The sequence below is a fragment of the Micromys minutus genome (assembly GCF_963924665.1).
Source record: "Micromys minutus genome assembly, chromosome: 1".
NCBI classification, from domain to species: Eukaryota; Metazoa; Chordata; class Mammalia; order Rodentia; family Muridae; genus Micromys; species Micromys minutus.
The window spans coordinates 144187216-144259304 of NC_137969.1; the positions used below are offsets into that span (position 1 = coordinate 144187216).

The 72089-nt window shown below is 41.3% G+C and overlaps 2 protein-coding genes across 2 annotated transcripts; both read left to right on the forward strand.

Moving 5' to 3' along the window:
- Window positions 1-9008: 9008 nt before the first annotated feature.
- On the forward strand, window positions 9009-22922 carry EREG (epiregulin; the record flags this gene model as incomplete). Its single annotated transcript, XM_080909059.1, has 5 exons — window positions 9009-9054; window positions 19661-19747; window positions 21239-21362; window positions 21869-22018; window positions 22841-22922. The coding sequence occupies 5 exons, from the start codon at window positions 9009-9011 to the stop codon at window positions 22920-22922; spliced, it is 489 nt and encodes a 162-aa protein (XP_080765185.1).
- Window positions 22923-64268: 41346 nt separating this feature from the next.
- Window positions 64269-71386, forward strand: AREG (amphiregulin; the record flags this gene model as incomplete). The annotated part of the gene is made up of 5 exons (XM_080919969.1): window positions 64269-64329; window positions 65553-65780; window positions 68034-68235; window positions 68818-68973; window positions 71293-71386. 5 exons carry the CDS (start codon window positions 64269-64271, stop codon window positions 71384-71386), a joined length of 741 nt encoding a protein of 246 aa, XP_080776095.1.
- Window positions 71387-72089: the final 703 nt, after the last annotated feature.

The following is a 72089-nucleotide window of genomic DNA, read 5'->3' on the forward strand; positions in this document are numbered from 1 at the left end:
ACAGATTGATAGTACATAAGAGGGAAAGAAAACTATGGAAGCCAAAAAAGAAGATAGTACAGACATAGTTTTGATGCGATTAAAAAAAATATTGTGATACTTTAAAACATGATTCATTTGGTTTAATATGTTTTTAAGATAATTTGTTTTCTAAAGAAAGAAAGAGAGAAAAAAGAGAGAAAGAAAGAAGGGGCTTGGAGTTTGTTGGGTGGAGAGATTTGGAGAATATGAAAGGAGTTGCAGAAAGGAAATTGTTGTGATCAGAATACATTGTACACACACACACACACACACACACACACACACACACACACACACACATTGCAATTGAATAATGAAAGCTAAAAACATCAATGACAATCCACAGAAGAGTGTCTCTGAAGTTGTTCCCTGAGTAGTAGTCACATTGTAAGAGGAGACAGAGCCCCCACAGCTCAGGTAGTTCGGACTCCTGCATCAGGGAACTACTAGTCTGCCACAGGTGGAGGGTCTCTGAGTATTGGGTGGAAGAGATCTACATATGCTGAACTTCATGGGAGAAAGGTAGAATTCAAGGAGTTTACCAACTGACTGGTTAACACAGGGGGAGAGGAAAGAAAGGATCCAGTAGAGAAGAACAGAAAGAGACAAGAGACAGAAGCATCTGCAAAACATAATGAAGAAGGATGTAGATGAGCCGATACAAGGAAAACTGTAGAAGCTGTGATTGAAACCCTGTAAGATGTTCTAGTTCAGTCATCAGTGGTGTTTTTCAGTTTATCGTCTGCACAGCTACCCCACAGTGACTCCAAAATGAGAACTCACAATTCTGCTTTCATTATATAGCATAGGATATGTACAAATTTCTCCAGGTTAGTGTACATTTACCAATCTGTTCATTCAAGAGATAGGTAGCTAGTGTAGATTGCCTGAATATACCACCACCAAGGTAAGCATGGAGATCACACTGCTGAAAGAGAAATGGCCACTTCATTCTAGAGCTTCCTTTCTGGTTCAGGAAGAAAAGCAGGTGGAGAAGATCGAAGTTTTCTGATGATAAAGGGCTGGTATGATAAGGAATGCCAGTGAAGGTTTCAAGAGAAAGGGTTATTTAAGTTATAGTCTTAATTGAAAGTTCACCAGGACAGTTAGTGAGCAGAAGAACCACAAACTGGAGCTCAAGTGCATGAAAATATGCTTAACTTAAATACCATAGAAGAAGAAATGCACCAAACACCTGTGCTTCAACTCAAAAATGTCCCCTGTCTGCTGGCTAGTTTTATGTCAATGTGACACAAGCCAGAGTCATTTGGGAAGAGGGAATTTCAAATGATAATATTTCACCCCCCCACCCCAGATTGGCTTGTGGACAAGCCCATGGAGTATTTTTTTTATTGGTGATTGATGTGGGAGGGCCCACCTAGTTGTGGGTGGTGACACCCTTGGGCTGGTGTTTCTGGGTGTTATAAGAATGCAAGCTGAGCCAGACAGTATGTGCTGTTTCTCTCCTTTATGACCTCCAGATCAACTCCTGCCTTCATGTTCCAGCCCTGAATTACAAGACAGAATGAACCCTTTCCATCTCAAGGTGCCTTCGGCCATGGAGTTTAATCACAGCAATAGAAACCTTAACAGTAAATGTGTGTGCTTTTCCTCATTAGACAAAGGGAGACTCTCTTCATGAATATGGCCCAGGTTATATGTTCTAAAACACTGTTCTTAGTCTAAAAAAGATTGTGGATCGTTTTTTTGTTTGTCTGTTTGTTTGTTTTCTGGTATCTAAATTCCTACAGTGTTTTTTAAGAGATTGTACCCCACAAGCTGTAAACAAAGGGAAAATACGAGAAAGCAAATATCCTGGGAGAGACAATCTATATTTTAGAAGCCCGGAGTCATCTGCACATAAAGTGGACTGTTTTTGCATGTCCTGGGTCTGAGGCCTGGGCTACCACCCTAGGAATTCGACTCGGTACCCTGACACAGCCTAATCTTGTTCAGTGTTTAAAGTCCCACCCATGTGGCTCAATCCTGCTAACATGGCACCCAGACAGAGATGAGATGGCATAGGAGAGCATGGAGTTTCCCTTCCTCCTTTCACAATGAGAGGGCTTTGACCCAGAGAGACAGCAAAGGGCCTTTTAATTTAATCATGCACAGATTGATATCAAAGAAAAGACTCCAATGTGGATCTAAATAGAAAGTTCAATGACCTTTGTTAGACCTAAATGAATTAGATTCTCTCAAAGGTGAGCCTCAGGCACATATATATATGTGTGTGTGTGTGTGTGTGTAATGTATGTGTATATGCCTATGTCTATGTAATACCTATGTCTATGTATAAGATGGATCTAAATTTGACCAAATACTTTAACTATAACCATAGGTGAGAGAATACGTGTATTTGTCACCCAGTACAGTGTTAGCCATTTGTACAAATATTCTTCGCCAAGGACAAGACACACTTTACCCTGATATCTTATGAAGCATCATCTTCTTGGTAGATGTTTCTGAGTCAAAAGATGGTTTCTGAGACTAAAAGACAAGAAAGTTGATAGCCAACTCTCTGTCATGGATTTTTTACAACCCATGAAGGACATTAACATTAAATACTTGTAAATAAAGATAGATCCACATGCAATCATAAAGGCCATGCAAGTAATCTAACAGAAAAAAACCACAAATTTTCTCATGCTAAATAGCTTCATTTGAAGATTGGCTTCATGGCTTCGAGAGACATGGAATGTTTGTTGAAAGGAAAGTGTGAAAAGATAGTTGGGAAGGCTTTATGAAAACTGTCACTTTTAACTGTAACATGTTGCTTTGGGAGCAGGGATGTCATGGTTTGCAAAGAGGCCAGGAGCCCTGTGAGCAAGCACAGCTGCATCCACAATTCTTCATCTCTCTCCGTGCAAACACTACAGCTGCATCCCAAATGCTTGTCTGTCTTTTAGGGCAGGGCTGGCTAAAAGCTAAAGAACCTATACCACTTGGAACTCAGCCATGTTTGCTTGTGGGATCCCCAGCACCCTTCCTCCGTCTTAATGGATTTGGATATCAGTCTTTCCCCACCCTAAGACTGCATATCCATTTGCTTTTTTCTCCAGGAATTGGTTATTACAGGGAAATAGCTGGTCTCTTCTCTCAGCCACTGAGTGTAGTACTAGGAGACAAACAAGGTTCAAGTTTCAAATTTCACTTATATTTTTTGTTGGACCTTGCTTTAGTAGCTTTAAAAAACTTGTTTCTTCATTTGTAATATGCATTACTCAGATATTTTAAAGGCTTTTTTAGTCAATGTTCTTAGTCTGCATTTACAATAATAGAAATAATTGTGAAATTTTCATGTGTTTGTCACTGTGCTGTGCACATATTTGTACCTTCCTTTACTCTCTGTAGCCTGCATTTCTCTTTCCACCTGGGCCCCTTTCACACTAAATAATCCTCTTTCTGTTCCCAAGTATTTTGTGCGTGCACGTGTGAGCACATGTGCGCGCGAGCGCGCGCGCGCGCGCACACACACACACACACACAAACACAAGAAAAAGACAGAGAGATCTAAATCTAGGTTCTGCATACTTTTAATAGGAATGATTTAAAAACAAAACACTTTCATAAGCATATGGTCATTGCAAAGTAATTTAGCAAATGTTTTGGAGATCGGGAACCAATAGTATTATCTCTTTCAAAGGCAGGAACATAGAAAGTTCATCATGAAGACTTTCTGCAAAGAGATAAGGTATACCATTGAAACTAATCTGAGACCAGATTGTTCCAGAAACAGAGAGTACAATGAAAACATAGGGCAGCCTCTCAAAGAGAAGCTAACCCTGAACATCTAGTGCACTGAATGGTATAGGTTAGAGGGTGATGCTGGAGGCTGGGGGCTGGCTGCTGACTTGAATATCATTCTTGTCGTTTATGAGCCAAAACCTTGGACTAAGCTCACTGTCCCACCTCTCCTGTCCCTCCCCCTTCCTCTCCTTCCTCCTCCCTATCTCTAATTCTTCAAAATGTAGTGTTATTTCGAAGTCTTAGCTTGCCCGTAACTCCATATTTAGACCAGACTGGCCTAAAACTCAAGGCTGTTCTCCTGCCTCTGCCTCCTGGGGTTACAGTTCCATGACCAATTAACTGTAGGGTTTTTTTTTTGATTTGTCTATAAAATGGAAATAAAAAATATTTCTCAGAGTTCTTAAAAGAACAAATTGGAGCGTGTGAGTTATAAAATGTGACCTATGGATGCTGGAATCTTATTACTTTACATGTCTAATTTAAAGAATGAATATGTACGTTCAGTTTTAAGGATAAATGAAGCCATGGTAAGTATTTTTTCACCATTTCACTCATGTATGCCCATTGACATTATCCACCACACACTCAAACAGAATCTACAATGTTAAATGTGTTACGAAAATTCCCTCTAAAGGGAAATCTTGTAAGTTACCAGATGAAACAACGAGAAAATATAGTTTAGCATTTGGTTAATGTAAAAAGCTTTTGACTTTACATTTTTAATTTAATATATATTAAAAAGAATTCTGCATTCTGAGTTCTCAAATCAACTCAATAACTGTTTTTCATGAAAGATACATTTCTCTTCTACCTTAACATGCAATAATGGTTGGTGTGAAGAAGAATGATACTGTTGTATCACTGCTTGCTCTCTCCTCTTCTTTTTCCTGACACATGGTCTTTTCTTTATTTTGTCTGTAACAGGGTCATAGGTGTGGAAGATTCAGGGTGTAGCTGGTACATCATCATGGAGACATTTAATCAAGAGGTACTGAATAAAAAGTTTACAAGAGATTTGCATAAAAACACTACTGACTGCTGATCATTGGTAGAAATATAAAACCCAACCAGATGTAGTCCAAGAGCTTGGGAGGTAGAGGAAGGCAGATTTCTGTGAGCTCATGCCCAGTGTGATCTACATAGAGAGTCATAGAACAAATGGTTACATAGAGAGATCATGTTTTAAAAAATAACAGAGAGAGCAAGAGAGAGGAAGGGGGGAAGAATTGATTGTCCCACAAAGATCATGAATCTAATAATTTGAATATTAAATAATTGATCTTGAACACCTTTGTATATTTGTGAGTATCCTGCTTTAGTTATCTATTCTTCATGTGCTCAGGGGTGGGAAACCCAGGGCCTTTAGTACACTGAATACTCTAAAAATGCATGACTTTCCTACCAACCCCCATCCATATATATGTGTAAATACACACATATGGACCAATTTCTAGAGGAAGAATTACAGTATTTTCTAAGTTTCAGAAACTCTGTTTAGTATGAAATGACTTCTTCAAGAGTGGGATGTGTTTGTTACATATTTAATGATAGCATTTGTTGATTGTCGCTTTTATTTCCTGCTTTACCGAAGTCCTGATCAGAAAGTCCAGTGTCTCATGCCCAAGCATACGCCCTGCTTCTTCTTTAGCAGCTTTTAATGATCAGGTGTTCCTTGTCCTTTGCTGTTTTGTGGGTTCTTCTGTCTTCCACCCTCTCCACCCTTTTTGTTTACACCTTTTCAACCCTCTAACAGTAGGTAGGGGGAGAAAAAGAATAGAGGGGAAAAGAAAAGAGATTCTTGGAAAAGTCAAGAGTCCAACAGGGGGCGACATGGTTAGACTACTTCCTGCTGAATTGAGGCATTAAGTTCCTTGAGGAAAGTTTGATCTTTGCCATCAGGATATCTAATTTCAGCTTTTTGTTGTTTTCTCTTTGAGCACAATTACTTAACAAACCTCAACCAACAGCAATGAACAACCAACCAACAAACCTAGCATTTATGTACCCCATGAAAAGTCCCCACATGCACACACAAACACACACACACACACGGAATGGCTACACACAGACACACACAGACACCTACATGCACACACAAACACACACACATTATATCATACTACAGAGATACATGTGTTTTTATGTTCACTGCTGCCGTACTCACACAAGGTAGGAAACAGAAGCAGCCTATATATTCACGAACTGATGAGTAGACACTGAAATGTGGCATATGTGCCCCACGAAATTTTATCTTCAGGTAAATGGATGGAGCTGGAAAAAATTTACATTGAGTAAGGTCCCACAGGCCTAGTGGGTCACAAAATAAAACACATAAACAAAAGTGTGAAAAAGAGGTTTGTAGGAAAGAAGATGAGTTATAGTGGGTAGGAAGGTGTTAAGAGAGGGTGGAAGAGGATGTTCATGTATGAAGGTGTGGACAAACTTGATCCTGAAAGTACATGCTACAGTGCCAGGAATTCGTTCAGTGTCTTTTAAGAACTGAATATATTTACTAGGCACAGTAAAAATTCAATATCATGCTTAAGTAATATTAAATATGTATATGTATATGTAATTTGTATATAAAGACTACTAATCTCTTAAAAATAATTTCACATATGTGTCAAATTGGGAAATGCTGATCTGGATGATATTTTAGCTTCATCTTTCTAGTTGGAAAATTACAGATCTATTTCATTCTTCAACTATTCGGCCCACATTCGCATATGTTTTCTGACTCTAAGAGGAAATTAATTGTGATTGATTGTACTTTATACTATGTATAGTATGTATTAATGAAAATTGTCCCTAATTATTTTTTAAAATACTGAATACTATTTTGCGGAGGCAGTAGCAAATCTTTCCTGATGTGTCATGGTGGAGTCATTCTCGAAAAGTAATGGCTACAAAAGTGAGTAAACATAGAACCAGTAAAGAAAAGATTTCCTCACACCGGGTTAGAAGCCAGCCAGCCGAAGGGCATGTGCTGTGGAAAGTTTTGAGAGATGTATGAGGACTTTTCCCTTCATACAGGCCTCAGCCACAGAGTGAGGATCCATCTTGTCTACAGATGAAGCCAGAGAAGCCCTTTGCTGGGTGCTGCTAGTCTGACCATTGCTCTCTCACTCCATGCTCTTCTTTCTTTAACAGAAGGCACAGCGCTCCAGAGTGAGCGAGTTCCCCTCTCCTTCATTTCTTGCAAGTACCTGCTCTAGTCACTTCCAAGCTGATAAGCCCAGCTGGTGTTTCACTCTTTTGAGTTTGCTTTTATTCCTGGGGACACTTGGACTCTTTTCATTTTCAGCTCTAATCTAATTTGTAACCAAGTCTCCTTTCTCTGGTTTACCAAATGTGTGATTCCTATCAATGGCCTGAAAAATGACAACCCATTACCAATGTCATATTTTTCATTGCTATAATAGATATATATTAGTTGAAAAAAAAAACATCATGAAACTCCTTACCATCCCCCCCCCCCAAAAGATTCCAGTCAACAGAGAAAGCTTGCCTATCTTTAGTCTATTGTTCATGGATTTCTCTGGAGTCATAAATATTGACTAACTACAAAGTCCCCCCACAGTGAGTGAGCACTTGTAGATAGGAGTGCGCGAGTTCAGGGAGCACTGACCTTCTAGACACTATGCTTAACACACCGCTTATCTTCCCCGATACTTAGCTAGTCTTACTTCTCCTTCACTCCTGAGCCAGGCTGAAAAGGCTGAGCAGGCTCTTCAAGGATTTCCACTCCAATGTTTAATTCTTCACCACTAAAAGAATGCAGTATTTCTTTCCAACAACAAAATGTGTGGACATTCAAAGGCCTTGACTTAAGAAAGAGAGAATAACAGGAAAAAGAATTTAAAAAAAAAGATCCATCTTTCTAACGTGAGCTAGAGAAATCAAGAAACGTATTAGCCAAAATCGTTCAAATTCCACTTTCTGTCCCAATCTGTTCGTGTACTAAGGTGACCAATCTTAATCCCTCCAGGGGAATAAAACAAAAGTGTGTGTGTTGCGGGGCGGGGGGAACCTAAGTCTGTACAGATATGAAAACCAGACTTACAAATAAAAATCAAAGTGTACAAAAGTGGTTTTACCAGAAGCGCAGGATCTGACCTAGGTTCTGTGAATCTAGGGAAAAGGTAACTCAAACAGAAGAAATCCTGTGGCGTCAAGAAGAACCAGGATAAATAGACTAATTTGCTTGGTCCCTCTTAAAGGGTAGCTATTCTGCCAATTATGACTCCATCAGCAATGGGAGGAAACTAAGAAGCAGAAATGCTGAGCTGCCCGGCCTGGCGATGGTGATAAGCTGATTTGCTTGACAAACTCCTGAGAGCTCAGGTAAGAACCTTCAGTTTGGATTTGAGACAGGCCTTCTCCCAGAGGCACTGGGAAGTCAGAAGCTGTTGTACAGAGGAGTACTGGATTAAGGCGGTGTGTGAAGTTGTTAACTCAAGAAATTTGCTAATAGATAGCAAATAGGACAGAACGGAAAAACAATGTAGGGCTTTCTTCATAATTACTAGACTTTGAGTGATAAATGTCTGAATCACGGTGCAAGCAGAGGGGCTGAGAAGGAAGGCGTGAGCGTGAGAGTGGAAGGCATTTCCGGGCATTTGAATAGGAGCAGAGCTCTGGGCCACTGACAAGCTTCAAGTGTGTCCCCAAACAGGGAGTTATTCCAGCCCTGAGTTGGCAACTCAGCTCTCCAAAAGTATGCACTGGAAACCTCAGCCCTGACTACAACAGTCACTCACCCACAGCAACTAAAGACACACACTACCCGGCAGATGACCCCATAGAGCAAACCAACCCATCTGGTCCCCACCTCCTCAGGGCTTGAGTCCGAAGACAGGGAGGGTGGAAAATTTTGGGGAGTAGTCCCAGCCTCACTAGAAAGACATTCATTCCTCAAACCCTCCTCTCAGGTGTTCCTGAGAGGGAGGATGACATCTGGCCAGTCCTTTGCCGGCCACCACTCCTCCCCCTGGGGGATGGCATTAGGAAACCCTGGACAACCCGCTAGTAAGTCCTCGCGTGCCTAAGCACCTCCCCAGACTTATAAAGGTCGCTGTGCTGCTAGGATGGTAGTTCAGCTCTCTTGCCAGGCTGCTCAGAGTCACAGCGACTTGCTCAGCTCTGGTCCCTGGATCAGCCCGGTTCCTACTCAGCCAACAGGCACCTTGGTTCTGCCCACTGCCGCCGCCCTCTGCGAGCTGCACCGCGAAAAAAGGATGGAGACTCTTCCTGCCTCGTGGGTCCTGGCGCTGCTTTGTCTAGGTAAGCCCTCGCGGCCGCCAAGAGGAGAAGGGGGCAGTGGAGGAAGTCACAGTGTGCAGGGAGCTGACCATCGGGTTCTACTGCGCTCTAAGAGGGAGTCTGTCTTTCCCACTAGCAGGGTTGAAAAGGTGAGGTTGAAACTTGGTTGGTTAAAATTGCATTTTATCGATAAATTCATTAGTGGATTATGTTCTGCAGGAATTAATATCAATTTTACTGAAGAGTTTTTTAAAAAGTTTAAAAGGCTCCCCCCCTCCCCGCTTTTCTTTTGAAAATGAGGCAGTTCTAGAACCCCAAAGGCATGGACAGTACCTCTGATAATGATTTACTTTCTTGGGGTGGGGCAGGTAGAGATTGTTTCAGCATACTAGAGACCTTTGTGCAAAGGACTGGGGGAGGGGGCGCTCTGGGATGCGCCTGCTCCAGCAGGGTTGCTGGGGCCAAGGATACCTGGGCAGGTCCAGAAACTGCCAAGGGACCTTTGACTTCTCACCTGCCTCTTTCCCCAGCAGCCCCTGCCTCACGGGCTGTAAAAATAGGTAATTAAGAGAGGTTTTTGTCTGTTTTATTGGTAGTTTTCTTGCTTGAGATGAGTTAGCAGGGGCAAGTATAAGGGAGGGGGGACCCCATTGTTTGTAAGTTTCTCTTTATTTGCTTTATTTTGTTTAATCAATTGTCCATAATTTTTTAAGTGCCAGATGATTTAAGTTATATATATATATATATATATATATATATAAACTTTCTCAATAGACAAACATTTTAATAAGGAAATAAAAGCTACCAATCTCACATTCTTTTTGAACTTGCAAGGAGACAAATTTCCCTGAGACACTATCTGCGCAGGATGTGACAGTTAAATTATTGACACGCCTTACAGGGGTTGGGAGCCCTAATGAAGTACATACTATGCATACTTAGAGATTACACGTTTAAGGGCAAGAACTCAGGTGGAAACTGGATCTGTGGTTTCTGTAAAAAAGCAGCTAAGAATGCCTTGGGAGAAGAGTCACTTTAAACAATGTGGCTTCGCTGTGTTTGGCTTGAGGTTTCTGTGAAAAGGATAAACTCTAAACTCTAAAGGGTGACAGTCTTCCTAGAGATAGGCATGAACCTAAAGGTCACCGTGATGAAGTGACTTTGTTTTTCCACTTGCAAGGTGCATCCACAATGCAAGCATCTGTTCTGTGCATCTCATTCTATGCTAATGTGGGCTAGCAAGAGTCCATGGATAATGAGGATGCCAGCACCTGATGCGTGTGTGCTGTGTGTGCTTTGTTGTCAGGAAAGTGCTTAACTCCTTTATTACAGTGCTTAATTAGAGCTCGGCTGTTTCATCAGCCGCAGAGCCAGTTCCAAATGAGCTAGGTCAGTTTCTGTTCTCCCAGTCTGTTGAGATACTTCTGGTCACGAGAAAAGTTCCTGTTTGGAGTTCTACATTGTATCTTTCTGGTCTGGTATGTAGATAGGTCTCATTGTTTCATTCTAAAGACAGCAAGGCCACTTCATGTTGGAATTTGCGTTCCTCCTCAAAGAAAAGATCACCTAGAAACCAGACTTTGTTCCTCTAAGGAAAGTGATACTTTAGATGTAAGGATACATTTATTGCTTTTGTGGAATGCCTATGCATTTGTGATTATGAGAGTCAAGTTCCACCCATAGCTACATTCAACCATTTCACTTCTATTACATTTGTGAACATTTAAGACCAATGCTCTTGTTTATGCACAAGGAAACTGACCCAAGTTCCCATACAAAACAGGTGAGAACTGGACAGAGGCTGGGTGTAACTTAACTGGCACTTGTAGTTAAATGAACATTGGGTAAAAGTGTGGACATAGCTCAGTTAGGAATAGTTTTCTGAGTAGTCAGTAGTTTTACAGCTGACTTGTCCCTTCTTATCTTGTGAGATCAGAGAGAGGGCGAGACAATTTCATTTTGACATTCACAGTTGGCAGTTATGTGTAGTGAGGTCTGAACTCAAACATTCTCATTCATGTCACATGGGGTTTTTGGAGGGATATTCATGAGAGACATCTCCGTAGCAGTTTGGTGTGGCTTAACTACATTTCGAGAGACTTAAGGATGGGAAATAGTCTTTCTCAAAACCACGAGAAGCAGAATCTCGGCGAGACAATGGGATTGCCTTTTGTTGACCCTAGGAATTTATGCTGTACCCGACTCTTGGCATGACCTGAGATGACACACCTGGGCAGGAAGCATGCTGATGGAACTCTCCTATCTGGATTTTTGACCCAGGGACCCCAGGTGCCTTTTGCATTGTCTTGTCACATGAGCAGCTTAGGTACATGTCTGGTTCAGCACTGGAACACAAATCCAGGAGGTGACACAAGAAGCAGCTATGACCAAATGCCTGCCTTGGGCTGGTCATGTTTTGTGTTAGGTGTTTTAGAGCCTACCACCCCCATTTTACCCTTAAATAAATCACTAAATAAAGCCAGATATGATGGTGTACTTTTGGTCCACGCAGACACTAAGACTCAGCAATATCAAACACTTAACACTGAGAGACTGGGGGCAAAACACAAAGTTAAGGCTGCTCTTCAGCAGGTGTCAGTAGTCACTGGGTCCAAAGGCTAATGGGGGGGGGTCAAAATGTTTTGATGAGAAACTACAGAGTTAACTGGGGCTGTCCTAGGACTTGGAACCTGTTGTAAGTGGGTTCCCTTCTGGTACTAAACCAAGCAGAGAAAACACTTAATCTATCCTTTCAACCTGGGCTAAGATTGTTGACCTTTTGTAAAAGCATATTATTCATATTATGTATGTTTGTATGATGTGTAGGAGCACTCAAGCTTGTGTGTCAATGGCTTCGTAACACATTTGTAATTTATGATTTCTGACCCAAAACGTTCATTTTTACTCATATAGAAGTTAGATATGAGCTTTATTATGAAGTAGTCATCGAAGCTGGCCAGGTCTTTTATTTCTTTTATTTTCCAAAATATTTACCAACTGAGGTGATCAGGAAGAAAGGACCTTATGTTTTAATTCCTGTGTCTTTATGTAATTGTTCATTTTTCTGTCCAGTTTTATGAATCTCCCATTTCCTGAAAAGAGAGGCAGAAGCGAGGAATCCTTTCTAAAGAGACTGTAAATCGAGGTGTGGCTTCCTCAGTTGCACTGTAAATATAGGCTTAGGCAAATTGTCTATTAATATGGCTATGATTGCTACTGAGGACATTCCTGTGGAAGACAATGGGAAGGCTTCCAAAGCAGTGACAGGAAGAACCTCAGAGAGGGCCACCTGACAGCCTTGGTATGCCAATGCAATCCTGGGACATTTTTTTTTTTTTTAATGAGGTAATGCAACAGACTCAGTGTCCTCTGGTGACAGCGTTTGTGTAAGTCTAGGTGTCTAGCTAGAGAGCAGATAAAAAGGTTCAGTTGCATTCTAGGTTAAAGTAATGATTTAATTGACTAGCATGTCATTTCTAATACTCAAGCTCATTTAACCTCTTAGGTCAAAAGCATGGATTATAAATGTGAGATACGGAAGTTACTGAGTAAAGGGGAGATGGAGAAAGGGGAAGGGGAAAAGGAGAGAGGGAGGAAGACATGGAAGAGAGAGAGAGAGAGAGAGAGAGAGAGAGAGAGAGAGAGAGAGAGAGAGAGAAGAGGAGGGGTGGATACTGAGTAGTGAGAAAGTGGATAGCCAGTGGAAGAATGAGGTTATCTAATCCAAACCCTGTACTCTCTCCATCTGACCTCACTCCCTGTTCTCTGTTCCTAGAGATAAGGAATTTCCTAGTCGGGGGATAAAATGGACTGAGCTCGAACTGGAGCCATATCTCAGGATATTTGACTCCACAGAAATGGATGGGCTAATTCTCTGTGGTGGGTTGACCTGAGGTTGCAGGGTGTTTAGCAGCAGATCAGGATTCCACCCACTAGATGTCAGTAGCAACTCCTACTGTGAGGACCAGAAACCCCTCCAGACCTTGTCAAATACCCTTGGCTGATAAAATTGGCCCTCGATGAAAACCACTGAACGAACATAGGCTTTTATTGTCTCCCCATAATCCACAGGTTGAATTACCAAGATCATACTTCTAGGAGTCTGGGTACCACTTCTAGTTTTTTAAAAGTCACCTTTGGGGGTTCCATGATTGAATGCTTGCCTAACATGAACAAAGTCCTGTTTAATGTCAGCATCACAAAACCTATGAGCTTAGCAGCACCTGTTGCTGGTTTCAGCAGTACTTGGGTCCTGTGAGTCCTTTCTTCAGACATTACACAGTTGTCCCCTGGCTCCTGTTATACCTCTTCCCATTCACAATACTAAATGCATTCCTCTCCTCCCATTTATTTCCCCCCTTCCTTGACCATTTCTGTCTGTCTAATAACAGTTCCTCAGTTTCCTTTTTCTCATTTCATACTATTTCCTTGGAATGTGTAAAAAGCTTCCTTATATAAAATAATATCTCATTTGATCTTCAGATGGGCTTCACCAGCTCCTTCCAGACTCCATGCACACAGAAAGGTGATGTATGACCCTCAGATTCAAATCCAGTAACTCACTAAGTCTTCTCTACACATTCACTCACAAATGCCTCAAAGGGGCTGATCTGCCAGCTTCCTGCACATGCACAGGTATTGTAACCTTGGTATGTTCTGATTGAATACTTACTTTTCTTCATGTACTCTGCTTTCTTCATCCTTACCCTCGGTATAAAACTCCACTGAGTCTATGAAGGACAGGAACTGTGCCTCTTCCTTTTTCCATTATGTTCAAAGCCTCACAAATAAAATGTGCTCAATAGATATGTATTGAATAAGTATTTCATTAATGTAACCAACTAGAAAGAAACAAGAGATGAGTTGATTTCTGCCTCTTATAGCTAAACCCTTCTTGTGTATGTGCCTCTCAATGGTGTCTAATTCTTCAGTCAAGTTTATATATTCAAGAACATCTTTATGAAGGAGGAATCTCCAGTACCTCTCAATATGTGCTTTATAGTATATAACTGCTTGGGGTGAAAACTAATTACCTGCAAGATTTTTGACCCATTCATAACAATACAATAGCATGCCTGTATTCCAAGGAACAGTTAGACTGACAGAGGATGTTTGAAAATTTGAGAATGTCCTCAGCTATATATAGAGAACATATCTTTTAAAACACTACCAAAGGGGTTTAATGACTTCATTTGTAGTCATTTTCTTGCATGTGTGCCTGTGTGTGTTCACGGATTAAAACCTTATCCTTGTGAAAAGATTCATGCTTGGCCTCCAGCATGTACAGTGAAAGTAAATTGGTTAGCGTGCTGCTAGAAATGTCATGAAATAGTCAAAGCTTCATTCATCATCACGACTACAGTCATCACCATAAATACAGTCATCACCATGACTACAGTCATCACCATGAATACAGTCATCACCATGACTACAGTCATCACCATGACTACAGTCATCACCATGGTTACAGTAAGAAGACACCGAACCACAACACTAGACTCTAACTGTTGATCCTTTATGGAGCTTCTCTTTCAAAATTAGACATTTATTTACATCTTTGGTTTGAGTTAATAAAAGTAGAGGCCAGAAGAAAGGACACACGTTTACACAAGGATATAAGAAGTCTCCCGAGGTAGACCATCTCAAGGAAAAAGATTCCAATAGAATTAAAGTAATACTCTACAGATGCATTCTTAGCTTATAGGAGAACCATGACTCATCTTTAGAATTCTAAGTCATACAGTTCCTGAACACCAAGACTAATATTTCACCCCATATACAAAAGTTCTGCTGATTTTCCTTCATATGGAAACACTTCTGTGATAAAAGAGGTATCCACTGAGTACCAAGTAAAACATAATTTCTCCTTAACGTTTTTCACAATGAGTTCAAACACTCATTCTTAACTTGGATTATTTTAGCACTGTATCATAATATCTCAAATGTATAAACACTTATATAGTTTAGAAGTTCCTACTGATATTACGAAGTAAGAGTTAATGCATACAGTTAAAAGGAATGCTATATTAAATCCTTCCTTGCCACTCGCCAAGGAAAATTTCTTAGACCTCTTAAAACTCAAAATTAAAAGAAATATCTGGATATCTGTATTACACCAGTCACTTGTGCTGATATATTAAATATAGTTTTAAGTTATCTGTACATGATGTTTAAGTGTATATCTGAAGCATAAGGATATACACACATATTCTCTGAAATACAGATTTTACTGGACAGGACAGAAAGTAGGTCTTTTCATGATGTGGTTTGACAGACTCACTGATGCAATCCCACACTTTAATATAATCACGTATGATTTCATCTGCAGGATATTCTGCTGGTGGATTCCATATAAGCAGAATTTTTCCTTCACTGTTTCTAAGTGCACAAAATCCAACAGATCTACTTTATGAAGAAATTCTATAGTTCCACCTTGGAAGAAGATGGCAAACTAAAAAGCTTCAGGGCAGGCCAGCTGGTGGGACCTTGGGAAGGATTGAAAGCAGATTTGCCTACCTGTTTTAGGCCAGACAAATATTGCTCTTCTGGTCTAAATTTCTGAAAGATTTTAGGGGGAGGTGGTAAGAGGAGGTGAACACCTCTCATTCACTAGCATTATTTATTTTAGACCATTTTTATTTGCTTTATTGTTTTCTAAAGAAGACCCCCCCTTTTTTTCCTGCCTGAGGCTTGGGGACCTTTTGCTGACTTCCCCTTCTCTTCAGTCATAGAGTTTCAGCTTTCTTTCCTGGGTCTTCTCTGTGAGCCTTGAGTGTCCTCACTAGGAAGTAGGTCAGAAGAAACTGTAGACAATGAGGACATCTGTCTGTCAGGTATTCTGCCTGCCTGTTGGGCAAACAGGTCCAAGCACTCAAAGGCCTGTAGCTGTGGCTGTCAGGGCTATCCCCATTCCGGTGACAGCACTCAGACTCTCCCACGCACACGCATGGTTCCCATCATTGCTTAAGGCTGTAGGTTGGGCCCTGACTCATGATGAAGAGGCGAATTGCATCCTGTGAGTCAGTGGTTCCATTTCCTGTTGCTGGGTTTGAGATTTCACTGAAATGCAATCTCCAAAAGGTGAAGGGGGAGATTAATAGAGAACATCAAATTCCTAAACCCACTTGGAGCTATGACCCAGATGTCTTGAAGTGGTTTTGGTCTTTGCTTTTCATGAAGAAGTTTTAAGCACATATTTGTGTTTATAGATCACCTACCTATGCCACCATACATAGACTTCATCAGGATCTTAGTAACCAGTACCAATTGCCATTTCATCTGATTTTGACATAAATGTGATCCAAAATGTTTCACCTAGTGAATGACTTTAATAGCAGAAATCCATTGTAAGGAACAAAAACCTTAAATAAGATATTTGCAATTGAACCATAGATTGTTATATACAAACTCACTAAAATTATTTAAAACTTAAGACTAAGGTACCATGTGGACAGGACACTATGACTTATTCCTTCCTTGTATAACTTTAAAAGTGGCGACTACTGGGCTGTGATTGTAGCTAATGACAGAATGCTTGCCTAGCATGGGCAATGCTCTCAGTCCAATCCTCAACATCGGGGTGGTAAGTTTTGCAAAAGCGACAGATATGGACATCACAGTCCTCTGCGGGCGGGTTTTTTCCAGTCTCCAAATCACATTTACTCCTGTATTCAGCTTTTCAAAGTCTTGTGTCAGGCACAGCTAGAGATCAGTGAGGACTCCTGTTCTCAGTCTGACAGCTGTGTATGAAAATAGATGATTTATACCCATTGGTTGCCATTCACTGGCGTGATCTCACACCTTAACGGATTACTTACAACTTCATCTGTAAACTATTTTGCTGGTGAATTACCTCAGCAAGTCTCACAGAAACTGTCCAACCAATGAACTGTCTCCCCACGAGCACGACAGGCCAGGGAAGGCCAGTGTTCCAGGAGGTGCACACCCTAGGCTAAACATTCTACAACCTACAAAGACAAATATCTCACCCGTGGCCCAAGCAATTCAGAGCTTGTAATAGAAGAACTAATAACTTATAAAAGCCTTAATAAACAACATCGGAACAGTAAACAGCACTGATTGGGTTCAGCTGCAGCCTACAGCAGGGACAGGTAGCAGCTGAAAGCAATCTTGAGCAGGAAATGTTCATCTTGACATAGCACCTCTTCTTGCCTGCGTGACTTCTAAATAAAGGATATTGTGCTTTGAGACAGAGAAACTCAGGTCCCCATCCCCACTCTCTTCCCTCCCTCACACACAGGTACTTTCCTGGATCGAGAAATGAAATGCCTTCTCCAGGAATTACAGGGAAGAGCTGAGTGTCGGGTGAGGGTGTTAAGGACAAAGTCATGTACAGTCAGAGCCCAGTTTGTGTTGAGAAGACTGTCTAGGTCAAAGGGTTTAATTCTTCATTACAGTGCACTGTAAAACTCTATCATGAAATGGAACAAAACTAATGTGGATGAGAATCCATCCCCTCCTCCAATTCACACACCTCATTCTGCAACTATGTGAAAACAGGTTTCAAAAGATGTTGGTCTTTCCTTTCCTTTCCTTTCCTTTCCTTTCCTTTCCTTTCCTTTCCTTTCCTTTCCTTTCCTTTCCTTTCCTTTCCTTCCCTTTCCTTTCCTTTCCTTTCCTTTCCTTTCCTTTCCTTTCCTTTCCTTTCTTTTCCTTTCCTTTCCTTTCCTTTCCTTTCCTTTCCTTTCCTCACCTTTCCTTTCCTCACCTTTCCTTTCATTCCTTCCTTCCTTCCCTCCCTTCCTCCCTCCCTCCCTTCCTCTCACCCCCCTCTCTTTCCTTTTCAGTCATTTAAGAAAGATTATCAAAGCAATTAATGCCCAGTGGAGAAGCCTGACTAGGGAGCAGCTGCTTCTAGAGCAGTGGTTCTCAACTTGTGGGTCATGACCCTTTTAGAGGACACATGACCCTTTCCCAGGGTCACCTTATATCAGCTCTCTGCATATCAGATATTATGATTCATAACCATAGCAAAATTACAGTTATGAAATAACAGCAAACATAATTTTACAGTAGGTGGTCACCGCAACATGAGGAACTGTATTAAAGGGTCTGCAGCATTTGGAAGGACAAATGGAAGAATATAAAACTGGATTTTTAGGCCTTGTCTTCTGTGATCATTAGATAACTGATCTTGTATTTGCACACACTGGACTCATTAGGGGTGGGTCAAGTTTGAAACATGGTAGGTAGTAGGAATCATGAGGTTGGACTTGACATTGATCTGTGTCTTGATGTTTAGAACACACTCTTGTGACGCTTGACTGATAAGGTCAAAGTTCCTCTGAACAAGGAGAAAAATCACCTTTTCTCAATATGGATTAAATGGTGTATTCAAATGCCAAATTATAGAGATTTATACTCTTACTATAAACCAGCAGAGGGCACTATCTGGATAGTTCACTCAAAGTACAGGCTAGAGAGTGACTAGAATATTTATGGGAATCTCTGCCAAGTATGGCATCTCAGGAAGTGGGGTCCATGTCTGTTCCCCTAAAAGTCTGTAAGAACAACTGGGAGTTGGGGAAAAGAGTCACTGTGTCCAAGTAACATATCTCAGGTTTTCTCGTGCTGTTCTCAGGTAATGTAAATAACATTCTGCTTTAGCTTCTGTAGTGTGTTCACCAAACCTGAGTATTACAATCCATTTCCAAATTCTGTCCCAGGGCCCATTTAATATGCACCATCCACTGGGACGTTCTTTGAAGTCCTTATGCTCAGTTCTCGTATGTCTGATGGAGGGAACGGTTTGTTCCTCAGCATCTTTGAAAGCATAAGGTGAGACAGCCTAGATAAAATGAGCAGAACACGTCTGAGGCCAGCCAGCTATGCCTGTCACTACTCTGGCAAAGCTATTGAGTATATAGTAGTAACTCCCACAGAGAACTGACTGCTGTTCCAATACGCAAAGAAGAAAGAAGAGAGGCCAATCATCTTGTGTAAATGCATCTAGAATTAGAAGGCTCTTCTTACCGTGTTTCCCAAACGACTCAGAAATGGCCTAAGTCATTCTGATGCTTAATTTCCACCGTTCATCTTTCACTGAATGAGACGGTTGTTTCAAGTTCACTGTGGTGACAAAGACTGGGTGGGTGCCAGGGCTTGCACAGCCTGGCATGCTTCTCCGGCTTCTTCCAGTACTAGATAAGACACACTCGGTCCTCCTGTATCCATGGGTTCAAAATATTTGAGAATACTGTCTGTACTGAACATAAACAACACAGTATACAGATATCATATAGCATCTACATTGTATTAGGTTTTAGATGTAACCTGGAGATGGTTTAGGGCACACTAGAAGGCAAACTTGGGTTATGTACATATCCTATGCTGTTTTATAAAAGGGACCTGAACATCAATAAATTTAATATGTGTAGGCAATGCTGGTGCTAATCCGAATGAACAAAAAAGGGCAACAGTATTCTCATTTTATCTAGGCCATATTTTGCTAATTATATGACTGTTTCCATAATAGTTTGTTATCATGCTGATGAAGTGACTGCTTACAACAAAACATTCCAATATCTACCAGAGACATGAAGAACTGTAGTGAAAGCTGCTTTTCCCTGAAGCGCTAATTCCATATTTGATTTCCTTCCATAATCAGGTTCCCACCTTCTCCAAGCAGTTATCAGCACAACCGTGGTCCCATTGTGTATCCCAGAGGAATCCGAGGATAACTGTACAGCATTGGGTAAGTGTATGGTTGTGGAAGTAACACATCTTCAAAGGAAATGTAATATAAATACCTGGGGAAGCAAGAGGAAGGGACACCAGCCGTATCTGTTTTTAGCCTAACAATTAACTAGAGATCTGGATTGCATGAAGAAATAACAAGGGGGGGAGATCACACATGTAGTTATAAGATTTGGATGTTGGAAACATAGAAACCAAAGAAAATTATATTGAGTATAAAGCCACTGTGGGGAAAGATTTGAAGGGGGCTGCTCCATGAAGGACAGGAAAATGCAAACTCCGTACACAGAATGTTTTCTCTTAATAGATGGTGCATGTAAGAGGACTGAATATTCTCATTCTGTTTCAGCCATAGGGTTCAGGGAACATGGAGTGCTTAGTGTGATCAGCACAATTTAGGGTAGAAATACAAAGGTGAATGGTAGACAGCCATGGATTTCCCACGGGCAACATGGCCCAGAAGTAACTCTGCTTTGCGCTGCGCTAAATCCAAAATAGTTCAAGGTTTGCTATTTCTCTGTTGTACACTGCCACAAGGGTTTCTGGAACTTTGTCAGTCTCCCTCCATCACTGCTTGTTTGTTTGGTTTTTATGGGTAATTGTTTGGGCTGGAAAGGGCACTCCAACCAGCATGCTCTCTTTGAATAACTTTCTAAATATTTTAGGTAAATCGCTGCTCTCCTTAATCATATATATATATATATATATATATATATATATATATATATACACATATATGCATATATACATACACACATACATACATATATACATATATGCGTATATACATATATACATATATACACATACATATATACACATACACACATACACACATACACACATATATATATATATACATATATACAGATGGTATACATATATACATGTATACATGTGTGCATATATACGTATATATATTTTTTCCCTTTAAAACTCTTACATTCACCGTTGTATGTTCTTATCAGACTCCCTATTTCCAAATCCGTCTAGTTCATGGTCAGGTATCCGTTTAAGAGATGCTCAAGAGGTTGGTTTCTTGGTTAATAATCTCAAATGATTTGGAGATATGCACCCCACCAAGGTGTAGTTTAGAATTAAACTCTCCTGAATTAATTAATGCTTTCAACTCGTACTTTAATTATTTTAAGAGTAAGGAATTTCAGAATTACTTTGAGACTTCAAAAAATAAGCTTTACTTTGGGGAAGGGAATGATCACAATATGGTGTGTGTGTGTGTGTGTGTGTGTGTGTGTGTGTGTGTGTGTGTGTGTATTATAAGAAATACATCCTCAAGATTCATTTTTTTACCTATTTATACTCGGTGTTTATTGGTTGGGGGAAGTGGTAAGTTGAGTAACGCCTGATCCCTGAAAATCCTTCACGGTTGCCCCCTGATCTGTCTGCTGGAACTGATTGATGAAAGGATAGTTACCCAGCCAGAGTCCTGGAACACAGGCCATTAAACTCTCCTCCATCCCTTGCACAGTTCAGATGGAAGACGACCCCCATCTGGCTCAGGTGCTGATTACGGAGTGCAGCTCTGACATGGACGGCTACTGCCTGCATGGACAATGCATCTACTTGGTGAACATGAGCGAGAAATACTGCAGGTGAATGGCGGAAATGAGCATCCAATGGCAGTTCTGAACCCTGAACTTCCCTCACCTCTTCTACTCCTAATCTGCTTCTGCAGAATGCTGAACAATCCTTTGTAGATACTATGAAAAACTTTCTTATTTCTTCAAAATTAGGAAACAAATCGAATGTTTCAGTCTAGACAGATTCTTTGGGGTGCATAAAAACCAGGGGAAATTTGCATACATCCTCTCCTACAATGACACACACACACACACACACACACACACACACACACACAATCAATCAATTCTAGATGACCAGTTCCATGGCAGCTACACAGATGGTCCTTTTGCTGCTGTAGTTTGGACTGGATGGGGTGTAGAGCTGTTTAACTAGTGTTGAGTTAACTTCGCACTCAATTTTGAATTCATTTTTATAACTTTTAACAAACCACCCTGGTTTCTTTATTGCAGTGGGGACTTGGTTCTTGTAACACTGACCTCCTTTTAAAATAATCGGTTTTCTTGTTCTCTTTTAGATGTGAAGTGGGCTACACTGGGCTGCGGTGTGAACACTTCTTTCTGACCGTTCACCAACCCTTGAGCAAAGAGTATGTCGCAATGACAGTGATCGTCATTTTCCTGTTTCTTGTTGTAACCGCTGGATCCATATACTATTTCTGCAGATGGTGAGCCAGTTAGTTTTATTGCCTGGTTTTATAAAACAAAAATTACCAGAAAACCCCAGACCTCTAAATGGGTTAAAATCTAAAGACAGTACGAGAGGAAAAAGGGGAATCTGCTGATGCTTTCCTGCAGAGCTCCTGGGTCTCATTAAGTCACTAACCTCTTCCTGCCTGTGCGCTTCTAAAACTCAAATAAGGAATATAACTACTCTATAGAATACAGACAGAAATTCTCATCCTATAGTGATTAGGCTTCTCCCCCTACAGTGATATTATTACCAGGTGATAGCTAGGAAGAGACATCACTAAAGATTGTCCCTGGACCTGTGAAGTAGAGAACACTAGAAGAGTAGCACCCAAAAAAATGCTTCCGGTTTTTGTTGTTGTTTTTTTTTTTTTTTTGTTTTTTGTTTTTAGTTTGAAGTTAGTGCAGACTGTTTAGTGAATTTTTTTCTCCAGAAAGTCACTGTTCAGATTTTGTGCTAAGTAGCCATCTGATGATAACGCTTTCCTGATTGTATACTTTATACTGGTGAGAGAGACTCATAGAAAAAGATTCTGGAACATCACTCCCGTCATTTCTCAGCTTTGTGCTCGTGTTAGGCCCTTGGAGAAACACTTCCACAGTGTTAACCATGTCCACGTCTTACCTAAACTGTCAGACTGCAGGACCCCGTTCTCTTGCTCTCTTGCTTTTCCCATCACCTGACCCAAACCTACTCAGTCTGGGCATTTTACATATGCTCTTAGGGTCTGTGTATTTATTTCAGGGTTTGTTTTTATAACTATTAATTACAGTGATGTTTTATTTCTGATTATTTACAGGTACAAAAATCGAAAAAGTAAAAAATCAAGGGAGGAATACGAGAGAGTGACCTCAGGGGACTCAGTGCTTCCACAAGTCTGAACAACGCCATCAAATTATGGACAAGGATTACATTGTGCCTGGCTGATGCCAATATTTTGTCATGTTAATAATATTTATGTTGGGTCATGTGTTAGGTCAATAACTATATTTTTAATACACTTAGAAAGTGTTTTATTTTTGACAGAAGTATATTTGCTAATATATTATATGTAAAATATTTAACATCGAAAGAAAGTTGATATTTTTGTAAAAATTTCCCGAGTACGGTGCTTTATTGAAAAGCTTCAAGGTTCATTAAAGATGGTGCAGTGCTTAGAGCTAGCATTTGTGTGAACTTAGTGATATGGTCAAGTCAATTGCATAAGTAATTTATTTTCTACGTCTCTCGTCCTGATAATTGACTTGATTATATTGTGGCTTGGCACAATGGTTGGTGAGCTTAGTGGTATGGTCAAATTAATTGCATAAGTATTTTATTTTCTGCTTCTCATGTCTGTGATAATTGCTTTGACTATATCATTATGTATTAAAGAGTAATAACAATGGGATTCCGGGGAGGTAAACACAACACATCTGAGGCCGCTAGTCCATGAGAGGATGTCCCTTCAGAGCCTCTGCTACTGGGTCCAGATGTGGCAATCCCCTGCGATATCACACCCAAACCATTGCTGCTCTGTCTATGTAGAGTATATCATTATGTGAGGCTGTTGTTTTAAATATCAATCAGAAAACCCACATCTGAAGACAAATTTGAACCTCAGTTTAGAGTAGTTATTTTATAGGGAATTTCCTGAAGAATTAAAACATTAAGGTGGAATCCAAATCAAGTTAATCGTACTTTTAAAATGCAGGAGGGTGCTATTCACATCACATCTGAGTTGGAAATGTACTTTTGTATTTCACACTCAAAGGATTTTTGTTTTTACTTTTTGTTGCTTTGTTATTGTTGTTGTTTTGTTTGTTTAACACAGAGTCTCAAGCTCATGGTAACTCTCCTGCCTTAACCTCCTCGGTTCTTGGTTACAGGCATACACTACTATGCCCAGTTTCAAAAGTATATTTTTTACAATACACAGTCCAACAACATCTTTTCAGATTTTAAAACATATATCTAAATGCATAAAGTGAGGAAAACACAGGAAAAATTAATCTCAGTTTATTTTTCCAAAAATTTGAAAGTTTTAAAGTTTAGATTTCATAATCCCTACACATGGAAACTGAAGTGAAGCCTGACCTGTTCTCTGTCCTCTGCCTGCCCTTATGGAAGGACAGAAGACTGGTCCCCATGCTCAGCCTGCAGGTCTTAGTGAGTCACTGAGACTACTCTGCGCAGTTGAGAGCCACTGCTAGGGAATCTTTTCCTAGGAGGCTGCCTTGCCCATGCTCTAGGTGGAATCTCCCTGGAAAACATACCAGGTCAGGGAGGGCCTATTCCTCCTCCAGCTTTTTCCTGCCATATGTTCAGATAGCAAAAAGATCAGGGGTTGCCTCTGACCTTTAAAGTGCCAGGGAACAAATCACTGATGCTCCACAGAGCCAGTCATGGAAAACCCTGAAGGCTCACTGCTCTCATCGGAAGCCCTGGCCTTGCTCGGAGAGAAACAGAGCAGGGAAGGAGCGCACGGTGCTTTCCTGTGCATATGCTTGTGCACACACTAGCACCCTCCTTTGCAGAACTACAGCTCCTCATTTCTATAGTAACTAGCACACTCAGGTTTAAGAGGACCAAGGGGGATGAAGGCCAGTGAGATCTAGAAAGTGTATTTCTTTGCCATTTGACTTGGCAGAAGGACAACGTCTCATTGACACTAACTGGATGAAGAAATAACCTGGCCTATTTCTAGTGACCTTAGCTTCTTCAGTTTAAAGCTTATCATGAACTGGGATAAACCTTAGCCGGGCTATCTACAGAATCCTCAAAATTGCTTTTAGATGCAGGTATGTTGGTAGGATATGTGGTATGATGCCCATGGTCTATATGAGCATTCCTAGGCTCACATAACTAGATGCAAGAAGTTTGGGATAGCATTGCATATTTTTAACCATGTTTTAAAAGAACTCAGGAAAGATTTATATCTCTGAATGTGTGTGTGTGTGTGTGTGTGTGTGTGTGTGTGTGTGTGTGTGTGTGTGTGTTTTGACCTCAAAGCTGGGAATAAAAGTCAGAGCTTTACACATGTCCAACAAACATTACTGTTGGGATGCACCTATAGTCCCCGGAAAACATCCTAGTAATGTAAAAGGATGATGGATCTTGCAGTGTTGGTTGAACATGTTTTAAAAACTCGTTGCTCTAATGAAGATTATATAAGTAAGCATAAAAAGATTACAATCAATTCATACACAGATTTCTCATTATAGTGTGTATACCCACACAGGGACATCAGCAAGGTTCTATACACATCATATTGAGAACCAAAGTGATCCCAAATACACAACTGCATCACTTACAGTCTCCCACCAAGTAAACCTCATGGCCCAGTGGACACACTCCTCAAACTAGGAAACCATGGTCTACTTGACACTAAAGTTTTACTATAAAAACGAGACTCCAACTACCCAAAGCCTCCATCTCCGTGACTGCACCCTAACCCTACTGCTCCCGTATATTCTCACCCCTTCTGTGTCAAGAATCAAACTGTCAGGGGAAAGCCAATTATTCTTCTTGAGTCCTTGAGAAGACAGCAAACTAAATCTGGCTGCCAAAGGTAGCAATTATGGAACTGATATTTGTATACAGCAAAGGTAGGAAATTGCCTAGTGTCTAATTTTTGTTTCATTCAGTCAGTAACCTGTAAAGTTGCCTTTAAATCTTTTTATTGGGCCAAATCAGTCATGTTTGCTTCGATTTTTATTTTGTAGAGTTCTTTTTAAGTTTGATTGGCTGCCCCAATTTTTTTTTCTAATGTTATGGGGAAAGGGGGAAGCATAAACAGCCCTTCTGGGCTACATTTTGAAGTTTTGATTGAAGACTACGTTGGTCTGAGAGATCTCTGCTATTGGGACACGATGCCCTTGAATGTCTTACAGTGTATTTTCTTTTTGCCTGTTTGCACTCTGTAATTGCACTTTGTTAAGTCTGAAGAACCACTTGTATAGAGTTTCTATTAAAGATCCTAGTGGAACATAAGGTTGTATTGTGTTCACCTTAAAACTTACTTGACGATGAATTCTCTCAGAGTACTGGATTGTACCAATTGGTTAGCAGATAACATCAGCTTTGATAGTGAAGTGACTATCAAAAATAATGACACGGTGAAGGACACTGTAATCCTAGTGTCATTGTCAGTTTTTATTTATTGTTGTTAGGAATTGGCAAAGATCACTATAGAAAAATAAAAGTACGAACGTGTAAAAAGGCTGAGGTCTCTCTTCCTTTTTCCCTTCCCTATTTGTATCTAATACATTAGGGGGCTTGAAGGTAGCGTCACGGCTTTAAGGTGGAGCAGTAGAAAAACACAGCACTCTCAATCTGGGGAAATATGTACATAATTTCAGGGGCTAATATAGTGAAGTGTTGAAATAAAAGGAGTCGGATTCAAAGGGGCTACCTTAGATGAAATGACTGACAGTGGGGAGAGGGAACTTGTGGAGTCCATCTCCAGCAGAAAGGCACGACATCGAGCAAAGGAGTTGCCATCCCACAGCCAAAACTCTGACCCAGAATTATTCCTATCTGAAAGAACTGCAGGGTTGGAAATGAAGAAGATTTTGAACAAAAGAAGGTCTATGGAAAGACCCAAAGGGGGGTCCACCTCAAGGGGAGGTCCTAAGTCTTGACACCATTACTGAGGCTGTGTAGCGCTCACAAAAAGGACCTATCATGACTGCCCTGAAAGACCCAACAGGCAGCTGAAAAAGTCAGATGCAGACATTTGCTCCTGACCAACCAACAGAAGCTGCTGACCCTGTGGCTGAATTAGGGAAAAGCTGGAGGAAGCTGAGGAGTAGGGAGACCCTGTAAGAGAACCAGCATCTCAACTAATCTGGACCCCTGAGATCTCTCAGACACTGGATCACCAACCAGGCAGCACACACCAGCTGATATGAGGCCCCAACACACATACAGCAGAGGACTCAGGTCTGAGTTCAGTCAGAGAAGATGCACCGAATCCTCAAGAGACTGGAGGCCCCGGGGAGTTTGGAGATCTGGTGGGGTCGGCTGGGTGGGTGGGGTGGGTACATGCTAGTGAAAACAAGGGGTGGAGAGGAGAGGGGGTGTGGGATGGGGAACAGAAGGAAGGTGGACTGGAAGAGAATACAATCTGGAGTGTAAAAATAAAAAAAAAGAAATTAAAAAAAAAATTAAAAGAGTCATAGTGATTTTTGAAATTTTATCGTGTTTTTAAAGAATATGCTGGATGACAAGTAGCTTTTTAAGACCTATATCAGCCAAAGAGTACTCATGATTTCTTAGTGTATCCCCCAAGGCTCAGTTTCCTGGCTTTCCAGAGGAGAAAATAGGATCTGGGCCACATGTGCTTCCTTGTATGCTGCTCCAACAACCTGTAAGACATTTTGTGTTGTGCTTTTGTAGCATGTCCTAAATGTATATTTTTCCACCAAGACACACACACCCAGATCCTCTCTAGAGGCTGTTATGATTTCGGACCTCCCCGAGCCTTTGGTAGCTTGGACCCAGAGAAATGAGGTCTCCTGACCCTCAAGCCACTAGAATTCTGACTGGGTCAGAGGCAAAAGAACTTGACAGAGAGTTAGCCTCAATCTAATTCAGAGTTTTAGGGGGTTTGTTTTGGTTTCGGTAGAGAAAACAAGAATTATTATAAGTGGGAAACTATGAGAGCCCATAGAACCAGCAAACTGAGTCAAAGTCTGAGAACTGACAGATAAAGTGGAAACCTAACAACACATTGACCTCTTGGCTCCCAGGATACCACCTTTACCTGATTTCTAGCTGTGTGGACCTCAGTACTACCTCATCCTTCATGGTGCCTGTGTAAGCCCCTGACTACTTCTAGATCTTAGGAATTTTTTTCTCCGTGTGACCCATATCTTTGATGACCATTATGCAGTGGATTTTCTCAGCTTTGATACGTCTACTGAGTTCCACTTAACCATGTTCTATCTAATATGTCGCCGTCTACAGTCTCAGTGTGGTTAATGGTAATGTGCTCATTTAAGTCATTCCCTTAAAAATCTATCTGCCTTAACTAAGAAAGCATCTGTAGGAAAGATGCAGAAGATTCAATAGAATCAATAAATAAATGAATAAATAAAAAGACAAAGAAAATGGCAGTTCTTGTGACTTATAAGGAAGACTAGAAACTCCAGCCATTTTATATTTGACATATCGTGGGTTTGGACAGTCAGAGCACCATAGCTTCACTTGGAATATAGTTTTACTCCTTTGCCAAAGAAGGACATTTTATTTGAGAAAAGGAAGAGCATTTTATCTATTATAAAACAAATGACCTGATTAATGAATAATTCCCAAAGGAAAAGCATGGTGCTGTTTTCAGAGAAGAATGGATAAATGTTAAGCAAACACTGCGTATCTAGTACATAATTACAAATGCGCATTACGGTTGTAGAATTCTGGATTCTACAAGGCTGGGGTGTAGGGAGATAGTTCTGTTAAGAAAGAACTTCCCAAACAAGCTTGAAGACCTGGGTTTGGATCCCCAGAATCATCGTAAAAAGTCAAGCATGATGGTGTACCCCCAAAATTCTGGTGCTGGGGAAGTAAGGATAGGGAAATCCCTCAAACTCTCTGCCTAGTTTCTATTGATTAATTGGTGGTCTAAAGATTACTTGTGAGATCTTGCTTTAAAAATAAGGTAGGACGAAATAGAGGCAGATGCCTGACATTGACCTCTGGCCTCTACATACAGAAACACACCAGTGTTCATGTGCACACACACACACTAACACACACATGTAAATATTTTTGGATTAGATAAATACGTATAATCTATCTGAGTTATGAAATGGGGAAATATTTCAGTTGTGGTCAGAGAAATATAACGTGAGAACCTGACCCATAATTCTGTGGAAAGGGGGGCATAGGCAGGAAATATTGATGATCAATGCAAGTTCAAAACAGTAAGGAACCCTTACTTATTCTGTTAGCTTCTCTAGAAAAAGTAGGGCTCAGGTAAAACAGTAATTTCTTTCTTTCCTCTTTTTTTGCTGTCCTCCTTCCTTCCGGTGGTCTCTTTTTTTCCTTCCTTCCTTCTTTCTTTCCTTCTTTCTTCCTTCCTTCCTTCCTTCCTTCCTTCCTTCCTTCCTTCCTTCCTTTCTTTCTTTCTTTCTTTCTTTCTTTCTTTCTTTCTTTCTTAGTACAAAAACTTGATTTAACCAAATGGGGACTATATAAGCTTTCTGAGATACAGACCTCTAAAATGATACATTAACTTGTTTAAGTCACTAAATCAATCTGTGGCAAGTCATGACAACAAATAGGGATCTAACACAGCTGCTCTTCTAGGAAGACGGGGAGTAATGCTTTGAGAAGACTCTCCAAGTGAAAGACAGGGAGACCTACCAGTGAAGTCTGTAATGTACTAGAGGGAAACTGAGCAAAACATAGGCAGGTACTGTCTGGGGAAACTAACAATAAATGGGATTTTATCTACAGCACAGAAAGAAAATCAAGTGATTAGACTGATTTGATATAAAATGAGAATAAAAAATGAAGAAAAGATAAGGAGATTAATTTAATTTGAATATGTTTAATCTAAAGTAACAAAGGGCAAATGGGTAGAAATCGCATGCTTGCTGTATTGGCAGAGCCTCAGAAATTATATGCTGCATTATTATTTTACAGCCACGTTTGCATCTCCTGACTCTTTGTTCCCATGCACACATTGAGATGACAGATAAAGAGTAGTTACTACCTGCTAGTGAAATAGGCTGGGATGTCAGTGTTCACTTAGCACTGGGTTCTATGTCCAGTCCCTCAGAAGATTGTAATTTGCAAAGTCAAGAACTCATCCAGTGATTCTGAGATCCTTAGACCTCCATCTTACTCTAGCAATGGCCCGGTGGGAACCTCATCATGGTGATTACTGTCGAAGTCAGAGAAACATTTCTAGGGAATGAGGAAAGTGGGGAAATACACACACACACACACACACACACACACACACACACATAAAACAAGCAAATAAACACTGGAGTTCAAAGAGAAGTTGGTAAAGGAAAGGAACCCTTGATGGAGGAACACACCTGTGATCCGAGCATTAGGGAGGCAGAGGTAGGCAGATCTCTGAGGCTTTGAGACAAGCCTGGGCTATAAAGCTAGTTCCAGAATAGTCAGAGTCACACAGAGAAACCATGTCTCTACAAACCAAAATCCAAACACACACACACACACACACACACACACACACACACACACACACACAAAGGACAAAACGGGAAAAGGAGACCTTGAAGATAAAAGAAACAACATTCATCGCTTCATTCAAGCATTCAGACACCAGGACTGTTCTACACAGCTCACATCTTAAGGATAAGCAATACAAGGTAAAACTTAAAGTGTATATTTTTGTGAGATGTATTCTCTTGTGAGAGAATGGGGAAATGCACACACATAACAATAACAGCAAACACTTACTAGTCACTACTAGGTGTTTAAGTATATAGCTTATTATATCCTTTAAACCATCCTGTGAAGTAATCGTTTCCGTAGATGAAGTGGAAACCAAGCATAACATACCCAGATATTCCAGGTATGACGAATGAGATAGCAATGCATAGCTGTGACACGAGACTGCTTTATCCCAGCTGCTCAGACAATCGTCTCTATGGAGACAACCTATGAGTACAGACATAGAGACGAGAAGGATGCGGCCAAACCAAGGGGCAGATCTGAGTGTTCCCACTGCTCTTCCTGAGACAGTAAGAGCTCTAATGTCCAAGTTCAGTGCAATGAGTTGGAGGCCAGAGAATGCTCTAGAAAAACACTAGCACAAGGATGAAAGGTGTGGTCAAGTAGAAGAATTAAGGGAGGCAAACTTTCTCTTTTATTAAAAACTGAAATCACCACAGGATCATAGATAGGTAGGGTAGCAATATAATGTATATTTCAATAGAATGTATATTTCAAAAAGACCATAGTCTATTTGCTTTGTGGAAACAGATCTAACTGAGACCCAAACCTGAGACATGAGCTGGGTGCATTTTAATTGCACCCCAAATTGTCCTAAGCCTAGGACAAAGGTCGTAGTGAGAGTGAGCCGTGGTAGGTGTGGTGAAGAACAGTGAGTTTGGGTGTGAATAGAGAACACTCCAAATCAACAGGACTTCCTGATGCTCATATACAAGGAGGCAACTAGAAAACATGATATAAAACTCAGGACAAGACAATAGTCTGGCATTTTCCACCATAGCCAGTCAAGTTCAAAATCAATTAGGAACAGGAAGAAAAAATGTGTCCCTGGTTTGATTTTTGCATTTTCTGTAACTGGGAGAGTATTTCTGGTTGTTAAGGAGGCAGAGGCCAGAATAGGGAATGGTAATGGCTACTGCTAACTATTTATGTATGTGTATGTGTGCACACATATGCACCACACACACACACAGACACACCTTATCCAGAATTACAGATTAAAACAAATGGCAAGGTGTTAGCCGTTCCATTACAGATTATCCAGCCCTGTCAGCAACCTGATCCTCTGTTTCTCTCTGGCTTTTTCTGTGATTATTTACACTGGTAGTCGTGAAAAGTTGACATCAGAGATGAGAATTATTGATAGACAGGAATTAGGGGCAAAGACACAGATTCCCCTTCCCCAGGTCTCTGACACTCCTGTTCCAGATATGAGAGCTGGCTCTCTCCCTGAGTTTCAGGGACTGAAGCATGTGAGTCATGTGCGTGCAGGTGATGCCATCTAGGTTACAGTGGGAGAACCTGGTTGTGAGAATCTAAACAAGCCCCTTATCAGTGGGCAGGGCCTTTGTATACCTGGGTTGGGCAGCGGAACAGAAGGCTGAGTTGGAGAACATGCACAGGAGCTGCATTGAAACTTCACTCCCTCCAGAGGCCTTGGTAGTTCCTGGGCCTATCGGGAGTGCCACACCCATTGAACCATGAGAAGGACATTTTGGATTAATGGACACAAATCTTAGCTGGATCTTATCATTGAGACAAGATATAATGACAAAATGCCGAGCCACAGTACATTCTGCTGTTTAAATCTGTGTCATTTACAACTCCAACAGATCTCCACCTCCAATGTAGTGTTCAGTAGTTCTGGACCTAATCCTCAGTACTTTATAGGTAAATGTGTGTTTCTCTTCTGGCCATTTGCCATTCTATAATACATATAATACATACTATAAGAATTTACTCTTTATGACCAACGTGGTAAAATCATTGCCTTACTAGTACCTTCCTGAGTTATAGTAAAATCCCAATCTAAGACTATGGCAGAAATAGTTTATGCATTCAGCTCCACAGGATCTGAAATTTGGGCCCTAAAATAATGGGAGAAACTGACCTTGGAAATTAAATCATGAAGGGAAAAACTGAATTATTTTTGAAGTCTTTGACTTAGAGAAAAGGCCAATGTAATACCCAACAGGACAGTTTTCTATAGATGCTGATCAAACACTTTGGGTTATTTTCGACACACTGTTCTGCCTTTGGCTTCAGGCTTGAGAGACTTTCAAAGGAGACAAATCTCAGGGGCCACACAGGAAGCTGCAGCAGGCTTTCCTAGGTGTGCTTTTCAAAGTGAAAAAACTGACAATCACAATGTACACAATCGTATTTCCAAATAGCAGCAGCATTGTGCACTACTGTAGAGCAGTCATGGTATATGATGTGTGTGTGTGTGTGTGTGTGTGTGTGTGTGTGTGTGTACACAAGAAACTGTTTAGTAATTCCTTAAGAATACATGTTAAATTGGTATTTTATTATAATTATAAAATTTTCAGAAATTTATTACTTTATAAATACCCACTTCAAGATTTGTTTCAGTAAAATCTTAAAATATTGCCAAATAGAAATAGGTTTCTAAGTTTCCCCATTTACTTTTGACATTTTTAAATGGCTACTATTAACATGGTGACGTATAGCATTTATGTGTGGTCTTTGGTCTGTTCACAGAAGAGAGCTGTTTCATGTGCACTGTGCTATGTTCTGTTTTCATCACTTAGCAACAACATTTCACATGACATTAGGTGTCATTTAGTAGCATTTTAATGACATTTTACACTTAAAATAAATACATGCTGTGTGTATAGATTGTTTCCAGTTTTTCATAATTATGTGGAAGTTTTGATGGATTCTCTTAGAGCAAATTCTTATTACTTGGCCCAAATCAATAACTAGTAAATTATTTACAGTAACATGTAAGATTTTGTTTTTGATATAATTCTCAGACAGGCAGTAACAGGGGCTATAGATGAGGATGGTGTCTCCCAGCTTCTTCACACAAGGGTGCTGGCAGGGGACTATGTCACACTGAATACATGGCTTTCAACAGGAGGTAGCAGTGAGAGGGGCTCACAAGGCAGTCAGCAAAAGTCAATCCCATGTCACATGTGCAATGAGCCCAAAGTGTTTCTGGTAGTGGCTGCCCAGGTAACATCATGTGACTTCGTTGTAGCCTCAGTTCATTTGGAGCTGCACAAAGCTTCAGGTCACCGAAAGCCATGCTGTGTGAAACACCTTGGCTGGATCAGAGTCTACGCATGTTATTAATGGGTGTGTTTTATTGTAAACACAAGTTTATAAACATGGTTAAATTACAGGAAAACAGGGTATTTAATAGTCTCCTATTGTCCTTTTCCAGCATGTAAATTTCAGGTTAGCATATCTTGGTATTATACTGGGTTACATGTCAGATGCTGAAAGTCTCTGCTTGCCTTGTGGCCTTGAGTTCAACTAAAAAGGAAAAAAAAAAGGGGGGGGATTACATGAATTAAATGTGGTCTTGGGATTAATATGTAACTTCCAATTATGCACATATGAATGTGACATGAGCTTCTTATTAATTATTATAAAATTAAAATGTTGGTCAACTAACAAAAGTGTTGCAAATGCTCTGTATTGAACAATCAGCCAAGATCTTATTCTTTGTGTGGAGAAACAAGTCCAATTCACTAGAATTCAAATTTTTTGTCATCTTTGATTTTTGTATGTGGAATAATGGTTTCAAGATAACTGTCTTCATGATTTGTATCAGTAATTATTCCATTTGTAATATGTGTACATCAGGAGTCCTGTAAAAAAAAAAAAAAAAAAAAAAAAAAAAAAAAAAAAAACCTCTTGGACAGAAAAAAATTCTTAAGTGGAAAGAGTTTAAGAAATGCTGGCTTCCTCCTTCTCCATAGCCTGTAGACAGTTTATTTCTTGAATTGGGATGTCTTCCTGCTGCTTAAAAGCTTGTGATTCTCTTGCTGAGAAAAAAAAAGAAAAACAAGAAAGAGACAGAAAGAATGGGGTTTTGAGGAGGCTAGATAAATATATAATAGTAGGGTTAATATTGATGACCTCTGGATTATGAGAAAACCAATTTGATAAACATTCATGTATTTTACAGATTAATGCAATTAACATCGAACTTTCACAATTAGAAAACTTGACTAAAAACATACAAAAATGATATCAATCTTTTTAAAAAAGCTTAATTTTATCTACGTACCACAGAATGTTCTATGACCAAACAGACAACTCTCCAAGAATTAGCAGAGAAACCCAAAATTTTGGTAAATTGTTTCATCTCATCTCACTGACCATTCAGAACTGTTTTAGGATAAGAGTTGATTTTTAAAAATTAAAATTAAAAAATTTAACCAGTCTGGGTTTTCTTAAAAAAATAGAATTTACATATAAATTAGAAAGGGCTTTAGTAGAGTGGCTTACAGGAAGTGGTCAAGCTTGCCCCAAAATGGCGGTCTCCCAATGGAAAGTTCAAGAATCCAGTTCTAAATTCCCTCCATGCCACTGTCCTCTTTGATACTGTTGAACACCCAACAGCCTTTGGATCTATGAGTCATCCGAGACTTACTAGAAAAGTTTTGTCAGCTGTATTTTCAATCTCGTTTAACCTTTAAGTTCCCCCAACAAAACCCTATTCTTTTCCTAAACGAATATTAACTGTGAAGCATTCAACACGGATATTTATCATCAGTTATGGAATCTGCAGTTCTTCCATCTTGGTTGACTACTCGCTCTCGAACTCCCATGGGCTGTACAGAAGCGGCACTGTGCACGTTTGATGAATCACTCTTACTGTACAGTGATCCGTGCTCAAATATACCCCCAAAGTAAAGCAAGACAATGAACCACTGGCCTGAAGACACATGTGCAGACCCGTGATACCCAACTCTCCCTGGCAGCAGACAAAGCTGACTGGATTTTGAGTCACACCTTTCCTTTGTCTCTGTAAAGTGCAGGGCTCGTTTTCAAGATGAGGTTTCCTGAGCAGCAATGCTTCTTGTAATGGAGCATAATTGTATTGGGCATCTACCCATAGAGTTAGCAGATTCTGTTAACGCTACTCGGCTGGCAGGAGTTAAAAGGCTTTCCTTTTCTACAAATCTTGGGATGAAGATGAAAGGCCAATGTCTCTGAGGGAGAGACACCATATTATGTATGAGCTCTCCACTTGATTAACACACAGCTGTGTGTCATATGAAAGGAAGGTTGTCCTGTCTGGAGAAGGTTTATCTTGAGACAGAATGGGAAAATGCACACCCTGGAAACACTACTGAATATGATCCTCCCACAAAGCAAGCTAGAGTGTATGTGGTGGATACAGAGACGGGTTTGGCAGGCCAGCATGGAAGCAGAGCTTAGAAATAAGGCATGTTGTAGAGGTGGGGAAGGTACCAACACACAGCTCTTGCCTTGTTTCTGTATTTTCCCAAGTATCAGAAAATTCTGTAACTTGTGTGATGTATAAAACTATTCATCCATATAATCTTCTCTTTTTCAATAATTATTCTTCTGGCAGCTCAGGATAGCTCCCCAAGATCAACAATAATATGAGCAGGATAAGGCCTATTTTGTTAATTGTATTCCAAGTCAGCTCTCAAGATAAATCAGTTTCAAGTGGATAATGCTCACATAGTAAACTAAGTCTGGTGCTATTTCATCGGCATGCCCAGGATGAAGAGAACTGAGTAAAGCAGAGCTGCAAACATAAGCTACTAGTCTGGATATTAGTGCTAACCGATGAGAGGTCCAAGGTTCTGAGCTGAGCTCACTCACTTCTGGCAAGTACCATTTGATCAGAACAATGAAAAGCCACCAGAAACAGGTGGAGTTGGGCAAAGCCATGTGTGTTGGCAACAGAGCGTGGTCAAGAAGGACATTTCTGGGAAAAGGCTGCGGACAAGGGCTTGGGACTGAGCTGGGTGATTTGGAGGACAATTAAAGGAGCAAGGTTTGCTCTGATCTGGGTACATTCATGAAGAATGATTCAATAACAAAGTATTAATTGTTTTAAAGTCAATTACTTGAGCTGAGAGAAGAACGTGTTTGGTAAATGTTCGTGATGGTTCTGCAACCTCGTCTTGTGTTCACACTCTGGGGAAGCGGTTTCAGTTTTGCTGTGTTTCACCATGGTTCTGAATAGTTTCCTTTCCTCCCTGAGTTTTATCTGAATATCATTTCTCTTCTGTGGGGAATGCCAGAGCATAGCTTTTCAACTTTGTTCTAGTCATGGTTTCTTAGGTCACTTATTCCTACACTCAGCACGTATGTATTATGTATGTGTTCCAGGTTGATGTAGTACCATCTGGGATGAAACAGTAGAACAGAGAACAAGCCGACAGGTACAGCCCTGGAAGCAAAAAAAAAAAAAAAAAAAAAAAAAAAAAAAAAAAAAAAAAAAAAAAAGCTCATGGGCCAGATGCTCACAAAGCTCTAGTTTGTGTTCCATGGTAGGACAAGGGGGACAGTCAAACAGAGCCACACTTATAAGAAAGTTAATGCATGAAAGTTCTGGACAGCTGACTGTAAGCTGTGGACTGGGGCTGCGCCTTTACATTGACATTAGGCGGTAGGTTTGGACCTGAGTCGAGTTGTTCATAGGTTTTATTTGTTTCCTTTTATGAGATTCATGCTATTGTTTGCGATTTTGTTTGGAGTTTTGGTGTTGTCAGCAACTTACTTTTCTTTCCAAGCAGCTTAGTAGGTATATGATTATCAGGATACATTTCAGGAATCAAAACCACAGATACAGCTTGCTTCTCAAAACATTCCCATTTCCATAAAAATTACCCCGTGAAAATATTTTAAATATAATATTATTTCAAGTAACTTTTGTTGGCTAGTTTTTGAGATAATATTCATCTCCCTAATGTCTGTGAGTGTTGTGAGAAGTACATGGTAATGTATGCAGTAGCTATTTGACACATGTCTGTTATCTTTCCTAACAGAAAGGGGGGGGTATCCTTAAGAGAAGCCAGATAGAGTGAGCATATTAATTGTTTCTCTCGTTGTCTTCAAACTGTTGTATATTTGTTGATGTGATGGCCCCAGAATTTTTAAATGCCAAGAATGTGTTCTGCCCTCAGGCCGTCTTGAACTTAGTCAGATGTAGAATTTATTCCTGATAGGTTAACAGTGGAGCTGGTGTTCTAGGCTGTGACCCATTAGGAGGTAGGCAAGGATGTTATACAATGAACAAGGGGATGCCAATGGGTTCTTCTAATGGGGGTCATTGCTGGCACAAGCTATAAATACATAGCTTCACTTGATGGAGCTAAGTTTAAAACAATAAAAAACAAACAAACAAAAACTCCAAAATTCTAGCCTAACAAACAACCTCTCTCAGCTACTGTTCATGTGATTCATTTGAAAGGAAACATGGCATCGTTTGAAAAGATGCAGGTTTTCTATGAAGAGAGCTGAAGAAAAGGAGAGGCAGTGAGTGATATTGTATTCTCCCCAAACCCTGGATTTCTGCTGCCACCATCTGGCACTGTTAGGCTTCCTGGGGGCATTTCTTTAATCTTTTCTTTACTCCTTGCCTCTTCTAGGTCATTGTTCTAATTAGATACAAAGCACATACAAACTTTCTCAAGTTAAAACACCAGAATATGGCTATTTATATTCTTTTGAGACCGAAGCTTACAATTTTACATCTGATGGGAGGGAGCAAGACCTTTCAGACTTTTTAAACAAACAGCTGATGGAAATCTATCAGAAGGACCCATTTACCTCCAACATTCTGCAAAACTAACACACCAAGGAATTTCCATAGTGTTTTACAGAATGTGTATTAGAAGTATTTACAAACCAAGGATGTTGAAATAACAGTGCTTTGCTTAAATCACGTGAGATACACGTTAGGTAACTTACTTTCCTCCCGATGGTGATTTGTGTGGATAATTACATGTGTTGGCATTGTACACACTTGCATGTTATGTTGTCCATGCCTTGGCTTTTTCCACCTAAGTGAAATGACTAAGCGATATCACACAGCTCATGAGATCAAGAATTCTAGAACAGTCTTCTCTCATATCCCGGCTCAACACTTTAGAAATTCAGGGATCAAAATTTTCTCATCTTCATAAACATTCAGAACTAGAAAAAATTAGTTAAACACAACTACCTTTTAAAGTGAGTATTACTTAGATGCTATAAGACAGGGTAACAATCACCAGTCATGAAAATAGGTAACTCTTCTTCGAGTACTTCCCATAGAACTGGGTATAAATGTTTTGTCTGTGTACATCCATCCTGGCCACACACTGTTTGAACTGAAGAGATCAAAATTTTTTTGGGCTAAAACTCATTATTTAGAAGCATCCCTAATGATGATGAGAAGAGAGCTGAGAGCAATGGACTGCCCACAGAGTCACTGTATGCACCTTACAAGCCAGAAATGCCCGGCCCACACCAAGGAAGCATGCATGGATGCAAGGGTCTGGAGCTCGGCCTCCATGAAATGATTTTGAAAGGTCTCTGCTATTGTTTTTTGTGCAGCCAGGCAGAAAAGATGGCCTCCCAGATCCCCTGCCTCTTCTGCATGAGGGTCTGTAGGAACCCAGTGGGAGCAGTGGCTCAGACATTGAAACTCCTGAGGAACAGAAGAACTATTTATAATAATCATTCACATACATTTATTGTATATACTTTGCTTTCTTTTTGAATCACATAAATATTTATATTTATTTATTTCACGGTAGGTTTTAACATTTTTCAAGGCTTCATATCATATTGAATAGTCATAAAATGTCTATTTTGAGAAATAAAAGTACTTCTGTCATCTTCCTGCATTTACTAGTGATTTTAACTTTCCTCAAATAAAGCAAAAGTTCTCTAAGGTTAATTCTTGTGTTTTATTTGTCTTTATACTTCTCAGACGTGCTCAATAAATGCTGTAACCCACACAATGTTCATTCTATCAACCTCTCTTGAATTATTAGGTTTGATTCAATGAATTCTTCTGGGCAACTGTTCCATGCCCCATCTGGCTCTGGCACTGTGGGCACAGTGAAATGGATTAAACACTTGGATCTCAACTTCCAGGAGGATACCACACCTCAAAACAGCAGAATTGTGCCTCGGCAGAGCTCCGGGATCGCCATGAGCCAAAACATACAAGAGCCTTGCCTTGTCAAATGAGCAATCAGGAGTCAGCCTGATGGAGGTTCATGTAATTCCTCAGTCAGTTTAAATGAACAAATTCCAAGGCTGAGCTTCCTCTTGAATAAAGAACTCAAATGTCACAGTCGCAGGAATGTGTTGCAAAACAAAACTTTAGAAACAATTCCCTTATACTTGCAATATTTAAAATAAATTTTTTATGTTTAGAAGATAATCTCATATGAGGAGTTTTAAAATAAACTGATTAAAGACACATACACACACACACACACACACACACACACACAGAGAGAGAGAGAGAGAGAGAGAGAGAGAGAGAGAGAGAGAGAGAGAGAGAGAGGGAGAGAGAGAATCTCATTGGCATTTTTATGGCAGAACAAACATAGCCTCCCTTGAGGTTATATAAAATGGAAGAAGGTCAAGGAAAGCCTGAACATTTCAACTCTTGCCCTCCTCCAAACTCATGCAGCATCTGAAATTATGTCATCATCTAAAGCAAAGAACAAATGAGTCTGCACTCCATATTCAGGGAAAATAAGGTCTCACTGGGGGCTCATTACAATGAGCTGAGTCTGAAGACCAGAGACCTGAGATGCAGCCTCACTGTCTGTCTTATTCTGAGACTCTTTGGAAAGGAGTGAGATGCACAAGGAACAGCCACCAAGTCCCCTGCCTTACTCAGATCACATCCTGGTTTACCAGTGCCTCCATGTGGGGTAGACTTAGAGAGGTTAGCCAAAAGTAAATTTGCTTTCAGAGAATAAAATTCTACTTTGATTTTAGAATCTAATGTTATTGGTTTGAGGATCTAGGATTCTTTAAGGATACTAACCAGGTAATTGAGGTAATAGAGAAGATTAAGTCCAGAAATAGTTGTTCTTGGTGTAGAACCAGATAATACCCCTTAAATAAAAAAAAAATGCATGTGTGGTGGTTTGAATAAGAATGGCACCCATAGGCTATTATATTTAAATGCTTAGTCCATTAGGGAGTGGCATTATTTGAAATGATTAGAAGGATTAAGTGGTTTGGCCTTGGGTAATTCCAACCAAGAGTCTTTCTCTCTGCCTCTGGATCAGAATGTAACTCTGTTCCTTCCCCAGCACTAAGTCCACCACATGCTGCTATGCTCCCTGCTGTGATAATAGTGACTTAAACCTCTGAAACACAGTAAACAAGTCTCCAGATACGTGCTTTCCCTAATCAGGGTTGCCTTGGTCATGGTGTCTGTTCACACAATTAAGACAGCATGCCACACTGGGACCAAGCATGGCTGGTGTGGAGGAGGTAACTTGAGTCTTTTGTCCAAATATAAAAGCCATTTACAAGAATGGGAAAGTATTATTCTTCTTTTAAAGTTACTTGTAACTTGAATTGTTCATCACAATCACCACAATTACTTTAAAAGGTGCCTTGGAAACTTCATCACAGCAAATCCTCTGGCTGAAGTGCTGTGGTTAGAAACTCAGAGTTTGATCTAAAATTAGTGTAGTTTGTTAATAGTCTTTGCTGTCTTAGGAATGCTATTCCTAGATTATATGCTTCTCAAAGTCTATCCACACCAATCTTCTGTTGTCCTTTCGACTAAGTTAATGAAAACTGATGATTAGGGGTGGGGGAAAGGGGAAATTCCTGCATAATCTAACAGCTGGAGCACCTTGGGTATCACTTTCTTTTTCTGAGGGTCAGAATGGTGATCCACCTGCTTCTTTTAAAGATTAGAGACTGACTAAGAAAGCTTAACCATCATGTTCTGCAAACAGAGGTGAATATAGCAACTGTCACATTGTTAAGATAAAGATGCTAATGGATACTTGAAACAAAGGTATGAGAGGTTGTTCTGAGAGAGCAACAGGGCTACATTGGCAGCGTTGGTATTTGAAGGCAGGTGTATGGTTTTATCTGCTCTCTACTGCCCTTTGTATGCATTATCAAATTGTACTTCTGAAATTTTCCAGAAGAAGGATAATCACCATTTATTATTGTAATGTTGTAATACTGAAACTTGGCCAGTAATTAGTTTTAAGGGTAGACATATGCACTTAAGTATCATATTGTGATACTTAAATTAATATTTATACAAGCTGTACTTGGCATGTTTTAATGAGTACAATGTCATTCTTAGGAGTGGCACAAATTGCATGTATTTGAAGAGGTACTCCTAAAATTTTATTAGTAGGACAGAAAAGGATTATGCCTGGAGACTAAACACGAAGGTCAATTTTATTAGACAAAATGTCTTGCCTTCATCTGGTGATGGATTTCACTATCTCATGCCACCGGTTTCCCAGAATTAGGTTATTTCTTGTTGAAGTTTCCTCTCCTCCTCTTGATTGTGGTTTGTGTCATTTAAAAACTGATATTTTGGGGCTGTTTTGGATTGAAACACAGATGTGCCACTGTGAAACTGAATATACAAGGCCATGAGTTTTAAGACCATTTATTAGAAGCTTTGCAATGGCAATGTTTTGGTACATTACTAAAAAGTCAATTAGGGTGTTTGCTGCACAGGCAAGTTCCCAGAGTCAGCTCTAAGTGCAAGGAATCCAACTTCCCAAACACCACAGAGTGTTTTTGATAAGTACCACAATTGATTGTTGATAATGTTAAAGATTTTTTTTTAACATATTATGTCAAGCACGATAAAAGTGGGCCATACTTGGAGGCTTAGATTGGTGGAGAAGACAGATTAGTTGTCTCTTACGGAAAACTATCATTAAACTTTCTAGCAGAATCACTAAGAAACATTTCCACAGATACATGGTGGTGGTAGTGACGGTTTTGACAATGATGATAGAATTATATTAAATGTTATTTTTTGAGGCAGGGACTCTCAAAATAGCCCAGGCTGTCTCAAACCTATAGGAATGTTCCACCACTGCTGCCAGGATGACAGACTTACATGTTCCAAAATGATCACTATCAGGTTTCACTTACTTGGATGTTTTCCTAACAAGTATGTCTATGTACCATCTTCATGCCTGGTACCCAGAGAAACTATTAAGAGGGCATCTGATCCCCTGGAACTAGAGTCACAGGTGGCTGTGAACTCCTTCATAGCTGCTGGGAGTAGAACTTGCATCCCTGAAAATAGTAGCCAGTGTTCTTAGCCTCTGACCTTTCCCAGCTCCCAACTGTGATGATTTTGAATGGCTGGCATACTGTTCATTTCTATTCCATCTGAAAGCACTTCTCTGACTACCAGAAGGCTACATTTATATAATGTTCCACTAAGAGAAATGTGCTTTGCTCCTTGCTCTATTCCAGGTTCTGAAAGGCTGGTGATGGACAGATGAGGAATCTTGGTTAGTACTTGCTGAACGTGTATGAGTTGACACCCAGGGCTATTTTTTAATCCCTCAGAAAACACAGGTTTTTCCATGATATGAATGGTAACTAAAATGTGAACCTGTGAAACCTCAACTCACCCCATAGTTTTTCATGCCCCATCAAGGTTACTTTCAGAAAGAATGTGCTAAGGGTAATTTTGGACCCAAGACTGTAAGACAAGTCCAAAAAAGCATGTTCTCTGTGCTTGTGCTATTGTGCACATTGGCATGTATCACCCTGCCTGAGCCAGGTGGTGACATCATCTGACTCTTCCCAACCCTTCAGTGCAGCCCTTGGCATCCTAGGTAAAAGGCAACCAGGCCTTTGCATGGGTTGGTGCCACCTGAACTCTTGGCATGTTGACCTTTGCTTGATCATCTTTTTCTCTGGTGCAAATTATACCAGACTCAAGGCCACATCTATACCATCGTCCTGCTGAACAGTTCCCTTGCCCCTGCCTCCTCGCACCCCACTCAGTCTTCAAGTCAAAATGAAATACTGTGTTTTCTCAGAAGCCTCTCCCAACTCTGACATATAGACTGTCTCTCTTTGAAATGCTTTAGAACAGTTCTAAGACTTCACACCATAGCATTTATCAAAGTTCATTTAGCTCTTTGGTATAATTATTTTTTAAAGCAACTTAACTAAACTTTTTTAAAAAATATGATCTTTGTGGGTTTTTTATATCACCAATAATTTCACAATATAGTCAGTTAATGAAAAAATATTGTCTAAATGAAATGATTGTCTCGAAAGAACTTCTAGCCAAAGGGTGTAAAATTATTTACTATCTTCAATTATGAGTGCTTTTGAAATCCCACAGTGCTTGATGCTTTCTAAAAACAGGTCTTATTAAATCAGTGGTTCTCATTTTGTTGTTAATTGCAACTTTCAGGCATGATCTGCTTATCTAGTTTAATGGTTCCTGGGGTAAGTGCTATTATTTAGCCATGAGCAGGGTGTAGTGTTCATCATGGGAACCAGGATATGTGCCCAGTTATGGATACTCAAGCCCAGTTCTTCACACTGGACAGTTCTCCATGCAGAACCCCTTTTAGATTCCTTTCCTTCTTGAAGATCTAAGCATTTCTATCTGTACTTGGGTTTGTTTTTATTGCCTGTTTAAAGATCTCTGGAAAGAAGCTAAGTCATCCAAATACTACAAATTCAACTTAACAATACTTAAAGGACTTTATCTTTCCAGGTGCCAGATTTGGGACCTTATAGGACAAGCCAAGTCTTACTCTATTCTCCCAAGGCTCTGTCCTCTATCTCTTTAACATTGGACTTGACACCTGAAGCTCAAGGCTTAGACATGCCTCGGCATGTTCCCCGAGTAGGCTCTATCTTTCTGTCCTCCTTCCGGCTTCAGGCTGATAAGGCAGCTCCTTAACCCTGAGAAAGCTGGGTCATCTATGGAATTTATGACATTATTTGCTTTGAATCAAAGTTCATTGCTTGCTTCTGCATTCCAGATATTGGCCTTGCTTCTTCTGAGTATCCTTTCTTAGTCGATGCTAAAGTAAACCTCAGGTGACATTTACAGTCTTGATTAACAGGAAACTAATTGTTGAAGTCAGTGAAAGGCAAAAATTCTTTTTGTGTGAAAGTTCACTGTACCTTCGAAGACATGCACAAAACGTGAGTCACAATGAGAATGAGTTCACTATGTATCACTACGATTTTAACTCTGACTATGAACTGTGAAACAAGTTCTCATGTAGCTCAGGTGTGCTTTTAACTTACCACGTAGCTGATGATGACCTTAAACTTCAACATCTGTTGTCCTTCCTCTATGTGGTGGTTTTATAGGGGACAGTCTCCTCACCAATTTATGCTGTATCAACTGAACTTACAACCCAGCTCGAATCATTAACAGATCTATATGTAACAATTACATTTATTGAAATAACTGTAGCACTTTATCACTCTGTTTCTCTGCTTATTTTAGGTTACACCCAATTCTGATCTCCCTCGCTTTGATTAGGGCCCTGTGCCAAATGGGAGTCAGAAGCTTTGTGAAATGATGGAATTGTCTATTTGTCTACAAGATCTGTAAGAAAAGGGCGGCATCTGAGAAGACTGGGTTAACTGAACCCCAACTTTTTTCATTTAAAGTAATAATGGGCCGCAAAGCTTGCTCAGAAGTAGTACATATGTAGGCACTTCATTTTTTTCCAGGCCTATTAGATAAATACACACTAAGTTAGACCAATTAGGCTTTAATTGGAAGCATAATTGTAACTTCCTGTGTATCTTGTCAGGCACCTCATTGTGATTCAGTGGGTTCGGCCCTTTTCTCAGCCATAGTCAGTGCTGATGGTTTTAGACTGGGAGCCAGAATCCTGAGACTGGCAGAGACTGAGAGCCCAGCAGAGGCTGGGGTGGCTGAACCTTTCATTTACTGAAAAGATGCACTGAGGGCCTAGTGCGTTCCAGATGTTCCTGGTGAACGGCACATGTCAGAGGGTGCACAGCCCTGCCGTGGCAGTTCATGAAGAGCAGTTCTGTCCTTGCCTCAGGGGTGTGGGCTCAGATGTGAAGGAGGAAACTGTTTTGGGCATCCATGGTTCTGTTTCTACAAATAATTACAAGAATGAATGCTCTAAAAAGAATATATTAGAGATTAAAATCCAAGATCAAGTGACCCCATATGGCCCCTGTTTGGTCTCACTGTTTGTGTCATGACAGGTAGAAAGGGGTAGAACATGGAGACCATGTGACTGAAGGGCCAAGTACACAGAATTCTCATTTACTGACAAAGCCTGAGACTCCCAAAGCTCAGCATTCACAACCTCAAGGCTATCACTCCAATAATGAGCTCAGCATTCACAACCTCAAGGCTATCACTCCAATAATGGGCTCAGCATTCACAACCTCAAGGCTATCACTCCAATAATGAGCTCAGCATTCACAACCTCAAGGCTATCACTCCAATAATGGAACTTCTTCACATTAGGCATGGTCTCTGTCACTGGCTCTGACTCCCTCTGTCTGTCTCTCTCTGCCTGTCTCTCCCTTCCTCCTTTCCTCCCTTTCTTTTTTAATTGTCAAAGGATTGTTTTTGCCACCCAGCCTCTCTCTGTGGTCCTCCATAAACTTCTCAGATACTGGGATTATCAGCTGAGCCAATGTTTAACGGTGCCAACGGGGATCCAAATCCCAACACACAAAGCTACAGCAGATAAACCATCTCCAGACTGTAGGTATAGAATTAAAAATTATTTCATGTGCAGTGGAGAATGCCAGGGAGAAGTTTCACAGTTTTGTGGTAATGAAGGCAGAAGAGAGCAGCAGTATTTGAACGGCACACGTTTAGCTAGACAAAGGGAGGGAGAAATGCACTTTCCTGCAGATGGATGTCACTGGCCTCAATCAAAGACATGAACATGAAAGATGGGCAGTGTAGCTAAAATATAGTGAAAAATAGAGGAAAGGGGCTAAAAGGTGAAGTTGGGGTCCAGTGAACAGCTAATTTACTATCTACCAGTACCTTTGGGGAAAAACCATGGTCTGTGGTAGCCACTTTAGTGTAGACAGGTAGAAGCCAAATCACACCAAATTTTTCAGTTAAAATGTGACTATTTCTTCCTATAGAAAAATATCCTAGTTATTAGAGTATCATAATACCAATTATCACATAATATACTTTGTCTGGAGATTATAGAAGTATATTTTGAAACCAAAAGGTTTTTAGCTATATTTAAAGTATTGTTTAATTCCAACAAGCATTTTCAAAAACCCAGCTGTTGGCACTGAGTCAAATTCCATCATGCCTGACCCTGTGTTTTCATTAGCCCTACATCCACTGACAGATGTCTAAGTTGGTTCCATTTCCTTGTTACTGTAAATGGGTGGATCCAGAAAATTCATTAAATGAGCTAACCTAAACAGAGAGAGATAAGATATGCATGTTCTCTTTCACAAGATGATCTAAGACTATAAAGTATACTTGCATGTAGATAAAAATGTCTAACTGTGGGTCAAACCTATAAAATAGAAAAAGAATAGAGCAAGATAGGTAAAAATTACCTTATGAGGATAGGAGGTATACATAGACCATGAAAAAGGAAAGCAGCTAAGTAAGATTGAATATCAGAGGAGGTCAGGGGTAACAGGGTGGAAGGTGGGGTAATGGAAGGGCGGGGGAGAAGAGTAATCAATGAAACATATGTTGTTTGGAAATACTACAGTGGTATGTAGTACGATGCTAATTTTAAAAAGGTGTTTTTAGTGACAATACTAAGATCACGTTTTATCTTGCTTGTTTGCTCATGTCATGTGGACACACACCATTCAATTCTTATGCATAGCATGTGGACTCTGTTTCTGTTCATTTTAACGTAAAGGATGTAGCTATATACTTTACAAATGCCTTAGGGAGAGGGCCTCCTGAGCCTCTACCTCCCCTTGACCATTTATACACAGAGAATAGTCAGCGGGTGGGAGAGATACTTCCTTTAGTGATGTAGCAACTGCTAAGATGCCTCTGGGCATGAAGGTGACCCTAAGGAAACTCCCTGTATCACCTGTACCTGGAAAGAGGCAGGAAAGGGGAAGTAGGGCCTGAATGGGCAAAGGAAGCCACATAGTGAGAGGAGCAACAGGAGAAGATAGCAGGCAGTAAGCACAGTGAAGTGCATTCTATAGACTTACAGAATGCCACAAGAAAACCATTATTGTGGATGCCTAACATGCACCAAAAATTTTGAGGTCTATAATTTCAGTATCGTTTGTATAGAAAGAATAATATGAATTCAAAGAATTTTTAAACCATAAGATGTAACTTTGAATTCAGACACAACAAATGATTAGGGGACATGTCAGGTATATGTGAAAGAGGCATGAAGCACAGAGGTGATCCTTCAGAGAAACTTTTCTCTGTGTCTACTGCAAATCTGAAATGCAGACATTGGCTCTCCTAAAGCATCCACCTATGACTGCATTCCATACTAATTCAAAGAAGCCACCTTTGGCTCGAAGCCAAATTGATGCTATTAACATTGTATTTCTTTTCTTGCTGGGGCAACTTCTTCCTCCTCATCCTTTGTAAAGAGAAGACCTAACTGTTGACAAAGAACAATATTCTTAACCTAAGTAGGTCTTGTGTTTTCTTTGCTCACTGACTCTGGTATGTTGGGCTCTCCTCCAGAACCCAGCCTGTTGGTAGCTGTGGTTCGGTGCTTAGGGACCACAGTCACTCTGTCAGGACAGTGAAGACTGTTTCTGTTCCCCCCACGCTTGGTGTGTATCCATGGGTGTAGGAGTGAGATGGCTTAAGGACTCCATGGCTTGCTTTTTCCCTCTGTCCCGGTCCCTGGCAGCATGCCCTCTCATACCAACTGAATCATTCATTCTCCTGAAGCCACTGTCTCCTCTGGATCTGGTCCATGTTTTCCCCACCTTCCCATTTCCTCTGCCTGGAGCTCTCACGCTAATACAGAGAGATGCTTTCCTAAAGAAAAGAGTGATGTCACATCCTTTCCAAAACTGTTTATCCTATCCCTGGTCCGTGATGCATCCAGCAAGTCCAATTCCCTTGGGATGAGAGAGATGCCATTAACTTTGTCATTGGATAAAATTAAGTTTAGACATACTACGGCATCTTTGGTAATGAGGATAGTCCACAGAAGAGTGCTTCACCATAAAGAAAGTGAGGTAAAGGTTTATTTTCTACCCACCCATTGTTATATACAGTAAGGATTTTATAAACAATGCTTGTTGCCAAGATAAGTATACCCGTAGAAGACAAGCCTTCTGGGTTACCTCAAATGCCAGTGTTCCTCTCTTAGTATACAGTCTTGAGGTTCATCTCGTTATTTACTAATTTATCTACTTCTGTGAGAGCACAAGTTAATAAGAAACTTTATTTTTTTATACTGGTTTCAAAGAATAAGAGTATGGATAAATACAGGGAATAATACAAAAATCATCTACAGATGAGCCAAGTTAGCTCTAGGGATCACAAAAGTCCTATTTTCCAAAGTAAGTTTCTATGTTCTCATCTTGGGTGGGCGGAAGCAGAGAATGGAATGGGGAATGAGAGAAGAACAACTGGAGCCAATGGGATTGCAGTATTATCCAGTGGGCGTTGAAGATGAAGGAGCCAATGGGATCGCAGTATTATCCAGTGGGCGTTGAAAATGAAGGAGCCAATGGGATCGCAGTATTATCCAGTGGGTGTTGACATCACTTCCGTATTCACACAGAACGTCACAGCTGCCTCAGCAGAGATTGAGACAGGAAGGTCAGTGTGTGAGAACTAGGCACAAATTCTGAACAGAAGCCCTTTATTCCTGCAGTCCTTGCGGAACTTCTTTAAATGCTCCTGAAACCACATGACATGATGTACTAGAATTAAGAATACCAGCTGCTCTACCAGCTTCCTTATGGGGAAATGGACGGTAACTGCTCACTGGCGAATGCATGCTCTTCAGGTATTCTAGGAAACCCAATGTACACAGCAGTAATTCTATACTCAAAGCTTGGCACCTGCAGTTCTCCCCATTTGAATGTTGAACCCCTAAAACCTACAACACCCCATAAAGCTGTCTGCTCATTGTTTATCCAGCCTAACTGTGACCCACCCTTTCCCTATCAGCACATACAGACATCATGCACCTCAGCCTGCAAGTCATGGTTTTTCAGACTTACCAACTGTTGGACTTTTGTCTTTATTTACTTTCTCATTGTCTATACAATGAGAACAAAGAGCATATTCATCCATTCTAAGCTTATCTCCACCTACGACGTTGCCTTGACCATAGTAGGTACTCGGTTGATATTAGTTGCATCATTATATGAGCGAAGTAAACAGTGCTTTCAACTACAGTTGCATGTAGACATACATTATGCTGATAACATTATGTTATCAGAAGCACCAAGCAAAGCTATGTGTTGCATTATTTAACCAGCCAATTGAGGACTGCCCCAGATGCAAGTAGAAAATGTGAGGTGAGTCTAGGCTTTGATTGTTTGTTTGTTTGTTTTTTGGTAAAACTCTGAAGATGAGTAAGGTCTGAGGAGTGTCTGTTTAGACTGTTTACTCATTTCTCTGTTCCAGAGAAAACATTTTTACTTGCTTTTCCAGGAATCATTGTGGAACTGTGAAAGGTACCCTGGTTCCTAGTTGAGCTAAGGCTAGGGACCCTAAGGTGACCTAAGGGACAATAGGCATTTTGCCTGACTCCCGAGAAACCAGGCCCATCACTAGCCATAGTCCTCCATAGATCTGTCGCCATCAATCCCAGTAAGGGCAATGTCCAAACCCCTCCACAGGTAGAAGATGTGACCACAGGTCACATAGGCTCAAGACAGATCTCCATTATAATGAGGTACCTAATGCCCATAGGCTTAGCCAATAACCATTCTCTCCCAGATACTCCTTCCTACCAAAGGTATTTAATCTCAGGCTCACCTTGAGAAGTGGGGTACAGTTTTACTCATCCACTTTCTGACATGATAATAAATGCCATAAAACCATGCACTGTCTCTTTTCATCAGGATCTCCTGTGGGGAGCTCTGGAGAAGGCCTTTGCCTACAGCACCGCTGTCTAATCTCCCCCAAGAAGGTATCTCTGTACTCCCAGCCGCAGCCTGTACCAAGCCAAGCCCAACCATCAAGCCATCAAGCCACGGACTCCCCTGGCAGGACCAGCCAGATTCCCCTCTTTCCCCCTAGGCCCTGGACTAGATCCAACCAATGCGACCCCTACTTCATTCTCTTCTGCAGCATTTAGTGCCACCTGGCTGTTCAAGAGCCTGAGATCCTGGTCTCATCACAGGCCTGTGGAGCCCTGAGCCAGCTCCAGCTGTCCATCCTTGGGATCTCAGACTGTGCTTCCCTACCCCCTGAGTGGTTTCCTGTGGCTTCTGTACAGCTGGACACTCACCCGGCGGTGACAGCGTGGAATAAGCACAGTAATACTTCCTGAGTCCTGTCTTCCTGAGTGACCATGTCCTGAGGCAGAGCAGATGTGGGACCACATAACCCTACAACCATCTTAATTCATTTGTGTGTGTAGGATGGGTATGTGCAAGTGTGAATACATGTATGTAGAGGCCTGGATTCAATGTTGACTATCTTCCTTAGTTACTCCAACCTTATCTTTTGAGACATGGTCTCTCACTAAACCTGGACCTTACTGATTTGTCTAAGTTGACTTTCTATCAAGCCTGAAGAATCATTGATTTGGTTCCTAATGCTAGGATTACAAGTATGCATCTATGACCAGCTTTTTCTGAATGATTAAACTTGAGTCGTTATGTTTACATGCAAATCTCTTAATCACCTTATCTGACCCAAAGGACACTTTTTTATGATGAGAAAAACAATGGTTATATATGGTTGAGTTGTATGTATCAGCATACAATGTATGGAAGGAATTCACCCTCAGTGGCATCCATCATGGATATATTGTAATCACTGCTCCCAAAAAACAAAACAAAACAAAAACAAAAAAATAAAACAAAACAAAAATTTTAGGCAGCATACAAACTAGAGTATAAAGTGTGATGATGGGGTGAGATCTGAAGGCAGAAGTCATCCAGTGAGTAGATAGTGTGAGCCTGTTCATTCATGAGCTCTGCCCACAGAAGGAGAAGGAGCTGCGCTAGGTGCCTGCTTGTTGTTCCTGGGCCTAGATCTGTCTTTTAATCCCCTGTGCCTGCTGTGGCCCTTGTTGTCCTCTCTCAACAGTCCTACTTCTGCTCCAGCTTCCTGAACTAGCTCTGTGTCTTCTGGGAGTGAGGAAATCTCCAGTGTCAGGAGGGCCCACAAGTAGACCCAGTGGGTAAAGGTAAATGCTACCAAGCCTCGCAGCCTCAGTTGATCCCCAAAGCTTACATGGTTGAAGGACTGACTCCTGCAAGTTGCCCTCTGACCCACACTACCTCCCCCTGAATAAGTAGTTATGTGTATGAAAGTACACAACCATTGAAAAGAATAACAAGTTGTTAGCAGACCCCTGAGTGGTAGATCAACATCAGCCCATGACTAAGGCTGGCCCTTCCCTGAACATTGCGTCTTTCTATCCCTCTGTGCGGTTGCATAGTTCTAGCATTTAGAGACCTCTCTATTTGTCCTACCAAGAACCTGAGACCATTTCAAGTGTATCCCGATCTAGAGCCTTCCTATTGGACTCCATTCTCAGTGTCAAAAGTTTTAACATAGACTGCACACCCTTGGTAACACTACTCCAAAGAAACATGATAAAATAGCTTTTGTCACCTCTGGAAGTTTCTCAGGCTTCTTTCCAATCAGTTCACCACGTTACTCAGCCCATTCACTCACCTGGCCTGTTCTTCAACTTCATATATTTGGAAAATATATGCTGTGTTTATGATATTTCGGGCTGTTTTTACTGCATGTGAGAGTCTGTCACTGGGTATATCCTTCTTCTTCCTGAATACTAGTCACTTATAGAGCTCTACCACAATTTTTTTTCCTATTTAGGTGTTTAATGTATATTTGAGAGTCTTTCGGTTCAGAATCATTGTGGCAAAGATAGTGATACATAGACCTTATATGGTCTTCGGTAAAAACACAAAAGCAGAATATTTGTTCTTAAATAGAGATGTTCTTAACTTTAATAGAAACTACAAACAGCTTATGTACAAAAAATGAAATAAATGTTTGAACATTCTTACTTAATATCATCCAAATTGTCAACCTTTAGAAGATGCAATAGAAGTTACAGAATTCTATCCATGAGAACTGTGCAGATCTTTTACCCATACCAAACAGCCCACCTACACTCTCAGTGATGTTGTTTCTCATTTCCTGCATTCCTGCTTTGATAGCATGATAAAAGTTCTGGTTTTAAAGGGCTTAATGCTCCAGCATGAGACCATTTCCTAGGCTACATTGTGGTTTAAAAGAACACACATAATACACAATGAGTCCCTAAGTCATCAAGAGCTGGTTGTAATAAACTAAGAATAGCAGGCAGCTCACTTCCCAGTCGTTGGCACTAGTACCATAGTGCTGACAACAGAGAGGGTAAACAGTCCACAGCGTGGCCATGACTCAGACACAATACAAGGCATGTCTGAAGAAAGAAATCCAAGACTGCCTCTTTCTTTGAATCCCACATAGTTCCTTCTTGAGAAGTCAGGTAAAGCTCTGTGATGGAAACAAATTAAGAAACAAGTAGGAGAAAACAATAAATGTAATGCATGAGGTGGAAATGACAATTGTTCAAGGGAGAGAACTGTCACCTCTGACGGGAATCTACCGCAAGTGATGTTCCAACAGGTTCCAGTCGTTTGCACTGAAACTCGAGGTTAAGATTACAGTGCCTGTTATTGCCTTTTGATTTTGACAATGCATTAATTGTAAAAAATTGTGGCTTTTGTTACAACATTCAAACATGCATATGATATAGTTTAATCATGTTCACCACCCCTTGACCCCTTAAGGTATTTCTCTCAGTTTTCTTTGCTCTCTGATCCTGCTGAGACCTGAACTCACAATGCTGTCTGGCTCCACCAGAGCTGTGGGCTGTATGAGCTACAAATGTTCAAAGAAATTTATGCCTATGAACATTCTTTTAATGCTGTTTCTATAGTTACTACAGTTCCTTCCTCTTTATAAGCATTTTGAATTTTCCCAAAGACACACTTTGAACATTTTGAATATTTGAGAAGGTAGCAGGAACATGTTATTAAAAACAAATTGCAATTGAAGGCTGCATTCCAATCCTTTCAGAAAGGCCAGAGACACCTTAACTCCAACATTGACTTTTTACTTCTAAAGCAGATCCACATCAAATGACAAGAGAGAGAGAGAGAGAGAGAGAGAGAGAGAGAGAGAGAGAGAGAGAGAGAGAGAGAGAGAGAGACAGAGACAGAGACAGACAGAGACAGACAGAGAGAGACAGGGAGAGACAGACAGAGAGAGATAGGAAATTTATTATATATCTGAATAGATTCAGATATATCATGATAGATCTATCACTGAAGCCTATTTAATTAGTGACTTAATGAGGTTATTTGAGTATGAGTGAGGTGTCACAGGATCAGAAAGACTCAAATACAGCTGCATCACTAAAGCCCACCCCAGCCTGAGCAACAACTCAGAATATCTGGAATCCTGGAGCTCAGAGACAACATACAGGACCCCTAATAGGTTGGAGAGTGTCTTATCCAGGCAGCCCAGTTGGTATGAGCCTTTCCTAAGAAGCTTAGCTTAGCTGATCTATCTACCTCTTCTAGGCAGCTTGGTTGCTCCAAGAAGAGGTCTCCTCAGTCCCTGCTGCTTACTTAAACTCAGAAAAGAAGGGACTTAACACATTTGGTCAGTTTCAGGAACTTCCTGAAGCTTTGGAATTGTTTCTTTATTGATTTAAGGGGGGACATCCAGAGTCTTAATACCTGCAGGGAGGAGGTATTTTCTGCTCAGTCATTAACCTTATTTCTCCCAGTCCCGCAACCAAATATAGGCAATCTCAAGCTGAAGGCTTTAACACTCACTTCAGGAATGTAGTCAATAGCAAAAGCCTTTTTTTGGTTGGGAGCACTTAGGTTCTTCCATGAGCAACAATTGAAGCATTCGTCAACCCTTTGCACTGAGATTTATAGTAACCAATCTTGTTGCTTTAGGAAATGTTTGGTTTTAATGAATTTTTTTAACGATTCACAGACCAAAGATAAGGTGGATTTTTTCCCAGCCCATCTTGATAATTATCATCTGTGTCTTGCCTAAAAATTTTATAGTTATATCTTACTCCTGTGCTTTGTGAGCTAATTAAGTCTTTTAAAAGTGTGTGTGTGTGTGTGTGTGTGTGTGTGTGTGTGTGTGTGTGTGTAGCACTTGGCAATTTTTCTGCATATCAAGAAAGCTTTTTGCAGAGGATTAACAGAACATCAACCTCAAGCCTTGGGTCACTATCCCCCATGCTGACTAGAGGTTGTGAAGATAACCTTGGTGAAGCACTCTGAAAGCCATTGGCTTCTATTCTGAACAGGTGTCAGATGGAGTTGAATGGTTAAGGGGATACAGGTAAGAAATGTCAGAATCACCTGATATTGTACAAGGAGATCTCATCACTTTCATCAACTGTTCGGTAAAAGATATGCTGACCACTGTTGTATGAATGAGAGGAGATACCTAGTCTCTGTAATGGATGGTTACCCTGCACCCCAACCCTCCCAACAGCCCACAGTAGACTGTTGAAAGGTCTGTGAACTAGAGGAATACTCGATGCTTTTTGACTCCTTGATATTTTCATGATTTTGTCATATCCTCCAGGCAGTCGGCACTGTTTGATAATCTCTGTTTTACCAAGAATCAATTTCGATTTTCCCCAACTACACATGACTGCTCTCATAGTTTTCATACTCCAGAGTAACTCTCCAATGGCGTCCCAGGGATATGCTCCCCCCCCAAAAAAAATCCCCTTGTAGTGGAGAAATAAATACTCACTACCCTGAGGAAGGCATGGCCTGCCCCTGGGAAAAGCTTAGTCCTTATAAACGATATTGTTTTATATTTATGTCCAGCACCTGTATATTTTTTTCAATCTGATTTTCATAGGAACCTTAAGAACCAAGACAGAAACTACGTAAGCCTAAATACTTTTTAACATTAATTAAAAATAAGTAAATCTACAATTTAACACTGGGCTTTCAGTCACCTGGACTGAACCTCCCTTCAAGAGACCCATTGCCAACTCTGCTAAAGAGGTACCTGGGGAGGTTCTCCCTCCTGAAGATCTCTTTCTTCCACAGAGGGGGTAGGGTGGTTCAGTGGGGATAGCCTGAGCCTCTAGTCTGTTGCTACTTATTTTATCACCAGGTAGATCCAGTTTACATGTTGATCTAAGTCTATCTCTCTGTAGAAAACTGGCTATCGGTAGAAAATATGTGACCTCCCTAAAGCCTCACTGACGTTACAAAAGACCTAATATCAGAGTCACCAAAGACACTAAAGCTCCTTGGAGGTCCTGAATAAATCAACCTTTTTCTCAACTTTTGGGAGGAGAATTATCTAGTACAGTGAACTGGCTATCAAACAACACTTTTTAAAGTTATTTTTAAATAATGATTACTATCATTATTTATTGCTCTTTACTATCGGACTCCTCCAATGGTCTCCAAGCTTCTGACTCCAAGGACAGCCTCCAACTGTGAGGAACAGGAAGGCAGCATCTCTTTCTCATCCCCTCTCACACAAGCAAATTCCCAGTGCAAGGCTCTATTGGCCTTAGACGCCTTTGTCATTACACATAGCAGTGGCCACATAACCTCTGTGGCAGCCTGTTCACACCCCTATCCCTTCTGTATTGCTTTTGGTGTGCCAAGATAATTGTTCTGACCTCTCACCTCTTTCAGATTGTGTCTACACTCACTCTGCAGACTTGACTCTTCAAGCAGGCAGGCCCGTCCATACTACATAGAGAACAGCAGTATCACTAGGATCCCCTTTCATGGACTCCCCACCAAGACTTTCCTTCTGGAGGGAGAATTCAGCCTCGGTTATATGCCTTGGCATATATCATATGTACCATATAATTCTGATGTAGCAAAAAGGCACACTATGTGCTACAAGATGTCCAAAAGTATTCTGCACGAAGGAAATGTGTACAATGTGACTGCCTATACAAACACACAAAAATGACATCATCGACTTGCATATTAATAATGTAGATCAAGGTGATCTCACAAGGCCCCACCCCTAACTACAGAGCTCAGAGGTGTAGGTATAGCTGACTTCAGTCTCCCAAACCTTTCTTCAACTTGTTTATATATGCTATAGTCAAGAAGCAGCTTTGGTGTTTGTTCTTCTTCATTCTTCATGGGCTCATGTTAATCTGCCGGTACCACCACACTTTATCAGGCTATTAGTTTACTCTTTAAAGACACTCTGGGGCACATACTGTGTGTCTCATGCTATGTTAGCTGAATTATTTCATGGAGATCAACTACATCAGATTTGGGGGCAAGAACTCTGGACTTGGAAACTCTCTCTGTGCAGGAAATATGTGACCTCCAGAAAGCTACTTCATGGTTTGGTGAGACAGTATTGAAAACAGCCTTACAGGGTTTTATGATGATCACAGGAAACAAATCAATTACGTGCTTGGAACAGAAACTCATAAATGTTATCTAAACTGTATGATGATATCTACTTAAACAGATGATTTCCAGTAATGTGAATGTGAACTCAAGCTACTGGTTTCAGAACCAACAGTAAATTATGAATGATTTTATAGTATAGCAAACAGTAGAACTGTGTGATAGGTTCCATTATTTACAAAGTGCATCCAGTGCATTTAAAGTGGGCCTTGGAGAAAAGGGAGGCAAACAAACAGATAAAGCACACCCTGGTTCATTTTTGCAACTTATCCTTGTTTGGATACAGTTATCCTCATTCTTAGTAGCTCTTCCTGTGCCTTTGCCCTCAGCTTTGAGTTCAAGTTCATGGTTGCCACTACATGAGCTTGTCATGTAAACTCTGGCTTTGAAAAGGACACGCACTCATTCCAGGAGTAAGTATAAGATAAAGATGATATAAGGAATATAACAAATTAGTTCAAATAGTGTCTATGAATTAAAGACAGTAATTCGGTGTGCTTGGTTTGTTTACCAAGTACTTGCTATTCGGTTCATTCAACACTGAAAGTGCACCATGCTCCGAGCACCACAAGACTGGAGGAAGGAAAAGCAACCCCTGCCTGTCAGGGTGACCTGGCACTGCTGCCTAAGTCTTTACAATCTGCTACTAAGAGCATTTCTCTTACTGCTAACACCATACAAGGCCACTGAAGGCAATGGAGGATTATTATTATAGTTATGACATTGACAAACAGGACCACTCATCTCTCACCAATCACCCCATTCACCTGACATACAGGCGGCTGATGGTTTTTAATTTCGATAGCATTAGCCTCTCTCAATCTGCAAGACTTGGTAAGAGACTTCCCAGTCTCATAGCATCCAATCATAAGCAAAGCCCCAATTCCTTAAACCCTCCTCGGGTTTTGAAGCACAGGGTCAAATGATCCATGCCTTACATGCTTTCACAAGACACCCATGGCTTCCCACAGACTTTCTTTCTTGATGCTACTTTTAGTTGGGCTCCTGGTGATCTATGCCTGAAGGACTTCGGCGTAGATGAGGAGCATCACAGGATACAGCATAGACGACTGGCCACGAGTTTGTCTGGCATTGGCCTCAGTGACCTGGATTCTAAAGTCCTAAATTAACAGCATCACCACATAGAAGTTTTCTCTTATGTAAGACAAGTCTATGTAGTAGACAACCACTATCAAGGATTATAAAGTCATCAATTTGTGTGCCGACCATTACTACCTGAGAGTGCGTCTTCATATTCCTGCAGGACATCTGCCCAACAGGCTGGGCTGATGCCCAGAAATCAATAGGTTATGCAATAGTGGCAGAAAAGATAGCAGCAGCAGCAAGAAGCAACCCTGGGACAGATTCTCTGAGGATACTACCTCTCAGAGTGCACCCATCAAAGCCATGCAAGGAAAGCTCACTTGCTTGCTGTGATGGCCTTTCCTACATGGCTTCTGAAAAGGGCTATGATCATTTCATGATTGTAATGGGGAGATTGCAATTATGTAACTGGCAAACCTGGAACTCAGCTGGAGGCCAGACTGGCAGACTGGTCTGGAACTACAGGCACCTTGTAGCCTCTGTCTGCTGAGTGCTGAGATTAAAAGCACCATATCCAGCTTGACTTGTTCATCCTTGAAGAACCATATGCAAAGTGGATGTCCCACGCATACATTCAGAAATAATTTACTGTAATGAAAAGGAACTGTGCTAAGTCATTTTTAGCATGTTTGTGAGGTAAACGTGTATCACTCTCTTACTTAGATCACTTGTGGCCACAGTCAATGTTGGTTTCTTGTTGAAATTACTTCACCTTTCCCCTCTCTTTTCAGAGAGAATTTGCATACGTGTGAGCGTGAAGCCTCTTTGCATTTAGAAAATTTGACATGCCCTCCATATGCATTCCATTAGTGGGCACATCTAAAGGTCCCTGATTGGATCCCGAGTATCGGCACCAAATGTTGTGTTTGTCAAAAAGATAAGGAGAGAGGGAACATGTTTGCTGGGCCTGTGGTAATGTGTAGGGAAAGAGGGTGCCTCTGTGGGCCCATGCTGAGGTATCCCTTCCCCATGAGGGACCAGCCACATGATATAATATAGAATAGAGATTATTTAGGGCATAGGGAGGGGAGCTGAAAGGGTAGTAGGGAAAGGGAAAGGCAGAAAGAGAGACAGACAGAGACAGAGGCAGTGGGAGGGGGGCAAGTAGCCATTTTCATAGTGAGTCAGTCATACCTGGCTGTTGCCAGGTAACTGTGGGTTGGAGCTTGGACAAAATGCTAACAGGTTGTATTTTCCTTTCTGTTTCCCCCTCTCTGTTGCTGCATTTTGAACCCGTATGCTGTAGGTGAGTGATAGCCCTCAGCTGCAGCCCCAGCTTTTATGCAATGCCCATTTAAGAAAATATTGCACAGACTCGGGCAGTACTTGGACAGAGGGGAGAACTGAACAAACATGGTGAGGAGCTGTCAGTGAGGCCAACAGCTCTACCTTCTACTACAACTAAAGAGAGCTTTTGTCTAGTGATGTTTAGAAACAATGAATAGAAATGATTATTGAAGAAAATGCCTAAGTCCAGAATCCTCAAACCCTCAGCTGTTTTGATGTTCAGTCCAAGACTTACCCTGTTTGGTGTCTTTCATACTTGTTGCTGCGTCTGTGTCCCTGGGCACCCACACTTTCCATGGAGACACCGCTATTCTAATCCATGTATCATGCAGAGCATTATAGATTCATTACTTCAATTTATGTTTACATTCTGCTTCTCTGTGGCTTAACTATTGCCCTGTAACAAAAGTCCTGAAACACAAGGACAATATGGATTACTTGAACTTCTAGCCTCAGAAGACTGCTCTGTCCTCAAAATACATTTGAGTAAATGAACATATAAAATTCAATTTTATGTAACTTTACTCAAATTTACAATTTTATGTGGGTGTGATATGAACTGACCACATGACCTCCCCAACTGGAGAGAAAAGTTGTTATTGTGGACATGAAGGGAGAGTGCAGCCAGAAGCAACTGAAAGAGCACAGAGCAGATAGACTGAATATTCCCAGGAGATCGAACAGAACCATGAAGAGAGACATGTGGGTAGAACAAGAGATGAAGACAAAGAGAGATTGCAGGCAAAGGGGACCAAGACAGGGCACGAGAGAGGCCTATGAGGGGAAGTCAAGAGAGACAGCACTGCTGAAATAGCAGAGCTATAGGAAGTGTAAGAAGCAGGGGTGGTGTGTGTGTGTGTGTGTGTGTGTGTGTGACTTCTGAGGGGAGAAGTTTAGGGTAAGGGGTACACAGACCAGAGCTGAGAGGAGCCCTGATGCCACCTTTGATAAGTGCACTGGCACTTGTGATGCTGAGGGAGCTTGCAGGCCAGCACGCTCTTGGCATGCTAATAGCCACCACAGATGCCCCTTTGTCCCTTCTGACAGTGACAAGGGAACTGGCTTCTTTGGGAGAGAAGAACTGGGTTTACAGATTCCCAAGAAACAGTGGCTTTCGTCCAACTCTCAGAATTTGGGCCTGATGGATATTTGTATATTTTCTTCCTTCCTTCCTTCCTTCCTTCCTTCCTTCCTTCCTTCCTTCCTTCCTTGTTGTTTCTTTGGTTGGCTGGTTGTTTTTTTTATTTTTTGTCAGTGTTGTTTCTGTTTTAGACCTGCTTCAGTTTCACTTTTCTGCCCTTGATTTTTCCAAAGCACGGTGTTAAAGTAAGACAGGAAGATGGTTTGACTTTACTTCCATCATCCAGCAGAAGCTAAATGAACTCCTTTCAGTCTGTCTGCACTGGGATTCAGAGAGTAAACAGGATGGGCGTAGTTCGTTAGAAGCATCTGCCCCTCCAGCACTGTCCTGACATATGGAAGTTAAGGGAAACCGCAGGACATAGAGAGCTTCTTTACTCAGACCTGTTGACATCAGTCCTGATGTCCTCAGCCTACCTTGCAGAGTGTAGAGTCTGACATCCACATAGGGTTGGTTTCCCACTCATGCCTCTGTTCTAGAATGTATGGCACATCGAGGGCGCTGTGTGTGATGCTGGCATGACACCACAGGTGCTCTCTGGTGCATCATATACTGTCCCAAATGTATGCATGGGAAGTAGTGTAAAGGTCACAGACTGACAAGTCTGGTTGCCTGTGCAGAGCTCTGGTCTTCAGTGTGCGTTGGCAGTAACCACCATAACATCAAGAGTAGCCTGTACTAAGTGCTCACAGCACACTAGTGCTTGTCCTTCTGGCTTGTGTATCTGTTGCTATGTGTCTATTTAACAAAAGACATATCTTGTTCCTGTTTCCAGAGAAGGAATTTGGGTGTTATTGTTATTGTTATTATTATTATTATTATATTATTATTATTAAAATCCTATCTAATTTAACATACAGTAGAATTTATGTATCTAAACTTAGACTTACTTCAAAAACTAAGCTTTTCTGTCCTGTGACTTGGCTGCATGGCAGACATGTAAATGTTTCCTTCCCAGATTTCAAATCAGAAGTGACAAAGGGATTCTCATGGAAACAGCCAACATTTACCTCAAACAGAAAGCAAGTTGGTTCTGATGACAGGTATTCAAACCCAGTATGGATCCTAAGAATGAGTAAGGGCTGGAGAGATGGTTCTGTGCCTAAGAGCACTGACTGCTCTTGCAAAGGACCAGTGTTCACCTCCCATCACCCACATGGCAGCTCACAACTGTCTACATTCCCAGTTCCAGAGGATTCAATGCTCTCTTTTAGCCTCAGTAGGTACTAGGCAGAAGGCATTTTGTGGCCCACAAATAGACATGCAGTCAAAACACCCATTCACAGAAAATGAACTGATAGTAAATTTAAGATAAAGGATAATTAAGAAAATGCAAAATAAAGATCTAGCTGCATTCTGAGCATAGCCAGAGCTATTGTGCCCTGTGGATAAAAGTGGCATTTACTGTCTAAATTGAAAGGTAAAAGGTATGTAAGAAAGCAAGAAGAGAACAAACACAATAGAAGGGAACAGAGCTAGGGCGGCAACGTCAACAGAAAGCAGAACCTGGAGGACAGGAATGTCTGCAGCCTGGTAAGCAGACTGCCTGGGTTCCGGAGACAAGACAACACCATTCTCAGTTGCAAACACACAGTCCAGAAGAAGGAGAGAGGAAGAGGAGGAGGAGAAAAAGAGAGGAGGAGGAGGGAAAGGGGGAGGGGGAGGAGGAGGGTGTGGGAGGGGGAGGGAGAGAAGGAGGGAAAGGGAGAGGAGGAGGGGGAGGGAGAGGAAGAAGGAGGAGGAGAAGGAGAAGAAGAAGAAAAAGAATAAGAAGAAGAAGAAGAAGAAGAAGAAGAAGAAGAAGAAGAAGAAGAAGAAGAAGAAGAAGAAGAAGAAGAAGAAGAAGAAGGAATAAACAAGGTCCCTTTCCACCCCAGGATGAATGAGGAACATCTTTGCTTTCATCCCATTAGTGTTGTCACCCGAAATTGCATCTTCCTTCTATCCAAACTTCCTGCTCAGAAGGCCTTTCAGGGCCCTCCCCACTCCCACCCCCACAGAGCTGTCTGTGATACCTAGGGGCCAAATAAAACTGTGGCTTCCTTTCCCAGGGCACTATGAATCAATCCCTCTTCTCTGATTTAGTAGACCCATTTAGTCATATGTGACCCACACCACTGGACCCTTAACAAGGAGCTGCTCACTAAACCTCCCTCTTGGTGATTTCCCACAAAAGCAAACACAGCTTACACAAAATACTCCTTCACCCAACACTGCAGAGAAGTGAAGGCAGAGTCCAGAACTGTTTTGTATTTCTTCCCCAAAGCCTAGGTTTTTGTTTTAAGAGTTTAAAACGTTTCTCATAATTAGGACTAACACATGGAGACCAATATTCCTTAAAAGCCCAACTGGAGCATAACCGGTATGTGTGTGTGTGTGTGTGTGTGTGTGTGTGTGTGTGTGTGTTTTGTATCTCTAGGTCACAGTTTAGAGAAAGTGTGTCTTGCTTTCATTAAGGCAAGAGCAATCCATTTCTGAGCTGCTAGTGCATGAAAGTTCAATGAAGTAACTGCCCTTCCTCCTTGTATCCTACACCCCCTGACCCCACCCCACCCCCATCATGGGTTTTTGTTTAGGTTTGCTTTGTTTAGTTTGTCTTTTCTTTACTTTACTTTTCTTTTCTTTTCTTTTCTTTTCTTTTCTGAGCCAGTCTTTCTGCTAGCCTAAATAACCCGCAGACTTGCTCCGTAGCCTGGGTGGAGTCAAGATCCTCTAGCCTGGGTACTGGAGTCACAGGTATGTCCTAATCAGGGCTCCATCTCAGGTTGGAAATCGGGGCCTCGCTAGACTCTTCTCATTTGAACAGCAGAGGCCCCGCCCACCTAATTTAGCCCTCAGAGATTTCAGAGACAAACTAACTTGAATCAAATCTACACGTGAGTTTGCCTAATGTGTTCATTCATTCTCCTTTTTACACCTGTCTTTTACTGGCTTGTAAAACAGGGGAGCATACTGACCCCCAGCGACGTGTAGGCCTCATTATACAGCGCAGGTTGACTTCTCCCTGCAACCTCTACTTCAGTCTCCTAAGTGCCGCTGTCAGGCCCTGTCCAGCTAAAATCTTCAGTGTCTAATTCGACACTAGTAAAAAGTCCAGCAAATACTGTGGAGAGGAAGGTCCCAGGGAGGGCGTCTGATTGATAATTGGGTCATTAGGAGTCCTTTAGCGCACCGGCGGGGGGGGGGGGTAGGGGGGGGAAGGGGCGTGTCCAGGTCTTGAAATCGCCACCCGTTTGGAGTCTTTTAGAGCCCCAGTGGGATAAAGGCCCCAGGCTGCCACACAAACCCAAATAGCTTCTCTTGTGGAGGCACAGTCTCTTGAGAAGAGAATTAAGTAGTTTTCTTTATCCTCCTCAGTCTTCCGGCTAACATCGCTAAGCCACAGTTGCTCTAAAGGCTCTACCTGGGACTTTAGTACTGAATCTCCCGGCACGGGCACGCTGTCCTGTTCATATATATGCAGAGGGCTTTCAGACCTCCCGTGACACCCGGACTTTGTGCTCCAACTTAGAACGCAACACGAGTGGGAAAGTTTCTCCCTGCGGTAATGGTAATAGGGCTCGACCCCCACTTCATCCGGCGTCAGCTGAGTTTTGAGGTAGGAAACCTCCCACCTCCACCCAGGGTAGGACAGTGACGTCACGGGCGGTGGCTCCGGGGGGTCTATAAAGCAGCAGGTGCTCACCACACCCTCGGTCCTGCTCGCTCCACTCCCTCCCGCGGCCGCCACCCTGATATCTGGAGCCGAGCCTGAGGCGCTGGCCGCTCCAGCCGCCCGGAGCCCGGCGGGCTGGGCTTCCCCGCGCCGGTGCTCGCCCGCTGTTTCGCGGTTCCGCTGCTGTCGCCGCCCGGAGCCCCCGGAGCTGCCGTAGTGTTGCCGCAGAGAACCCGACGCTGCCCGCCCGCGGAACCAATGAAAACTCCGCTGCTACCGCTGGCGCTCTCGGTGCTGTCGCTGCTGGTCCTAGGCTCAGGTGAGCACCCCTGCCTCCAGCAACCGCTTGGGTGGTCGCTCCTTGAATGCTGCTGCCTCTTGACGCCCCAGTTTTGTCTGGCCGGGGAGCGGATCTCTTTAGCTCGAACCCCTGAAACCGCTCATGCTAGGATGGGAGTCGCTAGCATCACCCAAGGACCAGCTGATGGAGACCTAAGAGGTCATTTTAGCCCACCCTTACTTTGATAGCTAAGGAAACCAAGGTCTAGGCAGGTGAAGTAATTTCCACCAGAGTAGTTAAATTCAGGAGGATTTGAAGGAGGGTTCTTCGCCTCCTGTCTCTGCTCTCTGCCTAGTGGGTTTTTCTTAAAGCAGACTCAACGTGTCCAGAGGTTGAAAGCACAGCTGCCGATGCTGTTTTGATATTAAAAATAAAATCAAAATGAAATCAAGGATTGGAACTCAGGACTCCCCAGAGGGGTTGCCAGATGCTGAACTTTTTCTCTATGTGATAATGATTAAAGACGGTGAAAATCGATCTTCTTAGCCATCATTGGTGTTACTTTTTGCACCTTATGAACAGATTCAAGAGTTGTTAAGAGTAGGCAGGACAGCTTTAGGACAAGCGCACCCAAGCTAGGCCTGAAGGGAGAGGCTACTTAGACTGTTCCGAGATTCCGCTGGATTGCCCTGGCAGGACTTATTAAATTGTAGAAATTAATATAGGTTATCTGTGGAAAAGAAAACTCAGATAAAGGAAACTGTAATTGGGCAGCTGAGTTTGCTTCTTGGCAGGACTGTGAAGTTACTTTTCTGAGTGATTCAGTGAAAAAGCAAAACCCACTCAATAGCACACACGCAGTAGCTGCTTTGATTTGAGAAGACACACAGGCATACACGCACACACACACACACACACGCGCACATGCATGCACACGCACACACGCACGCACACACACTTACACGCACGCACACGCACTCACACACACACGCACACTTACACACAAGCACTCACACACGCACACACACACACTCACACACACGCGCGCGCACACACACACGCGCGCACATGCATGCACACGCACACACGCACGCACACGCACTCACACACGCGCGCACACACACACATACACGCGCACATGCACGCACGCACACACACACTCACGCACACACACACACACTACACAGCAATGCTCACTTAGTGAGACAGAAGCGCCCGACTCATCTCTTCTTGTCCCCCCCCCCCCCCCCCCCCCCCGGCAGGCCAATATGCAGCTGGGTTGGAGCTCAATGACACCAGCTCTGGGAAAGAAGAATCCTCTTCTGGGGACCACAGTGCTGGTGGACTTGCAGTTTCTGTGGGAAGAGAAGTCTCGACCATAAGCGAAATGCCTTCTGGCAGTGAACTCTCCACGGGGGACTATGACTACTCAGAGGAGTATGATATCGAACCACAAATATCCGGCTATATTGTAGATGATTCAGTCCGAGGTGAGTGGAGGACACAAGGGAAAGTGTCTGTGAGATGTGGTTTGATCTTGGCAAAGTGGCTTCCGAAGGAAACCCGCTTTGTCCGCTATGGGCTTTGTGGGCGTGGCTACCTCATGTCCTCCAAAGAGCCATGTGAAGGTTGCATCCTCTAGGTCCAAGGCATTAATAAAAATCTTATGTGCATGATTAATGTCTGCAACTCTGCCAAGTAGACGCGATTGTGCTCATTGCATACAATAACAATAACAATAACAATAACAATAACAATAACAATAACAATAACAATAACAATAACGGATGCTCAAAATCAGACTCTCAGTCTGCTGGATTCCTGGGACTGTGGTCTTTCCCAGTATACCACATGACTTCAGGAGCAGAAGTCATTAACCATTCCTGGGGGCCTTGTAGCTCGACAGTTCTTCCCCCTCCCCCACACTACCTGTCTTTCAATAACTGCATTTTAACACAAATAAGGGAACAGAAGGAATAAGGAAGGAACCTTAGGAATGTTAAAGATGTATGTGTGGATTTTATTTTTATCAAAACTACTGACCCCTATTTTTTCCTTTGGTTCTTCTTAGACAGATTTTAAAAAGAAAAACACACTTTTCTTTTAAATGAGAGAGATAGAAGCTCACTACCCTCATTTTATTTGCCACTTGGAGCAAAGAAGAGGCCATTGATAAGTTAGAGCTGAGTATCTACCTTCGAGGCAGGGCAAGGTGATTTCAGAGTTCTTTAAGGCCCCTTAAGACATTTCTAGCAGCTTTCCTGATTCCTCCTCCTCCATTAGAGTCTCCCAAAGTTGAGGAGGGATGAAGGAGGGACAGTGACAGAGATAGGGTGAGTCAGGGAAGGGATAAACTTCAGTGAACAGTCTATGCCACTACCCTGCTTCTCAATTATTATTATTATTATTATTATCATCATCATCATCATCATCATCATTATCATTATCATTATTATTTACATTTTTAATATTTGCTGTAGGACAGGGGAGGATGTTGGAATGCCTGTTAAAGACATATTAAGTTAGTAACAGGTCTGGAGGCCAACATCTGGAGCAAGGGGCTAGTGCTTAGAGCTGCAGAGAAGCGTATGAACTGGGACTGTTGATTGAGCTCCTTTGAAAGGCTGTTTGCTTAAATACTCAGGGGTGTCTTGTCTGTCGCAACACTTCAGCACAGTGACTACTATTTGGCTCGGACTTCTAATCTACCTGAAAGAATGCACGGATACGCATTTAAGACAATTCTCTTAGAGGGTGTCTTCTAACTGGCACTTTATAATGATCAAAAGAAAGTTACTGTATAAACAATGCATGGCCACCTATTTAGCGTGACTTCTAATGTAGCTTTTGTTAATTCACTTAAAGTCAATGCCTAAGACATTCCTAATATTTACGATTTTCTTCAGACAGAGGCCCTGTCTTTGGTACCCCCATAAGCTTTTCATTAACATGTCTCCTGTGCTCTGTGTGATGGGTGCTTGTGATGTTTTTTCTTCCTGGTGGTCTTTGCTAAATACTTTGTTTTACATACCTGGTCAAGGATCAGCACAACAAAATGTACCTTTCCCTCCCTGCCTTCAGCATGTATTCAACCACACCTTTCTTAGTCCTAAGACTTCAGATATGATCAGGTGAGGTGACAGTCTGAGATATCAGCACAAATATTTTGATGCTATTTTAAATAGATTGGACACAACCACAAGCCCCATGGAAGATATTTGTTGTTGTTATTAGTTTTAATAAGAAGTATTTCCCAGCTTTCTCCACCCTCAAGCGGTGCCCACTAACTTCCAACTCAGGACAGTGAGCCAGAGAAATGTGTAAGCAAGTAAAATCAGATTTGTCTCACACCACATCTCAATGGTTTTGTCCTTCTTCAAGAGACAATAATAAAATGGGAAAACGGGCTTAAAAGTGTCAACATGTGGGTTCTAGCTGATTTGTCCTAGCAAGTGATTCTTGTCTTTACCTAACTCTGAATTTACCTCTATGTCATGTGAGGTACAGCACATCTAACTACGGGTGTACATAGGCAAAAGAACTCAATTGGCATGCAAGCGAGGTTACTGTGTACTGACTGACAGGGGTTTACCATGTGCTGCTCCAAACAATGAGGCCGGAGTAGTTCTCGGTGCTGTGAAGTCGGTGTGTCGGGTATCCCAAACCATTCTGAAGAGAATGCTGACAGTACATCCAACCCTAACTTGTCAAACTTCCTTTTTTTTCTTTTTTTTGTCCTTTAGTTGAACAGGTGATCAAGCCCAAGAAAAATAAGACAGAAGGAGAAAAGGCTTCAGAAAAACCCAAAAGAAAGAAAAAGGGAGGCAAAGGTGGAAAAGGAAGAAGAAATAAGAAGAAAAAGAATCCGTGTGCTGCCAAGTTTCAGAACTTTTGCATTCATGGTGAATGCAGATACATCGAGAACCTGGAGGTGGCGACCTGCCAGTAAGTTTGCTTCCTACATTATACCTGAAAGCCACACCTATAGAAAACCATTGTCTTTTCCTGTGTATAAACCAAGGACTTCATGAACCAACATTATGTTTGTACAGCCAATTAAAATGTAAGCACTTAAGTCTAGAAAAAAATATTCATACCTTGATCGCTGTCACAAATAGGGCAAACAGGCTGTAACTTTTTGATCACTGGTGCAAAGTATCATTTTATTATATATATGTATACACATGTACATACATGTGCTTGTATATATATTTTAGCCTTAAAAAACTTAAAGTATTTATCACACAATTTTATGTTGTTCTAATGTCCCAAAACCCTCTTAACCCAGTAAAACTAAAGTAAATGATGTCACAGTGTCGTCTGGGAATGTCACACTCACAGGCAAAACCAATTGTGACTTGTCCTTAAAAGACCTCTAGCTAGAATGCATTCCATGTCTCATGACATTGTAGAATAGACCACGGCATGGCCTTTCCATGTTAAATTAAGTGACCGGTATCATGAGGTAGTAAGCTTGAGATGCAGAGGATCTTTTCAACATTGTGTTTATGAATTATGGTGTTACAGCTGTCACCCTGAATACTTCGGTGAGCGGTGCGGAGAAAAATCCATGAAGTCTCAGCTAGAGGATGACAACGACCTGTCGAAGTCTGCAGTAGCAGCCATAACTATCTTTGTGTCCGCTGCGAGCCTAACAGCTATTGGCGTTGTCCTCACGGTCCTGTAAGTACAGTACAGCCTGAGGATTGAACTCTTGGCAGGATTCCTACCAGACTCCACTGCCCCATCTTACATGAGTTATTTTGTGATATGTGACCCTTGAGCAGAATAGAATGAAAATCTGCATTACTTCGACTAACACCAAAGTGATATACAAAGCCAATCTTTCGGAATCAGAATGTTTTTAGCTGAAACATTGATGTTTTGACTACCTACTATATTTTGATTATGGTTATTTCTGAAACCCAGAAAGCACTGGGGATCATCTATGAATATTTTAAAATGTAGGCATAAAGCTTCTGAGAAGCTAACTAGAGTCATATTAAGCTGACAGCACCAAATATACTTCTTTGGCATAAAAGGAAAACAAATGAATCCTGAAGGTCTTCAAATCAGCAGCCAAGCAGAGACCTGTGTCTTCTCACAGTACAAGGCAAGATTCTGGCTTGTAATTCTGTGGCCCGGCGCTCACTGGCTTACAGTCTGGACCTATTTTTGTCCTTCTCGGGTATAATAGTGTGGGAATGTATTGAGAAACATTCCTCTCAATGGCATGTCGTAGGCAGCAATGACAAACTCTGTTACTGTGGTCCTCCCACAGCATCTTCACTGGGTAACAGCAGATCTCACGCCTCGCTTCAGGACCAAAGAATGCCCACACTACAGTGTTCTAGGCCACAGGCACTGATGGGTACATGAGGATGGTATTGTCTGTCACACAGAAGCCACTGGATGGGGGAGGCTGGAGGAGGGCCCACATGGTTCTGGGATGACTCACTGGTACTGGGGCTTGGGAAAAGCAGTAGATTCATTATTCTAATTTTAGGTCTTGGTAAATTACTTTAACAACTAGACTGTGTACATAATCCATCACTGCTGTTCCTCAGGATACTGGAGTTATCTCCTGCTATTGTTTATTGTTATCGTAAATTCAAATCAGATGGTGATAAAATGACACATATAATAGCTGTTTTGTTATGAACGTGAAGTTAGATGTGCATCTTAAATTTGTTTTGCACACCTAGAATTTCTTCTAGTGCCTCAAGCCAGGTATGCAAATGTATTTTAAAAAGGCAAAAGCAGGGCTGGAGAGATGGCTCAGTGGTTAAGAGCACTGACTGCTCTTCCAGAGGTCCTGAGTTCAATTCCCAGCAACCACATGGTGGCTCACAACCATCTGTAATGAGATCAGATGCCCTCTTCTGGCACATCTGGACACAGCTATAGTGAACCTGCATACAGTATATAAATACATCTTTAAAAAAAGGAAAGGTAAAGCCTCTATAAACTATTCTTATTTGATGTAGAAAATATGACCTGAAAATGTTTTATAATGACAGAGCTTGTGGTTTATTCTGCTTTCCCTGGGATCATGTGGAATGACTATTATTCTATGTTGGCATTTCCTTTGTGGAGATTCTGGAAATTGAACTCAGGACTTTACGCATGTTGGTCAAGTACTCATTGGCTGAGATACATCTTTTGCCAGTTTTACTTTTTGGGACAGGATCCAAATTTCCCAAGCTCTCCCTGAATGTTGATATTCCTATCTTGACCTCTTGAGTAGCTGGGATTGTAGGCCTGTGTTACGGGGCCCAGCTCAATTCTCTCACTTAAAAAAGATTTCCTCCTGTTTTCTCTCAAATTTTTATTATATTAAAATATAATCAACACTAATATTAGAGCACAATTACTGTCTTTCTCATAATTGAAGTGAATATTATTCTTTTAAATTGACAGAGTTCTTTGCGATTTAATGGTAATATGTAATGGAATCAGGCATGATTCACTGAAAGTAATATACAATGTCCCTTAAAATTTAAACGAGGGGGGTTTAAAACTCAGCTGCAGCAATAAATAAAATTAGGAGGAAACCTTTAGATTTGAAAATACACAAAACACAAGTTGTTCTGTAAACAGTTTCTAAACACTCTGATAATTTAAAATCACTTGGTAGAAATTTAAAGCCATTCATATAAATTCATTTCTATATGAGGGGTCCTTCTACTGAGCACCATAGTCTCCTGTGCTTTATTCTTCAGGAACAAACACAAAAGGCATTTCAGTTCCTCACTGTCTGGAAATTTCATTTTTAATATGTACTTACATTTTCCAGTGTTTAGAGATGTGTTTATATAGTGGCAACCTCAGTGTCCTTCTGAGAGAAAGAAGATTTTGCAGTTAGGCTTAAGTTTTGATTTAGGGTAACAAACCAACATATAGAGTTTGGTATGAGAAATCACATGAGCAACGTCCCCATGGTCAGGAAAATCCCCAGGTGGGTGGGCCTTGCTAAACTGTGGAATTCTGTGTTCTGCAAAGGCTTCGGAAATGCTACTTCAGAGAATATGAAGGAGAGGCAGAAGAAAGAAGGAGGCTTCGACAAGAAAACGGGAATGTGCATGCCATAGCCTAGCTGCGGACAGTCCAGGTTTGACCTTTAAACTTAATCTCCCAGTTAGATACTGTAATTTTGTATTTCGTTTAGCTACAAAAAAAACAAAACAAAAGAAAACAAACAAAACCAAAAACCCTTATCTCAAGGCAAAGGAAGAATCCATTTCTAATTGTGCACATAGATGGCTGTTTTAGGAAAATGTTATGCTTTGAGTAAGATTGACCTCAGTCTTGCAGAGGGAAGAGATGGAGGGAATTCTAGTCATGTTCTCACAATTCCTAATGGATGGAGGAAACAACAGGGCATCAAAGTGTTGAGTTAGGTGGGATAGAAGCAATAGGGAGGGAACTGATGGATGAGGAGAGAAACATTCCAAAGACAGAAGAATCCAGGGGACCCTCTTAGGAGCTGTAAAGGTCATGCACTCAGAATGGCCTTATGAGCTAGGGAGAGTTAGGAAGCCAGGAAAGTGATGGTGAAGAAAGATTGGCAACAGTGAGAGTTGAACAGGTCATTATAGAAACAGAAATGGCCTGGTTCCAGTGACCGTTGGGTAAGACAAGGTAGTAATGACGGGGTATGCTCACAGGGTGGAGGGCCAAGGTTAGCCTATTTCATGGGAAACAAAGGACATGAGACTAGAATTTGATTGTTCCTTTAAACAAAGGAAAAGACACACATTTGAGACTGGACTGGTAAAAAAGTACAGCTTTGTTTTAAA